Below are 72,089 nucleotides of genomic sequence, written 5' to 3'. Positions count from 1 at the left end.
CCAGAAGTAAGTATCTCTTAAAACAGTCATATAAAGTTTGGGACAGTATTTCCTCCACCCTGGAAGTAGTACCCAATCTTTTTTTTTTTTTTTTTTTTTGGTCTTTGTAAGGCAAATGGGGTTAAGTGGCTTGCCCAAGGCCACACAGCTAGGTAATTTGAACTCAGGTACTCCTGACTCCAGGGCCAGTGCTCTATCCACTGTGTCACCTAGCCACCTCAGTAGTACCCAACTTGAACAAAAAGTTAAAATCAAATAGACTGGGGAAATGAGCAAACAAAAGAAAAAAATTATGATCATAGAAAGTTACTATGGTGACAAGGAAGATCAAAACACAGTGAGAATAAGAAAAACAAAGTCAAAGTTTGGTAAAGGAGGCACAAAAAAACACTGAAGAAAATAACACCTTTAAAAAACAGAATAAGGGGGCGGAGCCAAGATGGCGACAAGAAGGGATCGAGTCTTAGGAGCTCCCTGATAAAATTCATCAGCTAAGGACTCTAACTAAACTTTCGAGAGACAGAACCCACAAAGGGACCCAGTGAGGCAGTTCTCCTACTCAAGGTAATCTGGAAAAGAGCAGAAAGGCTCTGCTCCCCAGGGTCAGAGGGGTGGCCCGCCAGAGCCAAAGAACCTCAGCCTCCCGGAGGCAGCCCCAGGGCGCTGGGAGTCTCAGCTCACAGCAGCGCGGGAGTCTCCTGTGCTGCACCCCGAGGAGCACCGGCACAAAGTGGGGGAACAGCAGGGGACCTCTGCCAGAACAAGCACGTGGAGCACAGCACTCAGGGCACACAGAGAGCAGCATGGTCTTTCCCCAGCCTTGATCCAGGAAACAGAAGCAGGCTGAGCCGGTAAGCAGGAGCCCCCAGGGCATGAGCCCATTGAGTTAAGAGAGGGGAGTGAAGAGAAACTGCAGAGCTCTGTCCTCTGCCTCTGGAACAGAGCTCTGGGGCTCTGACCACACTCAGATCCTGATAGCAGTCTAGGCCCCCCACAGAACAGCAGGGCCCCCTCCACCTCAGCCCCATGGCAGAGGGAGGTGCTTATGGTCATTCACAGACCAGGAAGGAGGACAGAGCCTCACAACACTGAGACCCTTGTGGGAGTGTCCCAAAAGTTCAAGAAACACCCCAAACCAGGCCCAGGCTGGGAAAATGAGCAAGCAGAGAAACAAAAAGAAGACTATTGAGAAATATTCTGCAAATGAGCCCAAGAAGGACCAAAATACTCAGTCTGAAGATGAGGAAGCACAAGCTCCTGCATCTAAAGACTCCAAGAAAAACAGAAATTGGGCTCAGGCTATGACAGAGCTCAAAAAAGACTTTGAAAATCAAATGAGGGAGTTGGAAGAAAAACTGGGAAAAGAAAGGAGAGAGATGCAGGAAAAACATGAAAATGAAGTCAGCAGCTTAGTCAAGGAAATCCAAAAAAATGCTGAAGAAAATAGCATGCTAAAAACCAGCTTAGGTCAAATGGATAAAACAGTTCAAAAAGTTATTGAGGAGAAGAATGCTTTAAAAAGCAAAATTGGCCAGATGGAAAAAGAGATAAGTAAACCCTCCGAGGAGAACAAATCCTTCAGACAAAGAATAGAATTCAGGGAGACTGATGAATTTAACAGAAATCAGGAATCAATACTTCAAAACCAAAAAATGAAAAATTAGAAGAAAATGTGAAATATCTCATTGAAAAAACAGCTGATATGGAAAACAGACTTAGGAAAGATAATTTAAAAATTATTGGAATACCTGAAAGTCATGATCAGGAAAAGAGCCTTGACATCATTTTCAAAGAATTACTACAGGAAAATTGCCCTGATATTCTAGAAGCAGAGGGCAAAATAGAAATGGAGAGAATCCACCCATCCCCCCCGAGAAAGAGATCCCAAAAAACCAACCCCTAGGAATATTATAGCCAAGTTCCAGAACTCCCAAGTCAAAGAGAAAATATTACAAGCAGCCAGAAGGACACAGTTCAAATATCGTGGAGCTCCAGTCAGGATCACACAGGACTTAGCAGCAGCTACATTGGAAGCTCGTAGGGCTTGGAATCCAATATACCGGAAGGCAAGAGAGCTTAGAATGCAGCCAAGAATGAACTACCCAGCAAGGCTGAATGTCCTCTTCCAGGGAAAAAGATAGACTTTCAATGAACCAGGGGAATTTCAAAGGTTCCTTTTGGAATGGCCAGAGCTGAACAGAAGGTTTGATCTTCAGATACAGGACTCAGGTGAAGCATGGAGATTGGAGGAGAGGGGGGAAATATGAGGGACTTAATGAGGATGAACTGCATGTTATTCCTGCATAGAAAAATGACACTGATGATACTCATATGAACCTTCTCAGTTAATAGAGCAGGTAGAGAGAGCTTTTATAGTTGAAGCACAGGAGAAAGCTGAATTCCAAGATAAAATGTGGTGTAAAAATGGAGTCAATAGAAAAAAAGGGAAATGGAATGGGAGAAAGAAAAAGGAGAAGGGGATAGTCCAAGATATTTCACATAAGATTTTTTTTATTACAATGAGCTATTGCAATGATATGGAAGGGGGGAGGCAAGGGGGAATGAGGGGAAACTTTGCTCTCATCAGAGATGACTAGGAGAGGAAACAGCAAATATACTCAATGGGGTATAGACATCTGGAGTAAGAAGGAGGGGGGAGCAGGGGGAAGGGGTGGGGATGTGAATAAAGGAGGAGAGGATGGACCATGGGGGGACAGTGGCCAGATATAACACATTTTCTTTCTTACTTCTTGCAAGGGGCTGGGAATGGAAGGCCTGCCCAGGACCACAGGGCAAGGTGGATTCTGGGCCTAAGGGGTGGTATGGGGGCTCAGGGCTTCTTGGCCCCAGGACCAGGGATCTGTCTGCTGCCCCACTCAGCGACCCTACAGCAGAGTCATAGTGAAAGGAGAGAGAAAATAGAGTACACAGTAGTGGAGAAATAAGAAAGGAGGGAGTTGCGATCAGCAATGGCAATGGTGGAAAAATATGGAAATAACTTTTGTGATGGACTTATCATAAAGAATGAGATCCACCCATGACAGAGTTGTTGGTGTTGGAACAAAGACCCCTGCACATTTTTTGTTATTATTATTTGGGGGAGGGTGCAGGGCAAGTGGGGCTGGGTGGCCTGCCTGGGGCTGCATAGCAGGGTGTCTGGGGCCGGATTTGGACCCAGGTGCTCCTGGCTCAAGGGCCAATGCTCTGTCTGCCACCCAGCCACCCCTACTATTATTACTATTTTATTTTATTTTGGGTCTTTTTTTTTCTTTCTTTCTTTTTGGTTTTTGCAGAGCAGTGGGGATCGGTTGGCTTGCATGTCACATGGCTGGGTGATTCATGGGGTTATGAGGCTGGATATGGACTCAGGTGCTCGTGGCTCCAGGACTGGTGCTTCGTCCATTGCACCACCTGGCCATACCTACAATTGTTACTATTATTATTTTTTTATTTTAATTTTTTTCTCTCCCTTTTACTTTTTTCGCCCAAACAAGTCTATCTATATTCGTGGGGGAGGAGGGGTATTTTGTTTACTTGTAAACAAGAATATTTTATTAATGTAAAAAAACATTTGTACAAAATGAAAATAAAAAATAAATTTAAAAAAACAGAATAGACTAAATTGTATAAGAAATGCAAAAAGTCAATGAGGAGAAAAATATCTTAAAGTAAAATTGGCCAAAGGAGTTACAAAAGTTCACTGAAAAAAATAATTCCTTAAAAATTAGAATTGAGTAGGCAGTTAGGTGGAGCAGTGGATAGAGTGCTGGCTCTGAAGTCAGGAGTACCTGAGTTCGAATCCAGCCTCAGGCACTTAATAATTACCTAGCTGTGTGGCCTTGGGCAAGCTACTTAACCCCATTGCCTTGTAAAAAACAAAAACAAAAAAAAATTTTTTTTAATTAGAATTGAGCTAACAATTGAACTTTATGAGAAATAAACATCAAAAACAAAATCAAAAGAATGAAAAAAAAAAATAGAAGACACTGTGAAATATCTCTTTGGAAAAAAAACAGACCTGGAAAATTGATCCTGGAGAGGTAAGTTAAAACATATTGGACTAGCTGAAAGCTATGATAAAAAAAAAAAAAGCCCAGATGTCATCTCCCAAAAAAACCAAGAGAATGGCTCTGACATTCTAAAACCAGAGAAATGGAACGAATTCCCCAATCATCTCCTAAAAGAGAACCAAAAATGAAAACTTCCAGAAATTTTATAGCCAAATTCCAGAGCTCCCAGATCAAAGAGAAAATATTGCAAGTATTCAGAAAGAAATAATTCAATATCATAGAGTCACAGGCAGGATTTAGCAGCTTCTACATTAAAGAATCAGAGAAATTGGTTATGATATTCCAGAAGGCAAAAGAGCTTGTATTAAAACCAAGAATAAACTACCCAGCAAAATTGAGCATACTTTTTTTAGGGGGAATGATGAATATTCAAAAACTACTGGAAACAATTAGCAATTTTAGCAAAGTCACAGGATATAAAATAAACCCAAATAAATCCTCAGAATTTCTATATATTACTAACAAGAGACAGAAGGAGAAATCCAATTAAAAAATAACTCCAGCGGGATGGCTAGGTGGCGTAGTGGATAAAGCACTGGCCTTGGAGTCAGGAGTACCTGGGTTCAAATCCAGTCTCAGGCACTTAATAATTACCTAGCTGTGTGGCCCTGGGCAAGCCACTTAACCCCATTTGCCTTGCAAAAATCTAAAAAAAAAAAAAAAACCTCCAGATAACATAAAATGACAACTTCCTTAAACAGATCATGAAAAGGGGTAAAAAATACTTGGAAAAATATTTATAAATAAATAAAGTAATAAAGGAAAAGGGTAAAAATCCCACATGTACAAAAATATTCAGAGCAGTTCTTTTTGCAATGACAAAGAATAGGAAATTGAGGTGATACCCATCAATTGGGGAATGGCTGAACAAATTGTGATATACATATGAGATGGAACACTATTGTTCTATAAAAATCATGAGGGATGGGATTTGAGAAAAGCCTAGAAAGACTTGTATGAATTGATACTGAATGAAAGGAGCAGAACCAGAAGAACATTATACACAATAACAGCAACTTGGGGTGATGATCAACCATGATGGACTTGTTCATTTCAGCAATACAACAAAGACAATTTTAAAAGACTTATGATGGAAAATACCATACATATATAGAGAATCAGTCAGTAATGGTCACCAGCTAGGGGCAGCTAGGTGATGCTGTGGATAGAGCACTGGCCCCGGAGTCAGGAGGACCTTAGTTCAAAAATCCGCCCTCTGACACTCTTAATAATTACCTAGCTGTGTCAACCCCATTGCCTTGTAACACCCCCCCCCAAAAAAAATGGTCATCAGCATCTACATTTAGAGATATATTTGATTAAAATGAACCATAACTAATGAGAGATTGCTGAGCAACACTGGTAGAAGAGGAATCTGAAAGAGATAACAGGCAGCAAGAAGTATGTAGACTCCTCTGAGTATATAAATAAAAATGGATTCAGTTTTAGAAAAAGGAACAGGAATGCATTGTCATAGGAAGGGACCAGGTCTTAGTAAGTGCCAGAAGATGGTATGAAGAATGAAGTAAAAAGTTTAAAATGTAAAGAAGTTGGCTAATTATGGAGTAGGCATTCAAATGAACATAGTAGAAGCAAGTAGATATACAGTGGAATATTTCTGGGAAAGGGGGAAGGATAAAGATAGACTGGTTTTGGAATGAGTGGGGAGTGAACAATTTCATATGGGAAACTGACTTTGTACTTTAGCAGTTTAGCATTTAAAAGCACAGGTACTGGAAAAGTAACCATAGAGGAGTGAGTCTAGAATTTTAATATAGATCAATTAAGGTCAAATTAGACTCTTCCTTTAACGACAATGTTATGAAAAATGGCGAAGTTGTGCATTGAAGTTTCATAGGGACAAGAGTAAGCAAATCTATAGTGTAGAGGAATTCTATTAAGAGGTGGATTTGGTAGGAGGATTGAGAAAGTCAAAGCAGGGGAATGCAGTGTGTGAGAAAGGGCAAGAAGACAGCTTGTTTGTGGACCTTAAAGAAATAGTATAAGAAAACAGTAAAGGTAGGGAAGGGCAAGCTTGTCAAGGTTAAATACCAAAAAGAAAACATTTTATCACAGAAGTAACAGGGAACCACTGGAGGTTTCTCAATAAGAGATTAATATGGTGGGTCCAGTGCTGAGGGAAAAAATCAATTGTATGACTGAATGGAGGATGGATTAGAGTGGGGAGAGATTTGAGGAAGAGAAAGTCATTGCAATTGTCCAAAAGATTGTTTCATTGTTCTAAATATAAAAGGATAATGCACAAGAGATGCTGAAAAAGTAGAAGTGACCTAAATAGGATTAAAGAAAGTCAGACTAGGGAAGAGTTTGAGAGGAAAGATAAAAAGTATTGTTTGAGGTATGATGGGTTAGAGATAACTGTTGGACATCCAATTTCAAGTGTCCAAAACTAATTGATAACAACACTGGAACTAAGGAAAAAGGTTAGATATATCAACTGTCTAGAGATAATAATTATACCCACAGAAGCTGAGGAGGTCACTTGAACAAAATGATATAAGTGAAGAAGAGAAGAAAATTCAGAAAAGAACTTTGAGGGAATTCCCAAATTAGTAGGCATTACCTAGATGAAGGGAGGATACTGAGAAGGAGCACTTAGAAGAACAGAGAGAGACAAAGAGCTATGCTAAGAAACTCTATAGAAGAGAAAACAGAGAAAAAAAGTGATCACTAAAGGACAAAGAAACTCAAGAAGGCTAGAGTTAGAGAGAAGAGATCTGGCAATTAACAGATCACTGGTGACTTTGGAGAGATCACTTTAATTCAGATGATTTAAACCACTCCACTTACTACGTCTCTCATATATTCAAATTATATCAAATGTCCCCATATTGTCTAAGGATGCATTGCTCACATACTATACTTGACAATGTCTCTTACCATATCTGGCATTCTGGAAATCTGTCTGGTCCTGCCCTAGTCATTTAACTTCAGTGACCCAAACTACTCTGAAATACTGATAAAGAAGAAAAGGAAGTTGGCACCATAGATTAAGACTACTCAGGAGAATTTTCTCCTATCAAAGAAATTTTGCACTGTACCCAAATATGCACATAATTATACACACAAATATATATGCATACATATAATATATATGTACATGTATGGAGAGAGGAAAAAATAAGGATGAGAGAGAGACATTAAAAGAAGCTCTAGGGGGCTGCTAGGTGGCATAGTGGATAAAGCACCAGCCTTGGAGTCAGGAGTACCTGGGTTCAAATCTGGTCTCAGACACTTAATAAATTACCTAGCTGTGTGGCCTTGGGCAAGCCACTTAACCCCATTTGCCTTGCAAAAAAAAAAAAGAAGCTCTAATAACTATAAAAAGTTTTATATCTGTTATAAATGGCTTGAGAATACTTAGTCCAGAGTGATTAAAATGGTTTTTATTAAGATGGTGGGACAGAGGGGCAGGAAAATCCCAACATATAAGCTCTTTAATGCACTTTGAAAGACTTTGTTCCTGCCCCTTCATGCCAATCAAAGGCTGGGGTCACAAATCTAATTGATACATTGGTTCCTATATATTTCCCCACCCTGCTCATTATACTCATGAGCAAGAACAGATAGATCTCTTTGAGCCTGTGTAAAGGAAAAGGTCAAGACTCTAAATTCCTCTTGACCAGTTAAGGACTAGTTTCTTCTAATCTAGTTTATCATCCTTGGAATGGGATTAGGAGAACTCTCCCAGTTTTGTGACTGGCTGGGGCCATTCCCCCTTTGTAATGGATTTCAAAGGGGTCCCCCTCCATACCCTGTGAAGACCAACAACACCCTTCATTCCACACATATCCCCATCAAGATTACCCTTCTCTGGGCAAACCATTCCTTGGAACAAATCCTGACCACTGCAGGTGATTGTCAACCTATTATCTAAAAATGATTAACCTTTTGGTCTGAAGGGCATAGTTTGCTAACCTCTGGTCTACACTGATGATGTTACATTTCGAACTTAAATATATATACATATATATACATGCAAAAGAGGATGTGTCTATAAATTTATAATATATATAAATAATAAATAAATATTAAATATATGGGAGAGAGTATCTTTTTAAACTCCAAAATGCCTTTCTTAAAATATACCTACAAAATAACTATTATCCCCATTTGCAGATATAAAAAATCAGCCTCAGTCATATTAAGCAAGTTGCTCAAGATTTGAATGTAGATATCAAGACTTCAAGTTTAATAACTTTATATAAAATCATATTGTTCTCTTCAATGTTTATTGCCCAGAGTTACAAAAGAATTTGTGAGACCTCAACTAATGAATTTCCATGTTCTTACCTTCCTTTTGAAAAGAATATTTACTTTATAAAACGTATTACTTTTTAGAGGTTGAGGAGTGAGGAGGTCCCAGGAAAAATCTTGAGAATCTAACATCTGGGCGATCCCAATCTGTATCAACAAGAATTATCAAGTCAATGATGTATGCTGTATTCTAAACTATGTGAGATTATATCAGATTCACAACATAGTTGGAGATTCAGGATACTTACTTAAGTCATTAGCTTTGTATAAACTAGTATCTATATTCCAGGAACTCTTTGTTTAATAATCTCTATATAAAACCAATGTTTCATATGATAACTAAATAAAGAGACCACAGGAATGGGAGTCAGAAAGACCTGAGTTCAAATTTACCTTAAATACATGTGAGCCATGTGTTGACTAGTCACTTAACCTCTCTGCATTTCAGCTTCCTCATCTTTGAAATGGGGATAATAATAGGCCCTTTACTCAGGGTTTTGGTCAGGATCAAATAAGTTAACATATGTGGAAAAACGTTTTTGGGAAAAACCTTAAAGTTCTATAAAAATTGGAAAACTATTATAGTTATTGTTATGTTATTATTATAATAACCATTATTATTTACTCTTCCTTGAACATGTCACTGCAATATGTGAAGTTTCAGAGTCTTCTTATTGCTAAAAGAATACAACACACTCTCATCAATGCTAATCAAAGTACACCTTGATTTTTCATTCGTGTACCTTCTTATCTCTTTGCTTTTTTCTTTATTATTTGTTTTTACTCTTTTTAAAAAAATTTTGAATTCCAAATTTTGTCTTTCCCATAACAAGGTAAGTAAATATATAATTGTATATGTGAAATCATGCAAAACATATTTCTAAAATGACTCTTACAAAAAAGAGAGAGAGAGAAAGGAAGAATGAAAGAGGAAGGGGAAGGAAGGAAGGAAGGAAGGAGGGAAGGAAGGAAGGAAGGAAGGAAGGAAGGAAGGAAGGAAGGAAGGAAGGAAGGAAGGAAGGAAGGAAGGAAGGAAGGGAGGGAGGGAGGGAGGGAGGGAGGGGGGAGGGAAGGAGAGAGGGAAGGAAGAAGAAAAGAAGTGAAATAATTACACTTCAGTTTGTACTCAAAATTCTGCAGTTCTCTCTATAGAGTGGAATAGCTTTTTTCATCCTGAGTCATTTGCAATTATCATGAAATCAATCTTCATCAGAGAAGCTTTCACAGTTACTTATTATTGCAATAATGTTGTTACTGTGTACAGTGACCTCTTGGTTCACTTACTTCACCTTGTACCATCAATTCTTCATATAATATCTCTCACAATCATATATCACAACTTGTTCAGCCTTATCCCAATTGATGGATATCTATTCAATTTCCAATTCTTAATCATCACAAAAGGAGCTTCTATAAATATTTTTGTACATATAAATCTTTTTGCTCTTTTTATTTCTTTGAGATACAGACCAAGTAGCAATAATTTTGGATCAAAGGGCATGCCTAGGGTATGCATACCTCAAAATTGTTCACAACAATATTGTCAAGAATAGTAAAGAGTACCTATTTCCCCACATTCCCCCTTCCAGTGTTTGTCATTTTTGATAAGTATAAGGTAGTACCAAAGAATTATTATAATTTGCTTTTTTCTCATTAGTACCAAGTTAGAGAATTTTTTAATTTGACACATGATAGCTTTGGTTTCTTTTTCATGACACTGCAAGTTCATGGCCTTTGATAATTTATCTATTGGAAAATAATTATTTTTATATTTTTATATTTATATGATTATATTATATTTTCTTATTTTTATAAATTTGATTCAGATCCTTTTATAATTGAGAAACAAGGTTTAAAGAGAAATTGCTGATAAAATTTTTGCTCTTCAATATTGTTACAGTACATTTTAGCAAAACTTAGTTTCTCTGATTATCTTTTTTTTTAGGTTTTTTTGCAAGGCAATGGGGTTAAGTGGCTTGCCCAAGACCACACAGTTAGGTAATTATTAAGTGTCTGAGGTCAGATTTGAACTCAGGTACTCCTGACTCCAGGGCCAGTGCTTTATCCACTGAGCCACCTAGCTTCCCCCCCATTATCTTTTAATTAGATCTATTTTTACTTTTGTTTAATTGTTTCTCTTACCTCTTTCAGTCAATTGAAGTCTATCAACTTCTGCACCGGCTCCTTATTTTAAGCTCTTGAATGTCTTTCTGCTTCAAGTTTGTTTCTTATGAATAATACAGTATTGAATTCTGGTTTCTAATTTATTCTACCATTAACTTCCATTTTATGGGTGAGTTCATCCCATTCACATTCAGATGTATTATGTATTACCTTCACTCTTGTTTTCTTTTCCTTATTCTTCTTACTTTTTACAGTGTTCCTCCTTAAAAGTCTTTTGTTTCTGGCCACTGTCTCCCTTAGTGCACCTTCTCTTCATTTATCTGGGCAAATCTTTTAACCCCAATTGCCTCCCCCTACCATCAAAAAAAAGTTAGACATTTATCAAGGAAAATTGTAGCAGTGAATTACCTCCCATTTTTAGCTTTTATTCTAATTTAAATGTATCGCTTTCTTTGGGCAAAAACTTTTTTTTTAATTTAATGTAATCAACATTATCTATCTCTTCTTTTGTCACAAAATATTCTCTTCCATGGGATTTAGGGGGGTGGGGATCATGAGCAATATTGTTAATAAGCCAAATTCTTCAGTTACCCTTAGGATTTCAAAAGAAGAAACTGGCTAGCAACTTTCTGGGTACCAGAGTAAAAATTTAAGCTGAGAGGGTAATCCAGAGGAGGAGGGGATACACAAGGAACATCCCAATTTAATTGCTAAGTAATGCTATTGAAAAGTATTAAGTGCACAATATGCATTCTAGGGCATGAGGAATATAAAAAAATTAGATATAGACAGAAGTCATGGTTAAGGTAACAGTTAAATTAAAACTAAGTTTAATTAGAATTGGATTAGAAGATCTCAAAGATCCCTTCTTACTTATATTCCATAATTCAGAGACATTCGATAACAAAAGCATCTTCATACTTACTGTGAGGTTGACTCATAATTCTTTTCCCATTTCTTCTTATTCCCCTCACACAACAGGACTACAACAAAGATCCTTGGCCTATGTTGGTCCTTCACTAACAAGATCTGCAGAACTCAATGAAGGAGAATCTGTAGTGCACATTGCAGGATGTCAGTTCTTATCTTTATTAAAAAATACTACCTTGAGCAGTTAAAAATATAAAAATTCTAGTTCTTTAAGAAATTCTCAGTCTCTAACAAATCAGCTCTACATCCTGCTGCTAATATTGACCTGAATTAGAGAAAATGTCAGATAAGAGTTGAATAAGAAAAAGGGCTGTGTAACTTTCCTAAAATAGGAATATCCATCAACATATGTATAGGGATGACGCAGATGTAGTATTTTGAGGCTCTCCTATGGACCAAAGTATGATAGTCATACAATTTTTTGTGTCCCATCTGGAATTTTTCTAATTTTTCTCTTTAAGACATATAAAATGCATTCCAAAAACATCTCTCCTGGGATATTTCTACTAGCAACCATTGGAGGAAGTATAACAAACTCCTTCCTCTTTACCTTGTATGTGTTAAATGTCCTTACTGGTAACAAGATAAATTCTTTAATCCTTATTTTCACCCAGCTGAGCTTGGTGAACATCATTATGCTAGTTAGCAAGGGAATCCCACAAATATTGCTGGGTCTGGGGTGGAACAATTTCCTGGATGCTGTTGAGTGTAAAGTTATATTTTACCTTGGCAAAGAGAGTGAGGGCCTTTCAGTTTCCTTGACTTGCTCCTATATACCTTCCAAGCCATCACCATCAGCCCCAATAATGCCAGGTGGACAAGGATCAAAGCTAGAGCCACCCAACAGACCACCCCCTCCTATTTCCCCACTGAAAGCAGCAAGGAGATTTGGCAACCCCCTGGGTGACTGAGCAGCCCTTTTAAGGATCATACTGCTCACCTCCTGATTTAAGGAAGGGGCTAGAAGAGTTGCCCTAAAAATTGTCTGCTTACCCAACCCTAGTCTGATTACCATAGTAAGTGGGGAATTCCACAGTAGGTCAAGACACAAAAAAAATCTATAAAAACTCCTTCAAAGAAGATTCCATTCACCATCCGTGCATGGAACATGCATACAGTCATAAACAACACAAGATCCAATAAACCTCAAAGACAAACAACTCTTGTTGTGAGAGAACTCAGCAGGTATTGTATCCAAATAGCAGCCCTGAGTGAAACAAGAATAGCAAATGAAGGTCAGTTTATTGAAGTCAGAGCAAGATACATGCTTTTTTTTTAGGTTTTTGCAAGGCAATGAGGTTAAGTGATTTGCCCAAGGTCACACAGCTAGGTAATTGTTAACTGTTTGAGGTAAGATTTGAACTCAGGTCCTCATGACTCCAGGGATGGTGTTCTCTCCACTGCACCACCTAACTGCCCCAGGATACATGTTTTTCTGGAGTGGCCACAGTGAAAGGGAACACTGTGAAGCTGGGATAGGTTTTGCAATCAAAACTAATCTAGTCAATATTCTTAAATGTCTACCAAAAGAAGCAAATGACAGGCTCATGACAATGAGATTGCTGCTTCCAGGAAAACACCATGTCACTGTCTTCAGTGCCTATGCTCCTACCATAACAAACAATGATGAAGTTAAAGAAAAATTTTATGAAGATCTGGAGACCTTTATCATCAATACCAAAAGAGGACAAGCTTATAATTCTGGGTTATTTCAATAGGCTCAGATTATCAGACATGGCAGGGAGTCCTTGGGAGAAATGGAGTGGTAAACAGCAATAGCAATAGTCACCTTCTACTGAAGACTTGTACATCTCATGACTTTCTCATCATAAACACTGTCTTCCATTTGCCTACAAGCAATAAAACTTCTTGGACGCATCCATGTGGCAAACATTAGCATCTATTAGACTATGAGATAGTAAGGAGAAGAGACAGACAGGATGTGAGAGTGACAAAGGCAATGTATAGTGCAGAGTGCTGGACTCCTCTCTAAGCTAAATTCTCACATTTAACTAAAGTGGCAGCCCCAAGGAAAAATGAATACTAGAAGAATTAATATCAAGAGATTAGTGTCTCTGAGCTAGAATAGTTTATTGTTAACTTGGAAGGAAAACTGAGCCAACACAGTTGACAACAGTGGAGCAGAAAAGGAGTGGGCAGCTGTTAGATATCTGGTATACAGCACTGCATTTGCTCATCTGTACAAAAACCAAAATTGGTTTGGTAAAAATGATGAGGAAATACAGAAGTTGGTAAGTGAAAAACAAGAACTCCTCAGGGTTTGCCAGCAGGATAGTTCATCCATTTCTAAGAAGGCAGCATTTAATTTCATCAACAGTAAAGTCCAGGAGAAATTTAGAGAGGTGCAGGACTCTTGGCTTAGTAAGAAGGCAGATGAAATTCAATTTTATGCAGACAGTAACAAACCAAAATGCTTTTATGATGTCCTGAAGGCCATTTATGGGCCAAAGACATATGTTGCAGCTCAACTATTCAGGGCTGATGGATCCACATTGATTAAAGATAGAGACATGATCCTACAGAGATGGGCTGAACACTTCCATAGTGTTCTTTACAGATAATCATCAATCAATACAGAAGCCATTGACCATTTACCTCAAATTGAAATCAATCAGTCCCTAATTGAAGTTTCAGCTGAAGAAGAGGCTTTGAATGCCATTAGGCCCCTTTGAAGTGACAAAGTGCTGATTCTATGCCAGCTAAGACCTACAAGGAAGTCCATTGTTCATCCAAAAACTGATTGAAATTTTCCAGGTTATATGGCATGAAGAGGTTATCCCCCAAGAATTCAAGAATGCTTCCAGTGTCCCTCTCTATAATGGTAAAGGGAATAGATTGTCCTATGACAATCAAACGGATATATTTCTTTTAATCATTGCTGTTAAGATTCTTGGCAGAGTTCTTCTCAATAGGCTGATTTTTCACCTGGAAATTGGTCACCTTCCTGAAAGCCAGTGTAGCTTCAGAAGGGGTAGAGGAACAGTCAATATGGTGTTTGCTGCCTGACAACTCCAGGGAAAATGCCAGGAACAAAACAGAGGTCTGTATACAACATTTATAGTTCTAACCAAAGTCTTTGATATCATCAGTCACAAGGGTTCATGAAAAATTTTGTCAAAACTTGGTAGCCTGGAGAAGTTCATAAATATTATACATCAATTCCAAGATGGCATGCTTACCTGGGTTCTGGATGGTTGGGTGATGTTCTCAAGATTTCTCAGTCACCAATGAAGTAAAACAATGGTGTGTCCTTGCTCCCATACTTTTTAGTATGATGTTTCCAAACACCTTCAATGAGGATGAACATAGTCTCAAGGTCAGATATTGCAATGATGGCAAATTCTTTAACTTGAAAAGGCTACAAGCCAAGACCAAAGTGGAGTGAGTGTTGGTACATCATCTTCTGCTTGCAGATAATTGTGCACCCAATGCAGCCTCTGAAGCTGAGAAGCAACAAAGTATAGATAGATTCTCTGCTGCTTGTGCTAATTTTGGTCTAACAATTAACACCATGAAAACACAGATGCTCCATCAGCCAGCACCATACCATCCACATGTTGAACCATCAATGATAGCAAGTAGAGAAGTTCTGAGCACAGTAGACAAGTTCATTTACCTTGGTAATGCTCTTTCCAAGCAGATAAGCATTGACAATGATGCTGACATTCACATTGCTAGAGTTAGCTCAGTATCTGGAAGGCTCCGAAAGAAAGTATGGGAGAGAAAAGATATTATATTAACTACCAAACTGAAGGTCTACAGGGCCATTGTGCTGACCTCATTGCTTTATGCCTGGGAAACCTGGACAGTCTACCAGTACCATGTCAGGAAACTGAATCACAACATATAATTAGAAAAATAAAATATCAATTGGGAAAAAAAGAATGTAAGTTCATTGAGGGCAAGGATTATCTTTATTTTTGCCTTAGTCCAAAGCTTAGTACAGTGCTAATATATCATAATAAACAGATAATAAAAGCTTGTTGTCTTCCTGAAAGACATTAAAGAAACAATAAATTGTGGCACAACAGAAACTCAATGATATTAAATGTAAAAATAAACTGAGATTAAACATTTTCTGCTTAATAGAATAAAAATTTGCTTTAATATCCTAAAAACTTAATGCAAGCATTTACCAAAGATAATTGCCCCAAATTTTGCAATACATAAAGCTTAACACTAATAGAAAAATCCACTTTCAGGCAAAGAAAAAAAAATCCAAGAACTAAACTCCAATATATAATGATAAAATATAAAAATTCTAATGATAAACAACAAATTCTACAAGTATCCAGATGAAAAACTCTCATAAATAAAGAGAAACACAAAGGACACAGGACTATTCTGTCTGCAAAAGAAACTTCAGAAAGATATTGATATATTTCAAAAAACCAAAGGAATTCAAGAGACACTCAAAAAAAGGACATATACTTCATATGTGAGCCTAGTCATCACTGAAAAACCATGGACATCCAGTTTTGAAAATGAGGGGATGGCGGCTAGGTGGTGCAGTGGATAAAGCACCAGTCCTGGAGTCAGTAGTACCTGGGTTCAAATCCAGTCTCAGACACTTAATAATTACCTAGCTGTGTGGCCTTGGGCAAACCACTTAACACCATTTGCCTTGCAAAAACCTAAAAAAAAAGAAAGAAAAAGAAAATGAGGGGAGCCAGAAGCATATGTAGGCAGATTGTGCTTCTAGCACAGTGCCTAGCAAATAAGTGCTGTGTAAAGTTGTGGTGACTGATGAACTACATTAGAAGTCTAGGAGAAATGATATGAATCCTAAGCTTCACAAGGAACCTAGAAAAGAATTTATATAATGCTTAAAATTTATAGGTGTTCCACTTATAAGATGTGTAGGAATCAATAGCTATGAGTAGCCCATTTACCATATATATATATTCTCTGAGCCTCAGTCCACATTCACTTATTCTCTAAATATACTTGTGGGAAATTTTAACATATTCTTATACAGAGGTTAAGAGATATTTTATATTAAATATTTTCATTGTACCACCTTGGTAAAAACCACTTTCTAAAAATGACTCAGACCTTGTTGTTTAAATTGACTCCTAACTACTTAGCCTTTGGAGAACACATTGGAAAGGTCTTTGTGCTGATTCCCCACAAGTGCTCCTAAATTCAGATAGGACAGAGAAACCTTGCTCTGAGGTCATAATTTATCAGTGTGTCATTTGATATGTGTCCTCAGTGTTTAAAGAGAGTACACATAGAAAATCCTAGGGAATCAACCAAAAAAACTCAGATAATTGCTAGTTTTAGAAAAGTTAGATGACACAATCCCCATACTAAAATGATCAATTTTTCTATTTCATAGGAAAAATTATTCATAAGCTAATTATATAAAAGGAAGCCCCATTCAAAACAGCAAATATTCATATATGTAGATATTGTAGTAATTTATATATATACATAGAAACAAATATATCATATATATATATATATATATATATATATATATACACCTAAATATGCATAGTCTACCATTTCCTTCTCCAGCTCATTCAACAGAACAGATTCTGAATCAAAAAGAGTTAAGTGAGTTGCTAAAATAATCCAGGGATTAAGTGTCTGAGACTAGACTCAAACTCATAAACTCATATTTTCATGAATTCAAACATAACACTGTTCACTATACCACCTAACTACTAAACATTAACATATAAACATATGGAGGTCAATTAATGAAATTATATTGAGGAGGGGCAAAATTCAATAACAAATAAAGACCAACTTGAACAACTAGTGAAATATTCAGTGTCCATGACCTGGCTAATGCAATACAAAAGAGATAACAATATTTGTAAAGTAAATTTAATAAGTTTGTTACTATGTCAATCAAATTATTGAGAGCAGAATTCAGAAAGCAAAATGAAATAAAAAATTTCATTTGAAGGAACAAAATATCTAAAAATATCAAGGTATATCATGAAAAATGTAGGAATCAAAAAGGGTATTTCCAGACTTCAAACTCAGTTAGAAAGCAGCAGTCATCAAAACATAATGTTACTGGTTGATTAAAACATGAAAGTATTCAAATGAAGACCATATAGAGAAGAATAAGAAGCAATTGAATTCGGAGGGCAGCTAGATGGTGCAGTAGATAGAGCATTGGCCCTGGAATCAGGAGAACTTGAGTTCAAATCCAACCTCAGACATTTAACAATTAACTAGCTGTGTGACCCTGGGAAAATCACTTAACCCCATTGCCTTGTTAAAAAAAAAAGAAAGACTTGAATTCAATAAGCATCTTTTGATAAGTCCCAAAACATAAACTATCTGGCATAGAACCCCCAATATTATAACAACTGTTTGCAAAACTATAAAGAAATTTGGAAGAAATTAAGTTTTCAGCAACATTTTATTTATCCTTATCCATAATAAATTCAAAATGGAAATATATATAGATTATTAAAGAGAATATAATTTTAAAAATAGAAAAGGTTATAGAAAATGAATTCCTAACACAAAAGGAAAAGACAGTTACAAGAGTTGAAATACATATTTTAAATTATATGAAATAGAAAAGGTTTTTCACCAATAAAATGAACACATCCAGGATATAAATAACTAGTGACAGATAAGATTCACATATCCCTAATGAAGGATTGCCATCAAAGGGTTTAGACAATTAGAAGAATGGTATAAAACCAAACTTTTTTCCCAACTTTTAAAAGGAGTTAAAGAATAAATAATTAGTTTTAAAATGTATAAACTATTAGTAAATACTTAAATTATTCAAACATATATCAAACCACTAGTAATAAGAGAAATACATACCTTAAACAAAAACTGAAATTCCACCTGACACTCATAAAACTGAGAAATATGACAAAAGACACACAGTCAACATTGAAGGAGTTGTAAAAAGGTAGACAAGCTAACTCATTACGTGTACAGATATGAATTGATATAACCATTCTGAAATGCAATTTGGGAATATGTGAATAAAGAGTCATGATAGGAAAAAGACAAAAAGAAAACCACAATAGACACAAAAATATTTATAAAACTATATTTCATTATAATAAATGAGAAACAAAGTTGTGAGAACAATGAACACAAAACAATTAAAACTGAAAATTAAGAAGCATTATATAAACTTTATTAAAATGTTCTTCACTTATAAAGATTCCTTTTTTTCTCTTCTTAGGGATACTGTCAAATTAGAGAGTGCCTGGGGGCAGCTAGGTGGCATAATAGGGGCCGCTAGGTGGGGTAGTGGATAAAGCACGGGCCTTGGTGTCAGGAGTACCTGGGTTCAAATCCGGTCTCAGACACTTAATAATTACCTAGCTGTGTGGCCTTGGGCAAGACACTTAACCCCGTTTGCCTTGAAAAAAAAATTGGAGAGTGCCTAGAGCAATGTACCAGGGGCATGAAAGTCCTTCAAACAGATTCAATTCCAAATTCAAGAGGTTCAAACAATCCAGCAGAATTATAAGTAGGAACAAGCAAAAGTTGTAAACTGCCAAATTTAGATTACTAGCAAGATAATGTTCTTATCAGTTAAGATTTTCCCAAAGTGAATGGCACTGGGAGTCTTCAAGCAGAGGCTGGAAGATCACTTGCTAAATTTACTAGACCAAGAATTCCTTTACATTTGAAAAAGCAATAAACCAAGAATACCAAAGGAAATAATGAAAAAAAGTGTAAAGTAAGAAGATTGAGCAGTAACAGACCTTAAACAGTAAACAAACCTTAAAGCAGTAATTATTAAATGTATCTGGTACAGGCTAATAAATAGAAAGGAAGATCAATGGAATAATATTTACTTCAACAAATGAAATAAATAACCTTGTATTAGACAAGTATAAATACAAGAATTGGAGGAAAGACTTCATTATTTGATAAAAATTGATGGGAAAATTGAAAAGTAGTACCATAGGGATTAAGCCTGGATAGTATTTACTGAAAGAAGTCAAAGTAGATATGGGACCTAGAAATAAAGTCTTTACAAGTAAATTAGAATAACATGGAACATATTAGTTATCAAGCTTATGGACAAGTGAATAATTTATAAATAAAGAAAAGATAGGGAGCAAAGTTAGGTATAAAATGGATAATATTGATAACATTAAATTTAAAATATTTTGTGCAAATGAAATGAATTTAGCTAAGATTAGAAGGCAAGAATAACATTTGAAGGGGGTAGTTACCCTTAGAAAGTTTATCAAATAAAGGTTTCATATCTAAAATATATAAAGAGTTTGGTCAAATCTATAAAAATGAGTCATTCTCCAAATGATATGAACAGGTAGTTTTCCAATGAAATCAAAATAATTTATGTTCACAATGTTCTAAATCATTATTGATTAGAGAATTGCATATTTAAACCACCTTAAGAAATCATTTGTTTTTAGGTTTTATTTTTTTGCAAGGCAAACGGGGTTAAGTGGCTTGCCCAAGGTCACACAGCTAGGTAATTATTAAGTGTCTGAGACCGGATTTGAACCCAGGCACTCCTGACTCCAGGGCTGGTGCTTTATCCACTACACCACCTAGCTGCCCCAAGAAATCATTTTAAACTTACTATATTGATTAAAATGATAGAAGGGAAAAAAGACAACTGTTGGAGAGGAGCTGGAAAACCTGGGACACTAATATATTATTGATGGAATTGTAAAATGATCCAACTATTTTGGAGAGCAGTTTGTAATTATGCCCAAAGCTTTATTAAACTACCTATACCCTTTGATTCAGCAGTATCACTCCTTGGTCTAGTATCATCCAAAGATGATTAGGAAAAAAGAAAAAGAACCTATATGTTCTAAAATGTTCATAGCAATTTGGAAGACACGGAAATTGCAAGGATGGCCACCAACTTAGGAGTAGATGAACAAGTTGTGATATAATATTGCTGTGCTATAAGAAATGATGATCTCAAAGAATTTGTAAAACAAGAAAAGTTTTGGATGAAAAAACAAAGAGTAAAATGAGCAGATCCAAGACAACATTGTATACAGTAACAGCATTATAATTTTAAAAACAACATGAAATGAATGACTCATTTTGTTTACTATAAATACACAAAGTGGCAGCTAGGTAGTACATCAGATAAAGCACCGGCCCTGGAGTCAGGAGTGCCTGGGTTCAAATCCACCCTCAGACACATAATAATTAACTAGCTGTGTGGCCTTGGGCAAACCACTTAACCCCATTCGCCTTGCAAAAACCTAAAAAACAAAAAACAAAAAAAAATGAATGAATAACTAAATAAATAAATACTCAAAATAACTATAAATGATATGTGGAAGAAGATGCTGTTGACAACCTGATTAAAAACTGATAGAGGTAAGCATAGAATAATTTTACATGTAAATGTTCATATATTTGTGGGTATATAAATACAGATATATACATATATATTTATATACCAATTTGTATTTAATGGTAGTCATTTCTGTAGGTGGGGGAAGAGAAAAGATAAAAAAGAAATTTCCATGATTTTTCTTATTAGATTTTAAAGGAATAGAAAATTGTGCATAGTATATTTGAAGTTTCATGTCCTATCATCATTTTTATTGTACTGTGTTATGGAAAGGCATACTTTATTCCATAAATTTAAAAAAATGTTAGTTTTCATGGCCCCTGAAGTCACCTCAAACTACGAGATTCTGAGATTCTTCCTCAGAGACAGTGATCATCCATAGAGAAGTCTCAAACATCTGTTTTCTCCTCTAAGGATGACCTTGACTGATTCTCCCAGGAACTAGGGAATAGCTTCTCTCCCATCTTCTCTCGTCTGTTTTCAGGGTGAGGAGAGAAAAATTGTCTTTAATCAACATAATGAATGATTATTTGCACCTGAGACAAAAGTCTCCAAATGGTCATCAAAGATACATGAGGAAGACAGTGATTTCTTTTCAACTTGATTATATAATCACAAATCAGGAGGAAGATGAGCTCACAGAATCCCATAGGTATAATATATAATAATTATAATGACTACTCTCCCTCTCTAACTCCATATATAAACCTGAGATCTTGCAGTCCTTCCCTCATCTATCCAGGCAACAGAGAACAATAAGGTAAGTGACTCTTCTTTTCCTAAGCTGTATAGTCAGAGAAGGGAAGGGAGAGTACCTTCCAGAAAAGGGAGGGAGAATCAAAGCACACCATTCATCATATGAGATCTTTTGTCATGTGAAGTCTTTAGCAGTCCTGAGGAGAAATATTTACAAAAGACAAATTGAAATAAAGGGGATGATAGTTTGTTCTCTGCCCTTGCAGGGGGATACTGGGAAGATATTTTCAGGTCAAGGCCACTTATTACAACAATCATTTAGAAGTGGGACAAGTGAAAAGGCAGATGACCCCAATGATGAAAAAATAAAATGACATGATGGCTTGTGATATGGCATGGATTGAAGTACTTGAAAATTGTGATCTGGACAAAAAAGAGAATTTGATTGGGAAAGGGAACAAAGTGAGAATTAATAGCTGTCAGCGAGTATTTGTATTTGTTAAGGATTATTCTTTCTAAGATATATGTTAGTTTCATTCATATTCAAAGAGCCTCACAAAACTGGAGCCTTTCACTTTTGGACAATTGTAACAAAACTGAATTAGATAGATTTGAGGATTCATAGTGAATGACTTTACTTTTTTTAATGAAATATGAATTGGAGTCTTTTCAGCTAAAATAGTAGAGGAAAAGGATATCATGGAAGGTTTCAAAAGGGTCAAAAAGTTGTAGGATAGGTGCTCTGATCACCAGGGTGGCAAATTGATTGAGGAGGTTCCAAAACATCACCTAGGAGCAAGGAAGACCTAGTTGAGATCATGTAATCTAAATCTAAAAGGGATGGACTCACTCAGCATGATTTCATGGTTTTCTCCATTTCCATTCTGCAGCAGATGAATAGGAGCAAAGGCGGTAGATAGGCATTTTACCCAGAGTGAGATGGAGACCGGAATTTGATAAGTTTGGAGATCTTTAATGTTCCTGGGGACTGTCTGAGGATAAAGAATATCCAAATCAGACAGCACCTGAGTGTTCAGGGGGATAGGGTTTTTATAGTGTTGGGGGGGGGGGGGGTACTGAGAGCAAACAGGATACAGAGAAGCTAAGACAGCAGTTAGATATATTATCTTGATATATACATATGTAAACATAGGGTTCCATATAGATAGGGGTGAGAAGGGATCAGGGTCTTTGTGTAATGTTTAAATATATTTTCTGAGATGGAAGGAGTCAGGAATTTACTATCTTATGGTTCCAGCTGCACCTGGGGAAGGGGAAGGCAGTCCTGGAATTTAATAGATACAGCAAGATAATTAGGCTAACAAGGGTGCTTTGTAAATCTTTAGACAATTTTATGGTATATCCATGACCCCTTGGGTCCTATCAGACTATTTTCAGATCCAAAGGCACCTAGCCAAAGTTATATTTCTAAGGAATTTCTCAAGGCCCAGAAGGATGTCAGGGACCCCTTTCTACACAGGAATTTCACAAATATTGATATTGTACTTCATAGGAAAGTAAGTCAAAACTGACTTTTGACAAGATTTGGCAAATAATTGGAAAAGAGAATAAGAGATTCAAGTATTCAGGAGAGTTTAGAGTTGCACTGCTTAGCCAAAGGATTAAGATAATAAAAGGAAGAGAGGAAAATACTTGGAAGAATGCTAACGTACAAAAGAAGTAAGGATTAGAGGAGTTGTGTGTGTGTGTGTGTGTGTGTGTGTGTGTTGGAAAGAACAAGGCTAAGGGTTGTAAAGTGTAAAGAAAACTGGAATAAAAATAGGTTATGAATTCTGGAATCTATGAACATGTAAGGGGAACACCCTCATGATAAGATCAAAGGGGTGACTATCTCTGTGTACAATTAATATAGAGAAGAGAACTAGTATAAGAACACTAAATGGATTGAATAATTAAGAAACTAAGATATCGACAGACATCAAATTATTATGCAAACACATTGTTATATCCTTTAATTTGAGGACAAAACTTGGAATGGAACAAAGTGCATGAGTCAATAACTAAAGTCATTGAGGGAGGAAGAAAAATCTCTGAGGTGGAAGGGAGTGTGTCAGTCAATGATAGTCATATTATAATCAAATGAACCTCAAAGAAGAAATTGGAGAGCCATCAGGATAGAGGGAAAATCTAGAAGAGGCAACTGGCAACAAGAAAAATTTGGATTGCAATGTATTTCAGACTATAAATGTTAAGTGCAATGAGTATTAGAAAAAGTAGCCGGAAATGCAAAGTCTTCAGTAGGAAACAGGTCTCAGAGAGTGTTAGAGGATGGAATGAGTAATGAAATAAAGTTTAAGATCAAAGGAGGTTTCTTAATGGTGAATCAAGCATTCCAGAAAATGGAAGTCAGTTCCAGAAATAGTGGAAGCAGGTGGATATGATATGAAATATTGTTGGGGTAAGAGGGTAGGGACCATAAAAAAATGTAGTGTTGGTGTGGAGTGAACAATTACATGTGGGAATTGGAGTTTGTGCCTCAGCAGTTGTGCACTCAGAAGCACAGAATCTTAGAAGAAAGAGATCAATGAAAGTCATCACAAAGGTAGTTAGATTCATAAAGATACTTCCTTAATTTCCAGCCTAATAGCAGGAGGTAAAGTTGACTACTGGATGCTTCAAATCAGGCAACAGCTTGACAAGATGTAGAATGGGGGAGTCATGTTAGGAAGTAGATATGGTGGGGAGATGGAGAAAGACAGAGAGCACAGAGGGCTGCAAGCTTCTAGGGCTCCCTCATGTCTCAATTAGAAGGCCCTAAATGAGAGAACCCAGAGGTCAGAAATAGAGAACAAAATGAGACAGGTAATATGAATTAGGACTGTCAGGAAACAAGTAAGGAGGAAGGGGAAAGGGAAGAAGAGGTACTGTGCTATGAACTTTACCAATATAATCTCAATTGATACTCAACAAGTCTGGGACAAGGGTGCTGGGCTTAAGTGCTTAGAGATGAATAAAGTCTTGAGGCAAAACAGAGATGATGATGGAATTAATCCTCATGTGCAAAACCACAGAAACCAGAGACAGACTGCTAACTTCATGGAAGGGCAAGGAGACTGGTTTGGGGGAAACATCACAGACTGGAGATGAACTTTAAATTTCAGGATGAGGAATCTACATTTTATGTAAAGGAGTAATGTATACATAACCTTATTCAAATACATTTTCAGAACACTTGGGAAATATTTTGGAGAGATTAGAAGCTTATCCTTCACTTAGAATAAGGGCTTAATAGTCCAGGTTACAGGTGATGAGCACTTGAATAATGCAATAGCTATGTGATTAGAAACAAAAGATTTTATGCACATAAAATCAATTAGCCTTTAAAACTCAATGTGACAGTGATTTTCAGAAGCCTTTCCAACTGGTCTTCCTTCTGCAAAGCACTGAGAATACAAGAATGGGAAAGACATTTTACCTCTATAAATTAGCATTCAGGCTGTTCATTTCACTTAAATATTAGACCAGTTGGTTCTGATGTCCCTTCCAGCTCTCATATTGTGGGATTCTGCTATGTGAAACCTAAGTGACATAAGAAGATGTGCCTGGAAGTAAGAATTGGCTAGTTCCTCTTTCCTTCTCCCTAATCAAACCATAATGGGACATGTGGTATTAAGTTCTTTTTAGTAAAAACATTGAAAACAGCAGCTTATCCAAGAAGGGATAAGCAGAAGCATGAGGGAATGCAACTGGTGAAGTTAGAGACCAAGCCTAGGGGAAAATATCATACAAAATGTGGGATTTAGACCAGGAATAGATGATATGATAAAGATAATAAAACAGGGGCAGCTAGGTGGCATAGTGAATAGAGCACCGGCCTTGGAGTCAGGAGTACCTGGGTTCAAATCCAACCTCAGACACTTAATAATTACCTAGCTGTGTGGCCTTGGGCAAGCCACTTAACCCCATTGACTTAAAAAAAAATCTAAAAAAAATAATAATAAAACAATTAATATTTGTATAAATTCTGGATTTCTAAAGAGATTGACAATTACTCATTTGATCCTCATTACCACCTGGGATGTGAATACTATTTAGCAACTCCATTTGAGAGATGATAAAATTGAGGCATAATAAGTAAAGAGTCTTACCAAGAATCAAACAACTAGTAAGTGACTAAAGGAGGCTTAAATTCAGATCTTCCTTATAGTATTATGCCAATTAACTACTGAATAGGACAATTCATAGCTACTGGATTACTTGAATAATTCTATGTATTAATATCTAAGTAATATGGGGAAAGTATTATACTTTACTAAGGTGAATACATTCAGTGAAACTAGGGGCAATGAGTAGAAGATATAGATGGGCATAGATCCATCTAATATAAAAGAAAAATTCCTAATATGTAATGGGGGGCAGCTAGGTGGCACAGTAGATAGCAGAGGACCTTAGTTCAAATCCAACCTCAGACATTTACAAATTACTTAGCTGTGTGACCATGGGCAAGTCACTTAGCCCCACTGCCTACCAAAAAGAAATGGAATGGGAGGTCAGCACTAGAAATTTTCAAACAAGAGGTAGATGATACTATAGATGGATTTTTGTCCAGAAATGTTGTAGGGCAGCTGGGTCGGGGCTCCCATTCACCTTTGAGCTTTGAGGATTCTGGGTATGTTATGCTCCAAAAGTGAACGTGGAAGACAGTTCAGTGTTATACAAGCTTGGAAAAAGACAGAAGGAAGCCTAAGTGACCCTATTCCCAGGACAGCTGCAGGATATATAATGGCCTCATTTATATGATGGTGAATTCTGGTGAAATCAAAGGAAGACACCAAGCACTTGAATCTCAGAATACCAAAAAGGAGAGTCTCAAACTTTGCTCTTATCCCTGTATAAGTGATTTCCTATGATTAAAATACAAGTTGCTAAAAAAGAAGTATCTGAAGTTCTATCACTCTCACATAGCACAATGCCTAGAACACAGTAAATGAATTTTCATTCATTCATTCCTGACTGCTCTGTGAATTACAGAATCTCAGAATTAGAAGGGACCATCCTTAGCAACCATCCTCAAGAATAACCAACAGCACACCAGACAAATGCACATTTCTTTTGAACTTTTGGTTGGATGACCTCCATTGAGGAAAACTCTCAACTTTAAATAAGAATGCATCTAACTTCAGGCTAATTTTTAGAAAGTGATTTTTCACCTTCTTCAAGACTAAATCAACATCTCTATACCATCCAACTCTCCTTATGCTTACTCCTGGAGCAAAACAGAGGTCTAAAGCTTCTTCCATTTGACAGCCCTTCAAATATTAGAAGATAGAAATCATTCCCTACCCAGCTTCTCCACCTAATACAACTACAATTCTTTCACCATTTATTCCTGTGGCATAACTTAGATTCTGCTTATCATCCTGTATTCACACCTCCTAATCCTCTCTAACATTATCAGAATTATTCTTAAATTGTAAGGATGAAAAGAAGAGGTACACTTGAATAGGGAGAAAATATCTTTGTTCTGAGATGCAGGCAGAGTTAGGTCAGACTTGTGATTTGATTGGTGCAGGGAGCTCTAAAACTCCTAAAGGCCTTCTCTGTACTGAGAATTGAGAATATATGACAAAAAAAAAGAAAGAAAAGGACAATTCCCTTTTTCAACAAATTTGCTTTCTGAGATTTAGATATGTTCCTTTCACAACTAATTTGTGAAAGTAGTAAGCAGAATGTCTTCTAAGCAGAGTCACCTAATAAACATGTTTCTATTATCTATATACAAAGTGTCAGACTAATTGTTGTGTCTGACATTCAGTTGTGTCTGACTCTTTTTCCCCATGGACCAAAGCTCACCTTCCATCCTCCACTATCTCTCCAAGTCTGTTCAAGTTCATTGTTGTAGTTTCCATGTTACTATCTCTCTATCTCATCTTCCATCCCGTTTTCCTTTTGACTTCAAACTTTCTCAACATGAGAATTTATTCCAAAGAATCCCATCATTTTATTACATATCTAAAGGAGGTAAACATCAGCTTCAGGATATGACCGTCCATGAACACTCTGAAATTAATTTCTTTCAAAAGTCTTCTCCAGCAGTACAATTCAAAAGTATTAATTCTGCAATGCTCAACTTTCCTTTCATCTTGCCCAGCAATACTCATTAGACCTGGGAAAAATACCATAGCTTTAACTCTAATACACCTTTGTGAGCGAAGTGATGTCTCTGCTTCTTAGTACTATGTCCAGATTTGCCATATTTTGACTTCCAAGGACCAAGCAACCTTTATTTCATGGATAAAATCATCATTTACAGTGTTCTTTGAGTCTAAGAATATAAAATCTGACACTTCTTCCATTTATTCTTTCTCTGTTTGCCAGTGATGGAACCAGTTGGCAAGATCTTAGTTTTTTTATGTTAAGCTCCAAGCCAGCTTTTGCACTCTTCTCTTTCACCTTCATCAGGTGGCTTCTTAATTACTCATCACCTTTTGCTATCAGAGTGGCATTATCTGTATATCTGAGATCTTTCTCCTGACAACTTTGATTCCAGCTTTTGATTCATCCAGTCTGGCATTTTGCATAATGTACTCTACATATAAGTTCAATAAATAAGGTGACAATATACAGTCCTGTGGTAATCCTTATCAATCTTAAACCAATAAATTTTTCCATGTTCCTTCCAAATAGTTGCTTCTTGACCTACATGCAGGTACCTCGGGGAGAAGTAAGATAATAAGGTATTTCCAATTCTTTGAGGACATACCACATTTTCTTGTGATCCACACAGCATTGGTTTTAGTGTAGTCAATGAAACAGAAGTGGATGATTTCCTGGAACTCTTCTTTCTCCTTAATCCAGCAAATGTTAGCAGAAAAAAAGAAAAGAAAAAAGAGTCTCTACAATCAAGGAATCCTTATTCTTATTCCAATGGATTACACAACCAGCAAACAATTTTATAGAAAAATAATCTCAGAAGGAAGGAATTAAGTAAAGGTGGAGCCAAAAAGTTCTCCCTAACAGAGAGAGGAATTTGAGCTGAATGAAGAGGATTGTAGGTGAAGGAGAATAAGGATAAAATTCCAGGAATGGAGATAGTTAATTAAAAAGCATGGAGAAGGGAGGGGGAATGTGGTGTTTGGAGAAAATCAAGAAAGTAGCTTATTTATAGATGTAAAGAAACAGTAAAGGAAGACTGGAAAGGTAGGAAAGGATGGGCCTGCAAAAGATTTTTTGTCAAAAAAGAACAAAACTGTATACCTGATCATGATAGAAACAGAGAACTTTTGGAGATTATTGAATAGGAAGTGAACATGGGCATCCCAGTGCTTAGGAAAAATCAGTTTTATGGCTGAATGGAGAATGGATTGGAAGGGAGAGAGATTTGAGGAACAATTAAAAGTCTATTGCCATAGTCCAGGTGATGAGAGACTCTTTCAGTGTACCAAATAAAAGAGATAGACAAGAAATGTTAGGAAAGTAGAAATGCTAAGACTTAACAATGCCTGGATTATGTGAAATGAGTTCAAGAGAAATGTCAAAAGTGACACCTAAATTCCAAGACTGGGGGATTGAGAAAAAGGTAGTGCCCTCAATTGTAATAAAGTAGTTGAGGTCAGGGGAGTATTTGAGAGAAAAGATAATGAGTTTAGATATGATGCTTTAGATATGTTTAGATATGATAACTTTAAGATGCCTATGGAACATCCTGTTTCACATGTTCAAAAGTAAATTGATGACATGAGATTGGAACTAAGGGGACAGATTGGGGCTGAATATATTGAAGTGGGAATCATCTACATGGAGAAGGTAATTGTACCCCATAGGAGCTAAGGAGATCACTGAGCAGTCTGATATAGGGAAGGAAGAGAAGAAAGTCAAGAAAAGAACTTTTGGTGGAACCCACAATTAGCAGGCATTATCCAATGAAGAGAGAAAGCTGAGCAGTCATGCAGTTGGTAGAAAGAGGAGAAAGCAGTGTTAAGAAAACTATAGAAGATAAATCAAAAACAAGAAAATAATGATCACTAGGGTCAAAGACTGGTGAGCTCAAGGCTAGTGTTTGAAGGAAGACCATTAGGAAGGCAATTAAGAGATCAGTAGTGACTTTGGAGAGCTCACTTGAATCCAGATGAATCAAACCACTTACTATGCCTCATACATATTGAAATCACATCAAATGTCCCCATATTGTCTATGAGTGCATTGGTCACATACTATACTTAAAAATGTTTCTTACTGTATCTGACATTCTAGAAGTCTGATTCTGGCCTAGTCATTTAACCACAGTGACTCAAACTACTCTGTAATACTATCAAAGAAGAAATGGCAGTCTGCACCAGTAGATAAAGACTTTTCAACAGAATTTTCCTCAATCCAAGAAAATATTGTATTGTATGCAAATATGTACACACAGATACAAATACATACCATTCATATGTTCCTGTATAGAGAGAAGAGGAAAATAAGGGGGAGAGAGAGAGAGAGAGAGAGATGGAGACAGATTAAAAGAAGTTTTAAGAACTATATCATGTTTTAAATCCTCATCAAAATTTCCCTTCAGTAGTCAAACTGATCCATGGAACAAACCCAGGCCACTGCAGATGATTTTACAACCTATTATCTAAGAATAGTTATCCTTTTGATGTTTGGGCTGTAGTTTACTACACCAATGAAACCACATTCAGAGCTAAATCTGAATCATCATACGTACTAAATACATGGAAGAGAGTATTTTATTAACTCAAAAATGCTTTCCTTACTTTATTATAGATATTTTAAAAACCTCAGAAATATTAAACAAGTTTCCCAAGATTGGAATCCAGGTCTCATGATTTCAACTTTTGATAACTTAATATTTGATCATACTGTTCTCTTCAATGGTCATTGGCCCAGAGTTACAAAAGAATTTGTGAGGCCTCCACTAATGAATTTCCGTGTTCTTACCTTCCCTTTGAAGAGGATACATACTTTACTAAGCTTATTACTTTATTAGGGGCTGAGGAGTAAGGAAGTCCCAGGAAAAAATCTTGAGAGTCTAACATCTGGGCGATGTCATTCAACAAATCATCAGTATGAATTACCAGGTGTGTGGGGTGGTTAGTAAGTGTTCTCCCAGACTATGTGAGACGATATAAAGCAAAATCACTTTTCATGGGACTCACAGCATAACTGGAGACTCAAGATACTTAAAATGTATTAAATTAAATTATCTACTTAAATTAATTAAATGAAATTGTTCTTAAATCATGTACTTAAATGAGTAGATAGAGTGGTTATTATATCCAAGTCAATTAGCTGAAGTAGCATATCACGTCTTGTTTTAATAACTTTGTATAAGCTAGAGTCTATATTCCAGGGACTCCTTAGCTACATATATTTTATGCATAAAATATAAATATTATATATATATATATACATTTTGTATATATGACTCTATAGATTCTTATTTACATATACATATATATTTATGTGTACATAAATATATATACACATATATTACATAAAGACACCACAGGAATAGGAGTCAGAAAATTGTAAGTCAAATTCTGCCTTAGACACATATGAGCTGTGTGACACTGACCAAGTCACTTAACCTCCCTGCATTTGTTTCCTCATCTAAAATGTGTATAATAACAGACCCTACTCCCAGAATTTTGGTCAGGATCAAGGAAGTGAACATATGTAGAGCAAAACTTAAAATTCTATAAAAATGTCACATTATTTTCATTGTCATTATGGTTATTATTATAGCCATTATTATTTGCCCTCCCTTGAACATGTCACTGAAAAATGTAAGCTTTTATTGCTAAATGAACATAATTTCTCCTCTTAACAGTACTAATCATGGTACAGTTTAATTTTTCATTCATTTTCTTTATTATTTATTTCTTTTTTAAACTTCTTTTTTTCAAAATCTTGAATTCCAACTTTTGCCTTTTCACCAAAACATGACATGCCAAGTAATATATAGTTATATATGTGAAATCATGCAAGACATATTTCTATAATGCCCATGTTGTAGAAAAACATACAAAAAATAAAGTAAAAGGATTATATTTCAATTTGTGCTAAGAATTCATCAGTTCTCTCTCTGAAGAAGGATAGCATTTTTCAATTTGGGTCCTTTGCAATTGCCCTGAATAATTATCTTCATCAAAGTAGTTAATCTTTCACAATTGCTGAATATTGCAATAATGCTAATACTATGTACAATGATCTTTTGATTATACACACTTCACCTTGTGGCAATTCATAAAGGTCTTCCTAGTCTCATTTAATTTGAATCATTTAGCTTTAGCAATAGTCTATTTGTCATGTAATTGTCTAAGAATTATGAGATGGAAAGGGGAGTTTAAAGAACTTTCAGTGAATAACTTCATTTTAAAATATGAACTGAGGTCTTTTCAGCTGATAGGATCTAGGTAAGCAATGCCATGAGGGGCCTAAAGGTGGCAAAATAGGTATGCAACTTTTTACTTGAAGAGCAAATGGATTAGTAATTGATCTACATAGAGTATAGTAGAAAAGAAGAGAATGATGGAGGAGTTCTAGGTCAAAGTAAGGATAACAAAAAGGTGAAGGCCTTGTAACACATAGAGAAATATGGTATGAAATTATATTATAGTCAGATAAAAATAATTTTGAAATTTATAAAAGATAAAAGAGGTACCTATTTCTGTGTATAATTGACATATAAAGAAGTCAAATTTTGGAATTGAATAAACTGAGTAAGCAAGAAGCTAGGATATTTCAATATGCAAGTTCAAATTCATTATTATGATAGCAAGATTTGGAATGGAGCAAAAGAGTGTGAGTCTATTATTAAAATTACTGAGGAAAAAAGAAAAATCTTCAGTTAGATTCAATTAGATTTCAAGAAGTCCCTGAATCAGAGGCTAGAGACTGGATACAGGTGAAAGCAAGAAAGTCTGCATTAGGGTTGATGCAGGGAACCACTAGAACAGTTATTAATGGTCCAGGCATTTTGCTACGTATTTACAAATTTAATCTCATTTGATCCTCAAAACAAAACTGTGACAGAGTGGCTGGAGGGGAAAACTGAATGAGAGACAATGAGAAATGAAAGTGGAATTCATCCCAGAGTTCATGAGCAGGTTGACCAGAATGTATGAAGTAAAATAAGAAGCCTATAAAGGTAGACTGAAGCCAGATGGTTATGTATTTTCAATTTAAAATGAAAAATATGGGACGGCTAGGTGGCGCAGAGGATAGAGCACCAGACCTGGAGTCAGGAGTACCTGAGTTCAAATCTGGTTTCAGACACTTGGGCAAGTCACTTAACCCCATTGCTTTGCAAAATAAATAAAATCAATCAATCAATAAATAGATGGATGAATGAATGAATAGATAAATAGATAAATAAATAAATAATGTGTATTTATGGGGTCCCTATTAGTGAAAGCTAAAATAATGTGAACACCTTAAACAGTAAAAATTATGATGTGAGCTTCTTAGCAAAAGTCTCTAGTGGGGGTAGCTAGGCGGCATAGTGGATAGAGCACAGGCCCTGGAGTCAGGAGAACCCGAGTTCAAATCCAGCCTACGGCTCTTCATAATTGCCTAGCTGTGTGACAAGTCATTTAACCCCATACCCTAAAATAAATTTTAAAAAATCTCTAGCACTAAAGGTGGTTAATAATGTGGGTTTTCTACCAAAAGCTTCTATTGGTGAAAGCTATAATAATAATAATAATAATAATAATAATAATAATAATAACAACAATAATAAATAATATAATGGACTTTCTGTCAATGAAAGCTAAATATATATATATATATACATATTCCTATAAGTCAATTCACATTTTTAGGAAGGTTTTGTTCTTTCCCTATGCATTTCTGAACTATGGTTCTTTCCATTTTTTCACCCACCCCAGGAATGACTGATTTGAAGAGAAGGTCATTTCTCTAATTATAGAGAGACAGGTTCATTTCAATCACCTTTTATGTGAAATGAATCCTAATTTGATATTTAAGATGTCAAAATTTATTATACTATTTGGCATTAAGATGAATTGGGAAAATGTATGGATCTGAAATTTGTTAATTGAGTGATTTAAAGCAAATTATCTTTATTTATCTTCATTCACTTCATGTGATTGTTAAGTGCCTAACACATTGCCTGACATAGGGTAAACATAAATGTTACAGGTTCTATTATTTCCTTAATTAGTTGTATTTGCTTCATACTTGATAAGTTTATATGGAGTTTTAAATGTGAATAGTATTACAATATCAATGGTGATGAGAAGCCTCCTTTTCTGTGTAAGGAAATTTGGAAATGTGTTTAACTGGAATCACCCTATCAGTAATAGGATTGTTTTACATGTCAAATATATAATTTTTTCAATATTGTGCAAACTGGTAAACTTTTGCATCAGTTATAGTGAACAACTTTTTCTAACAGGACAAATTTAAACTTGAGAAGAAGAAAATAAAAACAAGTGAAGACTGTTAAGTCAAATCTCTTTTATGTGTTTAGATCCTGGTAAACTTTTATTGCTACATGAGAATAAGTCCATGAGAAGAAAAATAACTGTATCTCTGTATCTAGCCCTGAGTGTAATTAGTGAAACTTCCCATTTGAGGTAAAAGTCCTTGGGACTTTAAAATAATGCAAAAAAAAAAAATTTCCTGCATTTTTCCATGTTCCAAAAAAGGAAGAAAGTAAAGAAGGGGGAAAGGAAGGAAAGACTAAATGAAATTAAAGGACAAAACGGAGGAGGAGGAAGAGGAGAGGTGGGGAGGGGAGGGGAGGGATGGAAGAAAATAAATATTCTTCTATTTGAACTCTTGAGGTCCTCTGTTCTATTTCTGGAGATAGATGACATGTTTCATCATAGAAGTCCTTTGGAATTAGGGTTGATCATTGTGTTGATCAGAATTACTAAGTCTTTCAAAATTTATAAGTTGCTTATCTTTACAATATTGCTGTTAGTGTACAAATTCTTCTGTGAGTTTTCATTCATTCATACATGTCTATCTAGGTTTTCATAAAAACATCCCTTTTATCATTTCTTAAAGCACAATGGTATACCATTCCATTTGTATATCACTATATTTTGGTATGTAGAAGTCCTTTACTTCCTTTGCTGCTCTTCTTGTAGTATAGTCCTTTAAACAGCCTAACTGGGTCAAACATAATGAATTCCTTTGCGAAGAGTTCCAATCTGCTTTCGGGAATGATTGGACTAGTTTGCAGTTTTTCTAACAATGCATTAGTGCCTGTTTACTCACAGGCCCTCAATTATTTGTCATGTTCATTTTTTGACATTTTATTCAATCTGATAGTTTGAGGTGGTGATCCCTGAGTTGTCTAAATTTCTGTTTATTAGTGATTTCGAAAACTTTCTCATATGTGTCTAAATTGTTTGAATTTCTTCCTCTAACATGTATTCATTCCTCTCCTTTAACAATTTATCAATTGAAGAATAGTTCTTTTTTCTTTAAATTTGACTGTTTTCTTTTATTTTTAAAATTCAATGATTTTCCCCATTTCTAGCTTTCCTTCTAATTTAAATGTATTGGTTTATTTGTGCAAAAAATGTTTTAAATTTTTTTGTAATGAAAATGATCCATTTCTAGCATTTTCTTATTTCTAGTTTTTTTTTCTTTATTAAATGGATTGGTTTGACTTGAGCAAAAAACTTTAAGGAAAAACCATATAGTGGGCTTTATTGAGTCCATTAATTATAGAACTATTTCAATAATAATAGCACCTTAAAAATTTTTGAAGAATTATGAAGTTAAAGTTGCTCCTTATGTCATTATTAAAATGTATGGTTCATTTTGGTTGCATGTATCAAAAATTCCTATATGATCTTAACATTAAAATGGCAAGTATTTTCTTAGAGTCTTTTAAGAAAAATTTTAAATTTTAATAAGTAAATATGTATAAATGTTCATATGCTCATGCATATACACAAAGGTAAATATGTATTATGGTGATAAAGAAGCAAAAAATAAAAAATAAAATTTAAAACAGTCCTAAAAAATATTATAACATGATAATTTGTGTATCCCTTACTATGAGATTGACTCATAGCTCTTTTCCCTTTTCTTCTTATTCCTCTCACACAACAAGACTACACAAAGATTGTTGGCCTATGTTTTGGACTGATTTGATTCTTCACAAACAAGATCTGCAGAATTCAATAAAGGAAAAATGGTGTAAAGCGCAGGATATCAATTTTTACCTTAGAAAAAGACAAATACTTTGTGCAGGTGAAAGAAAAAATTCCAAATCTATAAAAATCCTCAGTCACATAATTGAACTCATTTCTACCACATGCTTCTCGTATTGGCCAGAGTTAGAAGAATTGATGGATAAGGATTTGAGCAAGAAAAATGTTGTATAACTTTTCTAAAATAGTAATATCCATCAATATATGTATAGAAATGAGGAAGAAGTAATATTTGAACCTCTTCTGCCAATTGGAATTCCAAAGTATGATAGGCTGACAACTTTCCTGTGTTGCGTCTGTTTTTTTCTACTTAAAGTTTTCTTTTTTCTGATGAGGAGAATGCTTCCAAATGTCATCTGTCTTGGGGTTATGTTTCTCACTGTGACCACCATAGGGACGACAGCAAACTTCTTCCTCTTTACTTTTTATATGTCAAATGTCATTGCTGGACACAAGATAAGTTTTTTAACCCTTCATTTCATTCAGCTGACCTTGGTGAACTCCACTATGCTTGTTAGCAAGGGAGTCCCACAAACATTGTATAGTTTGGGATGGAACAATTTTCTGGATGATGTTGGATGTAAAGTTGTATTTTACATTCGAAGAGTGAGTGTGGGTCTTTCAATTTCCTTGACTTGCCTCCTGAGTACCTTCCAGGCCATCACCATAAGCCCCAATAATTCCAGGTGGGTAGAATTCAAAATCAGAACTATGCAATATACCAAACTCTCCTGTCTTTTTTGCTGGATCTTCAATCTACTAATAGAAATTCCTATACCAGTAAGTGCAAGAGGCCCAAGAATCAGCAACTTTACAAGTGCATTTGATAATATGTTTTGTACTTCAGAACATATTATGGCTTTTTATTTGATAATAATCACTTCCAGAAATGTTCTTTGTTTAGGGCTCATGGTCTTGACCAGTTGTTACATGGTGTTTATCCTATACAAACACTATCGGCAAGTCCAGTACATTTGTAACACCAAATTCTCAACAATAAAGAATCTTGAGATTAGAGCTGCACGAACAATTCTTTTACTCATGAGTATATTTGTCAGCTTTTATTCACTTAATTTGATTTTAACTCTTTTTCTCAGTTATTTTGACCAAAAATCTCCTTGGATGTTGTCTACTAATATCTTCCTGTCACAATGTTATCCAACTATCAGTCCCTTTTTGTTGATTCCCAGATTCCACAGGCCTACCCGTAATTTCTGATCTAAGTAACATCCCCATTTTTTACACTGGCCTCAAATGAGACCATGGAGTCATAAGTAGAATGTTTCCTTCTCCTTTCATCACTTTACTTGCCTCCTAAATGTTCATGAAACAGAGACATAAAGAGACTTCCACTCTGGAGAACATCCAATAAGAGTTGAAGCTTAAATAAACAAGCTTAAATAAACCTTATAAAGTGCACAGCACAACTCACTCATATGCAAAGCAGAATGCTTTCAAAGTATAAACAAAACTTTCATCCTTCTTCCACATGATACCCCATCAAATATTTGAGCATGGCTGTCATATTTCCATTTCATTTTCTCTTTTCTAGTCTTAATATCTTCATTCTCTTCGAGTGATCAGAAGGATATTTATTATTCTGGTTGCCTTCTTTCTAATGTTCTCCAGTTTTTCAAGCACCTAGCATAGTACTCCATATGTGGTATGAGCAGTAGAGATATTAATAGCCTTATCACACCCAACTAGTCCTTGGTACTATGCTTCTTGTACTATATTCTAAGAATTAATTTTCTTTGTTGACTTTCACATCAGGCAAGTGACTCATGTTGAGCTTCTAAGCCATGAAAAACTCCAGCTTTTATTTGTATCAGCTGCTGTCTAGCCCTGTGAACTTCATCATCTGATGTCAATTTTTGAACCCATATGAAAAAAATATATACTTATGTCCTTATTGCATTTCTTCTTATTTTATAATGCTGGGAACATTCTCCATACATGATCCATAAGTAAATCTTGAGCAGAGTCAAGGTACTAACTGAATGAATATTCTATCGAATGCCCTGTTCACAGACACTAAGCAAATTATTTACTTTTGTCATTCAACTAAAGGAAATATTTCTTCAAACTAAATGGCATTAAATAAGCAATGTGTCCTAATGTGAAAAGAAAACAGTGTCCCCAAGGACAAATGTGATAATTTCACAAAGGTTGAGATAATCATCTTTTAGAAAAGACAGACATGCAAAAACCATATAAACAGTAACAATGTTTAGATTACTCCTTTATTATTAGAAGAACAAACCCAAAATGTTTATAGTGAAGACACTGTGTGTATGCTCAAAGGGAAGGAGATTAGGCATTTCTAATCTCTTCACCCCACCTTTCTCCAAAATAGAATTTTTGTTCCTACTAGCAGGAGGTTGGAATCAGAAACTATTCTGTTCATCTCAAGGGCAGTAGGGTATCAGAATCTGTTCTGTCCTCAGAGGCAGATAATTTTACCCATCTGTCCTTTAAATATTATTAGTCGGTAGTAACGCACTTCCACCTCCAGACCCCGCACTGGACCACGCGCCCGCAGCCCCCCGCCTCGGGACCACGTGGAGGCAGAACCGCATCTGCGGCGGCGGGAGGAGCCCGAGCGGGCAAGCGCTGCCCCCGCGGCCCGGAGCTGCGCACCCGGCCGGCCAGCTCCGTACCCCATCCCCCTACCCTTTCCCACCTCTCATTAAAGAAGGGAGAAGATGAATGAATCGAGTTCAAAGTCCAGCCAGCCCCTGGCCTCCAAGCAGGAGAAAGACGGGTCTAAGAAGAGAGGGCGGGGGTCGACCCCCCAGAAACAGCCTCCCAAGGAACCCAGTGAGGCCCCAACTCCCGAGACCTCGGGGCAGACCAGAAGGGAGGAAGAACAAGGGGGCTGCCAAAGGCCGGAAAGCCACCACTGCCCCAGCGAGGAAACCAAGAGGTAGACCCAAAAAAGCTGGAGAAAGAAGAAGGGGAGGCGATCTCCCAGGAGTCTTCAGAGGAGGAGCAGTCATCAAGTCTGCTTGTATCTCGCTACCTCATTCCCCTTGATGATGATGACGACGATGATGATGATGATGATGATGATGACAACAGCGGCCCTTTCATTCTGGGACTAGACAGAAAAATGAGGATCTTTAGATCCCCATTTTTCTTCCTTCACCTTGACTTTCCCCCAATCTGTCCTTTCTGGTTCTACTGGTCAGCGATAACAGCTCTACCGGTGAAATGCCCTTTCCATCCACACATTGGACAAATTCATACTAACCCTAGCCACCCTTTAAGGGATAGTGCTGCCCTGGGTGGAGTGCCCCTTCTAGGGGCGCTCCCCTCCTTCCCTCCCCCACCTCCCACTTCATCCATCCATAGATCCACTCCCCTTTTCCCAGGTTTGGGATTTCTTTTGTACTCCTCCCTGACAGAGCTAACCTTTTGACTTAGCTGCCAACACTTGTTTGTCTCTGCACCCTTCCCCCACCCCTACCTTGGGTCAGGGTTCCCGTTTTCCTGTCTCCCCCACCCCAATTCAAAAGGGTTTGAGAGGGAAGGATCTTGAAGCTCAGCTTCAAACAGCTTCTGGGGATCTGTACCCCTATTACTCCTTCCTGTCTTTTACTCGGTAAAGATTGGTCCCAAGGGTGCAGGCCCCTTTCCCACACACACACACTCTGGCATATCCTGAGCATCAAAACTGGAGTGGAGCTGGGCTGGAGCCTAGGGGGTCAGGCACTAATCGTGAAGTAGCTAAAGGGGAGGGCCATGTGGCCTGTGAGTCATCTGGTTCCTTGCTGCTCAGGAGATTAGGGAGAAGGGGGATTTGACAATCCTATGTATCTCCCCCAATCCTGGGCTGGCTTTACTTGGCCTGTGATTTTTGCCTTTGGAATGCATGTTTTGCAAGGATGTTTCTTCCCCAGCCTCCCCCCAGCCCCCCCCATCCCTCCTTTCATTCCCCCCTAACCCCTAGGAGCTGGTCACATTTTCCATCCGTTCACAATCTACTTCTGAACACATTTTGTTATTTTCTTTTTTAAACTGTTTGGTTCTTACAATCTGAGGCTTCTAGACCCTCAGTCATACAGTTTTGTTGGTTCTCATTCATGTTCACCTGCCTTCATTCACCCTGCTCAGCCTCCTCAAATCATCACAAGGAGGCCTGGTTTACTAAAAAGTGACATTATGGGGGAGGTGGTCCCCAGGGGAGCTACTTCTATTAGTTTACTCCTTTGGAAATCTTCAAGTTGGGAGGGTTAAGGGAAGGAGGTCCAGCCGAAGCGGGGGAAGGGGTGGTCCCAGACTGTCAGGAGCCCCCCCCCCCCCGGTTCCTATTTGCAGTTACTTGAATAAAAATAAATTCCTTTTAATAATTAAACAAATAAATAGATAGATAAATAGATAAATATTATTAGTCTAGGGGATCAGGTTCCATCTAACTTTTGATCACTGTCAAATTGGAAGGAAGGACAGTCACAATCTTTATCTATAGGCTTGAACACCTTCCCCCTCCTCTTACCACTTTAAAAATGATCTCACATAGCAGATAGCAAAGAACTCATTCATCCAAATTAGAGCATAGCAGAAAACAGACAAGGTATATATTTAGGAGAATAAGGAGCAAGCAATAGAGCATGAAAGAGCTCTCCCACTGGAAACATCCAACATGTACAAAAATATTCATAGCAATTCTTTTGGTGGCAAAGAATTGGAAATCGAGGGGCTTCCCATAAATTGGGGGCTGACTGAACAAAATGCGGTATATGTTTGTTAACAAACACCATTGTTTTATAAGAAATCATGAGGGACAGGATTTCAGAAAAGCCTAGAAAGACTTGCATGTATTGATGCAGAGTAAAATGAGCAGAACCAGAGCATTACACATATTAACAATAACATGGCATGATGATCAATTGTGATATCATTTCAATACTACAGTAATCATTTCAGCACTACAAGGCAATTTTAAAAATCTTGTGATGGAAAAAATACCATCCTTATCAAAGAAGGACCTGTGGAGTTTAAATGAAGATCAAAACTTATCTTCAGTTTTTAAAAGTTGTCTTATGTATCTGTCACTTTTTTCTCTCTAATGTTTTCTTTCTTATGTTTGGATCATGAACATGAGCAACATGTTCAATATCAATCTATATTTAACATGGTTATAAATGTAGAGCCTATATCAGATTGCAAGGGGAGGGGTAAGGAAAGGGAGGGAGGGAAAAAACTGTAAAACTCAAAACCTTGCAAAAAAAATGATTACTCAGAGCTCCATGAAGAGACCCTAGATTAGAGGAATCAGGCCAGAGTCAGGCAGGCACAGGAGGCAGGTAGCAAGAAATAGAGCTGGCGCAGGGAATAGAAAATAGATAATGGGAATAAGCAGTCATTAAGCAGGTACCATGCTATGCACTTTACCAGTATGATCTCTTTTTTTTAAAAAATCAGTTACTTATTTATTTGTTTGTTTTTCCAGCCATATGCACATGTATATTTTTAAATTACAAAATTTCCTTCCACCCTCCCTTTCCACCACCCTCTCCTCAGTGGTGAATAATCAGGTTGACATTGTAATACATATTTTTGATGAACATGTTTACAGATTAGTCATTTTTGGTATGAAGTATTAGGGTTAAAGAAAAGAGCTAAGAAATAATTTTTATAGTGTTCATCAGTTCTGAAGGGTTGTTCTTTTTTGTTTGTTTTGTTTTGTTTTTCTTCCTCTGGATAGGGATAACATTGTCTATAGCTGGTCTAAACAGTTGTCCTAGCTCTCTGAACTGCTGAGAGGAGCTGCTTCCATCAAGCATTGATCATTTCACAATGTTGTTGCTAATGTGTATATAGTTCTCTTGGTTCTGCTCCCTTTGCTCAGCATCAGATCCTGTAAGTCATTCCATGCTTCTCTAGAGTTTGACCATTTATGGTTTCTTATAAAGCAATAATATTCCATAGTATTCATGTACCATAACTTGTTCAACCATTCCCCAATTGATGGGCATCCTCTCAATTTCCAATTCTTTGCCACCACAAAAAGAGCTGCTATGAATGCTTTTATGATTTCTTTTGGATATAGGCATAGAATTGGAATTGCTGGGTCAAAGAGAATGAATATTTTTATTGCTCTTTGGGCATAGTTCCATATTGCTCTCCAGAAAGGTTAGGTCTACTCACAACTCCAGCAGCAATGCATCAATGTCCCAATCTTCCCACAACCTTTCCAGTATTGATCATTTTCCCTTTTTCTCATCTTGGTCAATCTGATAAGTGTGAGGTCATATCTCATTGTTTTAATTTGCATTTCTCTAATCAATAATGATTTGGAACATTTTTCATATGATTTTATAATAGCTTTAATTTCTTCATTTGAAAATTATCTATTCATATCCTTTGACCATTTATCAATTGGGGAATGATTTATACAGTATGATCTCTTTTAATCCTCACAACAATATAGGTGCTAGGCCTAAGTGACTGAAGGGAAATGTCTTGCTGAGAGACTCAAAAAAGTAGAGGTGAGGGTGAAATTTACCCCAGAACAAGGTGACTTTCGATGGAAAAGCACAGAAACAGCAGAAAGAGTGCTAAATTCAAGGAAGAGGAAAGTGACCAGATTCTCTGCAACATAGAATATATGAAGAAAAATAAGAAGCTAGGAAAGATAGACTGGAGCTAGGTGTTGTGGAATTTCAATGACATTCTAAGAACTGTCGAAAAAATATACATAGTTTACATTCTAGTTAATTCTGGTGAACTCAAAAGGTCATTTGCATCCTTGAATTACTGGGGAGGAAGGACCCTCAAGCTTTAGTCTGATCCCTATGAGTTCTCGCTTGCTAATAAAATACAAGATGACAGACTTCCAGCCAAGACAGCAGAGAAAAGACAGGCACACTGCTAATGGTCTCCTGATCTTCCCTCATATATGATATGAAACAAACCTCTTAACAGAAATCTGATCTACAAAACCCAGAAAGAAAGCCAGGAGAAGAATATCCTCCTCAGAATCTGTCTTCAGAGATGGTGGGTGAGTCTGGGCACAGAGGGCAGACTCTGCCCAGAGCACAGGACTGGGTGAGACTGGGAGCCTGGATTAGCCTCGGAATTCTAGTCAGCCACAGGGGTTTGGGTCAACTAAGGAGCAGAGGCATTGGTTGTGGCGCTATCTGTCTGGACCTTGCAGGCAGGGCTGGAGGGAGAGTTCCAGTGCAGGAGAGCTGCAGACATTGATCACTGGGCTCCTTTGGTCAGGAGGAACTCAGAGTTCATACCTTCATTTCAGCTGAAGCCTCTTCCCAGAACAAACACAATCACAGTCCATCTTCCTCCCCAGGCTAAGGCTGAGCAGCAGAACCAGCTCAGCTGTGAATAGGGAGGGTGATGACCTCACCCCAGGGTAGGGCCCACCATTGATCAAAGAATTCAAACAGCTTCAACCACTCCCTCCATGTGAAGGGAAAGGGCCTCAATCAAGATCACAGGCACTCCAAAAAAGCAACCAGCACCCCCTACTGGCCAACTGGAGGTATTACCCTCAGTGAGTAAAACCTCCAGGGATCCCAACACCAAACCTCCTCCCCAACACAATGTCTTAGGATAATGAAGAAAGGCCAGCACAAAGGAGAGTCCATAGAACAATTCTTGGAAGGAAAAGACACTAATTCAGAGAGACCTAGAACCTCTGAGGAGAATATGACCTGCTCTCCCACACAGAAAGACTTCCTTGAAGAAATAAGGAATGAGTTTAAAAATCAATTGGAAAATTTAGAAGAGAAAATTAACACCTTGCAACAAGAAAACAATTCTCTCAAAACCTCAGTTGATCAAATGGAAAACTCTTACAAAAAATAGAATTGACCAATTGGAAAAGAAGTTGTAAAAGGTAAATGAAGAAAATTCTCTAGAAGAAAATTCTCTATTAGAGAGAATATACTTAGCCAGAAGTGATGGATACCTATGATTTTCTGTGACTCAGATAGAATGATTTAAAAACAATACCTCCTTAAAAGGGGGGACAGGGAGGAGATGGAAGGTTGGAGAGGACTGAATGGGGTAAATCTCATTACATCAAGAGGTACAAAAAACCTGTTGTAATAGAGGGGAAGAAGGGAGGAGATGAGAAACACCTGAATCTTCCTCTCCTCAGATTTGGCTTAAAGTTAACTTACACACACACTCAGTTAACTTAAGAAACATTTTACCTTTCAAGTATTAAAAGGGGGAAATGGAAGGGGGGAATGGAAATAGGGAGGGGGGAAAGGGGGAACTAAAAGAAGGAAGGGAAGGAAAAAGGGAAAGGGGAAAGAAAGGGGAGGGGTTGGATATAGGAGGGCAAACACACTGAAGGTGGCAGTATTCAGAAACAAATACTGGGGAATATGGATAATGTGATAAAGGGAGGAAAATACAACCAGAGAGAAGATAGAATGGAGGGCAATAAAGAGTTAGTAATTATAACTTTGAATGTGAATGGGATGAATTCTCCCTTAAAATGTAAGTGGATAGCAGAGTGGATTAAAAACCAGAATCCTTCAATATACTGTTTATAAGAAACTCATTTGAAGCAGAGAACTACTTATAGACAAAAGGTAAAAGGTTGGAGCAAAATATATTTTGCTTCAGCTAAAGTGAAAAAAGCAGGCATAGCAATCCTTATCTCAGACAAAGCAACTGCAAAAAATAGCATTAGAAGAGATAAGGAAGGAAACTATATCCTCCTGAAAGGTATTATAGACAACAAAGTGATTTTAATACTGAATATGTATGCACCCAATGGGATAGCACCCAAATTCTTAGAGGAGAACCTGAAAGAACTACAGGAAGATATGGACAGCAAAACTCTACTAGTGGGAGACCTCAACCTCCCACTCTCAGATATAGATAAATGTAATCATAAAATAAACAACAAAGAAGTTAAGGAGGTAAATAAATTGTTAGAAAATCCTATATAAGTGTGTGAACTCATCCAGTCTTTCTGGAGAGCAATTTGGGATTATACCCAAAGGGCAACAAAAATGTGTATACCCTTTGACCCAGCAATACCACTACTGGGTCTGTATCCTGAAGAGATGATGAAAAAGGGTAAAAACATCATTTGTACAAAAATATTTATAGCGCCCCTGTTTGTGGTGGCAAAAAATTGGAAAGTAAGTGAATGTTCTTCAATTGGGGAATGGCTTAAAAAAAACTGTGGTATATGTATGTATATCATGGAACACCATTGTTCTATTTGAAACCAGGAGGGCTGGGAATTCAGGGAATCCTGGAAAGATTTGCATGAATTGATGATGAGCAAGATGAGCAGAACCAGAAAAAACATTGTACGCCCTAACAGCAACATGGGGGTGATGATCAACCCTGATGAACTTGCTCATCCCATCAGTGCAACAACCAGGGACAATTTTGAACTATCTGCAATGGAGAATACCATCTTTATCCAGAGGAAGAATTATGGACTTTGAACAAAAACCAAAGACTATTACCGTCAAATTAGCAAAAAAAAAAAAAGCATTATATTATTATGTAATTTTACTATCTCATACTTTATTTTTCTTCCTTAAGGATATGATTTCTCTGTCATCACATTCAACTGAGATCAATGTATAACATGGAACCAATGTAAACACTAGCACAATGCCTTTTGTGGGGGGTGGGGGAGGGAAGAAAGAATGGGGAAAAAATTGTAAAATTCAAAATAAATAAAATCTTTCTTAAAAAATAGCTTAGTGATTATGTCTTAGACTTTTTGTTTCTTCCTTAAGGATATGATTTCTCTCTCATCACACTCAATTTGGATCAACATACAACATGGAAACAAAGTAAAGACTGACAGATTGCTTTCTGTGGTAGGGTCGGGGGGAGGCAAATAAGATTGGGGGGAAATTGTAAAACTCAAATAATATCTTTAATTTAAAAAAAGGAAAAAGGAAATGACATTGAACTGGACAATAATATCCCATTCACCTTTTGGTTTTCCTTATAATGTGAGGAAACTAATACATTATCTTTTTTTTTGCAAGGCAATAGGGTTGAGTGACTTGCTCAAGGTCACATAGCTACATCATTATTAAGGTCTAAGGTCAAATTTGAACTCAGTTCCTCCTGACTCCAGGGCCAGTGCTCTATCTACTTCACCATATAGCTGCCCAATGCATTACTTTTCAAGAAATTTTTCATTGCCTTCAGAAACAACATGGCAGTTACTTTACCTTTGGGTGGACGAAGAATAGGGCACTATGCTAAGAATAGCATCAGCTAAAATCTTTGAGTCCTCTCAAGGTCTTCTCCAGTCTTCCCTTAGAGGAAAAGACATTTCTCTTTAAGCTAATGTAATTATGTTCATCTATCATTATCATTTACTCCTGCACAGGCTGCTGCTCTCCAGAGCATCATAGTCCACCTCTTGGATGACTCACTGCAATGTCAGTGTTATTTTGATCTTACTTTTTTTCTGTCCCTCCATTAAAGGTACAATGGCACTCTAGAAATAGCCAGAGACTTGTAGTTGGAACCCAACTAATCCACTTCCTGCCTATGTGACCTTGGACAAGTCACTCTACTATTTTCATCCATTTTTTACCTATAAAATGAAGAACAATTAAAAAATAAAACTGCAATCCAGAATTTGAAGATGGTCATGCACCCTTTCAGAGACATGGTTTTTTTTATCTGTGAAATGAGATGGTAGGTCTAAATGTGCTCTAAATATCCTCCCTATTCTCAGTCTTATTCTTCATGATGCTAAAAACAAATGAATATTTAACATTTCACTTTCAGATAGATTTTCAATGAGAAGTGAACAATTAGTAATCCAGATGTCCAAGTATTTTCTGTTGATAAAGAAAAATATAAATTAAATTAGTCTTAGAATTCAGAGAGAAAACCAATACCAACAAGCACTCAAATCTGTAAAGTTTCATAAGATTTCTATATTATCTAGTTTCTGCAGTTAGATCTTACTCATGGATAAATCTTATATGTTCAACCACTCATGTATGCTCCAAGAAAGTATCACCCTATCAAACATATGTAGGCAGTTAATAAATACATAATGGTTTAACACAGCAATGTATTTTATTTTTCTTTGCCAGAATTAATAGTCTATATAACATTTGGTCATTTGACATCACCTTACTTTTTTTTTAGGTTTTTGCAAGGCAATGGGGTTGAGTGGCTTGCCCAAGGCCACACAGCTAGGTCATTATTGAGTGTCTGAGACAGGATTTGAACCCAGGTACTCCTGACTCCAGGTACTTCTGCTCTATTTACTGCTCCACCTAGCTTCCCCAACATCACCTTACTTTAAGGTTGATAAAGTTAGTTGGAAAAATGGATGGAGCACTGGTCTTGAAATCAGGAGAAAGGAGTTCAAATCCAGCCTGAGATACTTGCCACATACTAGCTGTGTGACCTTGTGCAAGTCACTCAACCCTGATTGCCTCACATCCAGGTCCATCTCCAGTCTTGATCCATCTCTGGCCACTGGACCCAGATAGCTCTAGAGAAGAAAGTGAGGCTGGGGACTTAGCACAGCACCCCCTCATTCAAATTCAATTCACATGATTATTATGGCATCTTCTCCCTGATGCTGTAGTCTTCTTTGATAATGAAGGATGAACATCATCATCACTTTAAGACTTAAATAAAAGACAATGTAGTATAAAGGAAAGCACTAGATTCAATCAGGAAGGATTTGGATTCAAATACTAGCGGTGTCACTTAATATTTACACAAAAAAATGAAGAAGTTGCTTATCCTTTTGGAGACTCAAGTTCTCTATCTATGAAGTGGGAATACTGGTAGCTGTAGTTCCCATCTCACAATAAAGTATAAATCAAAGAATTCCATGTTAATTATAAGATTATTCATACACCATCAGTTCAACAATCAGGGACAATTTGGGGCTATCTGCAATGGAGAATACCATCTGTATCCAGAGAAAGAACTGTGGAATTTGAACAAAGACCAAAGACTATTACCTTTAATTTAGGGGGAAAAATTGATATCGTATTATCTGATTTTGCTATCTCTTTTGATTTATGTTTCTTCCTTAAGGATATGATTTCAATCAATGTATACCATGGAAACAATGTAAAGACTGGAAATGGCCTTCTGTTGGGGGGGGAAGTAAGATTAGGGGGGAAATTGTAAAACTCAAAATAAATAAAATCTTTAAAAAAAACTTAGTGCACACAGTGCTTTGCACATAGGAGGCACAAAATAAAAATTAATTAAATTGAAAAAATTTAAGTCCTTCAAACAAAAGTAAAAATAATTTGATCAATTAATCAATAAAATATTATGATTTTATTTTTAAAAAAAGAAAAACTAGATATGATAGACTTATGGAGGATACCTGAGAAAGAATTGTGGAGCTTTTACAAAGACCAAAGATTATTACCTTCCACTTAGAGGGAAAAAACCTGTTATCTTATTATGTAATTTTACTTTCTCTATTACTTTATTTTTCTTCCATAAGGATATGATTTCTCTCTCATCACATTCATTTTGAATCAATGTATACCATTTAAATAATGTATAGACTGGCAAATTGCCTTCTGTGGGGGGGGTAGGGGAAGGTAAGCAAGATTAGGGGGGAAACTATAAAACTCAAAATAAATAAAATCTTTGGGGGGGAAAGGACATTGAAAACAGCAACTCATGCAAGAAGGGATGAGTAGAAGAGTAAGGGAAGGTAACTGGTCAAGTTAGAGACCATACCAGGGCAAACTGTCATACAATATGAGGATTTCATACCAGGAATAGATGATATGATATACATAATTAAAAAATCAATTAATGTTTTGTAGATGAAGAATTTCAAAAGAGTTTGACAATTCTTAACTCATTTGATTCTCATTACCACCTGGGATGTGAATACTATTTATCATCTCCATATGAGGCCAAGTAAAGAATCTTACCAAGAATCACCCAACTAGTAAGTGACTAATGGAAGATTTAATTTCAGATCTTCCTTATACTAATTATGCCAATTAACTACTGAAAAAGACAGCTCATAGCTATACAAGTATTAGAATAATTCTATGTAATAATGTCTACCTTTATAATGTGGAAAAAGTATTATGCTTCAATAAGTAAATACATTCATTGAAACTATTGCAGTGAGTACATAGCGAGTGGGCATAGTTCCATCTAATATAAATGAAAATATTCTAATAATTAAAAATTCTCTCAAAATGGAATGGGAGGTCAACATTAGAAAGCTTCAAACATGGGGTACATGATACTATAGATGGGTTTTTGTTCAGGAATTCTTTCAGACAGCTACCATCAGAACTCCCAACCTCCTTTGAGTTTCTAGGATTCCGGGGATTCTATGCCATGAAAGTAAATGTTGTATAAGTTGGGAAAGGAAAAGAAAGATGCCAAGGAGACCTCATTCCCAGGACAACATCAGGATATATAATGGCCTCGTTTCTATGGTGGTGAATTCTGGTGAAATCAAAGGAAAATACCAGGCAATTGAATCTGGGATTATGAAAAAAGGGAAAAAAACCTCAGACTTTGCTCTTATCCCTATATAAGTGGTCTCCTACTATTAAAATACAAAATGCTTAAAAATAAATATTTGTAGTTCTATCAGTCTCACATAACACAAAGACTGGAATATAGTAAGTGAATGTCATTCAATCATTTCTTACTGCTCTGTGAATTATAGAATCTCATAATTAGAAGGGACCATCCTTAGCAACAATGTACAGTATACCAAACAAATGCACAATTTTGTTTGAACCTTTGGTTTGGTGACTTCTACTGAAGAAAGCTCTCAACTTTAAAGAGTACTTCTAACTTCAGGCTAATATTAGGAAAAATATTTGGTTAATATTTTTCACCTTCCTTCAAGACTAAATCATTATCTCTATACCTTCCAATTCTCCTTATGCATGATCCTGGAGCAAAACAGAAGTCCAAGACCTCTTCCACTTAGCAGACCTTCCAATACTAGAAGATAGCAATCATCCCCTACCCAGAAAGATATCTCTTCTCCAGGAAATACAATCACAACTCCTTCACTAGATATTCCTATGGCACAACCTAGAACCTACTTAACAGCCAGTATTCACATCTCTGAATTTTCTAAGCATTATCAAAATTATTCCTAAATTGTAGGGATAAAACAAGAAGTACACATAATAGAGATAAAATATCTTTGTTCTGAGGTGAAGGCAGAGTTGGGCTAGATTTGTGATCTGATTGGTGCAGGGAGCTCATTGAGAAAACTTCCTTTGTCAGAGCAAATCATCAACTGCTATAAAAGTTCTTAAAGGCCTTCTGTGTGCTAAGAAGTTAGAATATAAGACCAAACCAGTTCACTTTCTCAAGAAACTTGCATTCTAAGTTTTAGGAATGTTTCTTTCATAACTACTTTGTGAAAATAATAATCAGAATGTAACACAAGCAGAGTTATGTAGTAAACATGTATCGATTAACCTCATGCAATGGGGTAGTTCAGTCATTCAGTTGTGTCTGATTTTCCCCCATGGAAACCACAGCTTCCATCCTCCACTATCTCTCCAAATCTGATCAAGTTCATGTTTATAGTTCCCATGATACTATCCAGCTATCTCATCTTCCATTCTCTTTTCCTTTTGACTTTAACCTTTAGCAATATGAAAATCAGTTCCAAAGAATCTCATTATCTTATTTTGTAGCCAAAGTAGCTACAGAATATGCCCTTCCAAACAATAACTTGAATTAATTTCTCTGGTCTACACTGATGAAGTCACATTCAAATCTTAATATATATACATGCAAAAAAGTGTGTATATAAAATTATAATATATCATATATATATATCATTATATATATATAATTTTATATATAATCATATATAAAAATATAATATATTGAAGAGATAACTTTATTAACTCCAAAGTGCTTTCCTTCAAATAGATCCATGAAATAACTGTTATTATTCCCATTTGCAAATATAAAAAATCTCAGGCATATTAAACAAGTAGGCCAAGATTTGACTGAAGATCTGTAAACTTCAAGTTTAGATGAATTTTCATAAAATCATGTTCACTTCAATGTTCATTGCCCCAGAGTTACAAAAGAACTTGTGAGACCTTGATTAAAGAATTCCTACATTTTTACCTTCCCTTTGAGTAGAATACTTATTTTACCTAGCTTATTAATTTATTAGGAGCTGAGAAGTGAGAAGGTCAAAGGAAAAATCTTAAGAGTCCAACATCTGCGTGATACCATTCTATATCAACGTGATTTATCAGGCCTATAGTGTATAAAGTATTTTCCTAGACTATGAGAAACTGGAAGAGGCAAAATCTCCTTTCATGAGATTTACAACATAGTTAGAGATTCAAGATACTACAGTCAATAGGTACTTAGATGGCAGAGTGGATAGAGTGGTAATAACCAGAATATTGATTGAAGTGGCATTTTGCATCCTGTTTTACTAGCTTTATATAAGCTAGTGTCTATATTCCAGGAACTCTTTATTTAATACTCTTTATATATTCTAAAATCCATCTTTCATATAACAGCCAAGTAGAGAGACCATAGGAATGGGAGTCAGAAAGACCTGAGTTCAAATTTTGCTTTAAACACATGTGAACTCTTTGACACTGATCTAATCGCTTAACCTCTCTGCATCTCTGCTTCCTCTTCTATAAAATGGGGATAATAATAGCTTTTGGTCAGGATTAAATGAATTAACATATGTAGAGGACTTGGAACACCTTAAAGTTCTATAAAAATTACACAGCAGTCATAGTTGTTATGATTATATATATAATCACATATAAAAATATATGGCAGAGATTTCTTTATTATATATATATGACCATTAATATTTCATCTCCTTTGAACATATTACTATATTATGTAAAGTTTTAGAATCTCACTCCTAAATGAATACAACTCACATTCTCATCACTGCTAATCAAAGTACACTGCAATTTTACATTTATCTACTCCCTCTTTTCTTTCTTTTTTCTTTATTATTTGTTTTTAATCTTTTTTTAAAGATTTTGAATTCCAAATTTTGTCTTTCTCCCAACCCATAACGAGACAAAGTAATATATAATTATACATGTAAAATCACACAAAACATATTTCCAAAATGTTCCTTTTGCAAAAAAAGAAAGAAAGAGAAAGGAAGGAAGGAAGGAAGGAAGGAAGGAAGGAAGGAAGGAAGGAAGGAAGGAAGGAAGGAAGGAAGGAAGGAAGGAAGGAAGGAAGGAAAAGAAAGTGAAATAATTACACTTCAGTTTGTACTCAAAATTCAGCAGTTCTCTCTCTGGAGAGGAATAGCATTTTTCATTCCAAGTCATTTGCAATTAACATGAATCATTGTCTTCATCAGAGAAGCTAAGTCTTTCACAATTTACTATTGCAGTAATGCTGTTACTCTGTACAATGATCTCTTGGTTCACTCACTTCACCCTGCATCATTTCATAGAGTTCTGAGGTTTTTCAAAAAAAACATCCTTTTTATCATTTCTTAACACAGTATCTCTCACAATCAAATATTACAACTTGTTCAACCATATCCCAATTGATGGGTATCCCTCCAATTTCTTATTCTTTGTCATCACAAAAAGAACCTCTATAAATATTTTGCACATATAAATCTTTTTTTACTCTTTTTTTTACTTTTTTTTATTTCTTTTGAATACAGACAAAGTCACAATATTGTTGGATCAAAGGGCATGCACACGTCAAAATTATTCTCTACAATATTGTCAAGAATAGTTAGGCCAGTTCAAAATTCCACAAAAAGTGTGCCTATTTCTCCATATTTCCCCCCTTCCCATATTTGTCATTTTTGATAGATGTGAGGTAAGTACCTCAGAATTTTTACAATTTGTTTTTCTCTCATAGGTACCAATTTAGAGAATTTGTTTGACTAATGATAGCTTTAGATTATTTTTCTTGATCCTGCAAGTTTATGGCTTTTGATAACTAATCAGTTGGGGAATGACTGTCATTTTCATAAATTGGATTTAGTTCCCTATATAGTTGAGAAATAAGATCTCAATATGAGAAATTGCTGATAAAATTTTTGTTATTAAATCAGTTATAGTACTTTTTTGAATTTTATTTATTTTTATTTTTGTATAAATGTTTTTTAAACATTATTAAAATATTCTTGTTTAAGAATAAACATAATACCCCTCCCCCAAAAAATATAGAGCCTCATCAGCAATAAAGTAAAGAGAAAACATTAAAATAATAATAATAATAATAATAATAACAATAAGTGTAGGTATGGCCAGGTGGCACAGTGGATGGAGCACCGGCCCTGGAGCCAGGAGCACCAAAGCCCAAATCCCACCTCAGACACCCAACAATCACCCAGCTGTGTGACCCTGGGCAAGCCACCCCAAACTCATTGCCCTGCAAAAAACAAATAAATAGATAGATAGATGATAGATAGATAGATGATAGATAGATAGATAGATAGATAGATAACATAACATAACATAATAGTAGGGGTGGCCAGGTGGCACAGTGGACAGAGTACCAGCCCTGGAGCCAGGAACACTTGGATCCAAATCCAGCCTCAGACACCCAATAATCACCCAGCTGTATGACCCCAGGCAAGCCACCCAACCCCATTTGCCCTGCAAACCCCCCCCAAATTAAAAATAATAATAATAATAATAATAATAATAATAATAATAAATGTGTTTTAGTCTGTTCCAACACCTCCAGCTCTGTCGCAGGTGGATCACATTCTTTATGGTAAGTCCATCACAAAATCTACTTCCATATTTTTCCACTGTTGCCATTGCTGATCACAACGCCCTCCATTCATACTTCCCCACTACCTAATACTATATTATCTCTCTCCTTTCACTCTGTCAGTCTTCTTAAATATGCTGTAGGGTAGCTGAGTGGCACAGCAGACAGATCACCAGCCCTGAGGCCAAGAGGCCCTGATCCTACAAACCACCCCAAAGGCCCAGCAACCACCCAGCCCTGTGGTCCCAGCCCCTTGGAAGAAGTAAAAAAGAAAATGTGCTATATCTGACCACTCTCTACCATGGTCCACCCTCTCCTCCAACACTCACATCCCCCCTTCCCCCATCCCCCTTCTCTCCTTCTTACTCTAGATGTCTATACCCCATTGAGTATATATGCTGTTTCCTCCCCTAGTCATCTCTGATGAGAGCAAAGTTTCCCTCATTCCCCCTCACCTTCCTCCCTTCCATATCATTGCAATAGCTCATTGTAATAAAAAGATCTTATTATATGAAATATCTTAGCCTATTCCACCTCTCCTTTCTCATACTCCCAATACATTTTCCTTTTAGCCATTGACTCCATTTTTACAATATATTATATCTTCATATTCAGCTCTCTCCTGTGCTTCATCTATAAAAGCTCCTTCTACCTGCTCTATTAAATAAGAAGTTTCATATGAGTATTATCAGTATCATTTTTCTATACAGGAATACATGTAGTTCATCATCATTAAGTCCCTCATATTTTTCCCATCTCCTCCACTCTCTATGCTTCACCTGAGTCCTGTATTTAAAGATCAAACTTTCTGTTCAGCTCTGGCGATTTCAACAGGAGCATTTGAAATTCCCTGGTTCATTGAAAGTCCATCTTTTTTCCCTGGAAGAGGACATTCTGTTTTGCTGGGTAGTTGATTCTCAGCTGTAAACCAAGATCTTTTGCCTTCCAGAATATTATATTCCAAGCCCCACGAGCCTTTAATGTAGTTTCTGCTAAGTTCTGTGTGATCCTGACTGCAGCTCCACAATATTTGAATTGTGTCCTTCTGGCTGCTTGTAATATTTTCTCTTTGACTTGGGAGTTCTGGAACTTAGCTATAATATTCCTGGGGGTTGGTTTTTTTTTTATCTCTCTCCAGGGGAGATAGGTGGATTCTCTCCATTTCTATTTTGCCCTCTGATTCTAGGATATCTGGGCAATTTTCCTGTAGGGATTCTTTAAAAATGATGTCAAAGCTCTTTTCATGATCATGGTTTTCAGGTATCCAAATAATTTTTAAATTATCTTTTCTGAATCTGTTTTCCAGATCAGTTGTTTTTTCAATGAGGTGTTTCACATTTTCTTCTAATTTTTCATTCTTTTGGTTTTGAAGCATTGTGCCTTGACTTCTCATAAAGTTGCCAGCTTCCCTCAGTTCCATTCTACATCTGAAGGATTTGTTTTCCTCAGAGAGCTTTCTTAACTCCTTTTCCATCTGGCCAATTCTGCTTTTTAAAGCATTCTTCTCCTCAATAACTTTTTGAATAGTTACAGTATTTTTTTGGCAAAATGTAGTTTCCCTGATTATCTCTTTTAATTAGGACCATTTTTGCTTTTGCTTTGTCTGAGTTTATAATTGCTTCCCTTGCTTCCTTTAGTCGACTAACTGAAGCTTACCAACATTTGCTCCAGCTCCTTATTTTAAGCTGTTGAATATCCCTGTTTCAAGTATGTTTCTTATGAACAATATAGCATTGAATTCTGGTTTCTAATTTATTCTAGCATTAACTTCCATTTTATGGATTCACATTTAGAATTGAATACTATGTATTACTATCATTCTTGATTTGTTTTATTTATTTGTTCTTCTCTCTTACTTTTTACAATTTTCCTGCTCAAGAATCTGTTTAGTTTTGGGACCACTAGGTGGTGCAATGGATAGAGCACTGGCCCTGGAGTCAGGAGTTCCTGAGTTCAAATCTGGCCTCAGACACTTAATAAATACCTAGCTGTGTGGCCTTGGGCAAGCCACTTAACCCCACTGCCTTGCAAAAAAAAAAAAAAAAAAAGAATCTGTTTAGTTTCTGACCACCATCTCCCTTAATCCACCTTCTCTTTATTTAACTGGGCAAGTCATTTAATCCCAATTGTCTCCCTGCACCAAAAAAAAGAAAAAAAAATAGATTTTTAACAAAGAAAATTGCAGCAGGGAACCCCCCTCCCATTTTTAGCTTTTATTTTAATTTAAATGCTGTGCTTTCTTTGGGTAAAAACATTTTTTAATTTAATGTAATCGACATTATCCATTTCATTCATGAAAATCTCTCTATCTCTTCTTTTGTCATAAATTTGTCTCTTTCATGGGAGTTGGGGGACAAGTCGGAGAGAAGATCATGAACTATAGTTCTAATAAGTCACAACCTTTTTTTAGGTTTTTGCAAGGCAAATGGGGTTAAGTGGCTTGCCCAAGGCCACACAACTAGTTATTTATTAAGTGTCTGAGGCCAGATTTGATCTCGGGTACTCCTGACTCCAGGGCCAGTGTTCTATCCAGTACACCACCTAGCCACCCCAAGTCACAACTTTTTAGTTAACTTTAAAATCTCAAAGGAAGAACAAGCTAGCAACCTTCTGGTTACCTCTAACCAAAAGTAAAAATTTTAATTGACAGAGTAATCTAGAGGAGAAGGGGATACACAAGGAATATCTAAATTTAATTTCTAAGTAATTCACTTAAAAAGTATAAAGTGCACAATTTACCTTCTAGGGTATGAGAAAAAATGTATAAACAGAAGTTATGGTTAAGGTAACAGTTAAAATAGAACTCGGTTTAATATCACTGGATTTGAAGATCTCAAAGATATTTTCTTATTCATATTCTATAATTCAAAGATAAAGAACATATAATAACATGAGCACCTTTATACTCCTTACTATGAAGTTGACTCATAGTTCTTTTCCCGTGTCTTCTTATTCCCCTAATGCTACTGAACTACACAAAGATCATTGGCTTTGGTCCTTCACTAATAAGATCTGCAGAACTCTATGAAGGAGGATCTATCATGCAAATTGCAGGATGTCAATTCTTATCTTTATTAGAAAATATTACCTTGAGCAGTTATAAATATAAAAATTCCAGTGCTATAAGAAATTCTAATTGAAATCCAAGAAGGGGACAGAGAGGGTAACAACTTAGAGCATGAGGGAATAGGATAAGAGGGTAAATAGAAGAGTGCATATAGATCAATGGGGAGGAAAGTTTAGTAGGCTGTGTAAGGGAAGGATTCTTGGAAAGGCAGTAGAATCAAGAAACAGAAGGGCAAAGTAGTGAGGAGAAATAAAGTAGAGGGGTGAGGAGGGTTGTTGCTTTCAGAAAATGTTATAAAAATGAGAAATATACACAAACCAAATATAAGGACATCTGTGAGGATGTATGTGAATATGTATCTATATATCTATGTGTATGTATGTGAGTCTGTGTGTGTGTGTATATATACATATATGGGTATACAATTATATATGAGTAAGTGTATGTAAGTGGATATATATATAATGAATAGATATGTATATGTCCATTGTAGCCATCCTGGGTGGGGGATGGGAGGAAATAAATAGTGTACAGCAGAGAGAGAATAAAAGAAAACTACAGGGAAGCAAAAAAAAGGGACAATTTTGAACACAATGTGGCTGTAGGCTTTCTTGAAATGGAAATTCATTTTTTTATATTATGAATCCTCTCATGTTTTGCTGCACATTTGACATTTTTCCTTATTTTGTATTTAAATTTAAAATCAAAAATCAAAAACAAAGATGCAAAATAACAGAAAAAGGAACTAAAAATACAATATGAAATGGTATATACTTCAAATCTGAGCCTCATTCTCAATAAAAAAAATAAAAATGGAAGCAATTACTATTACAAAGACATTTGAAGTCTTAGCTGTGGCAGAGGGAAGGGGAGTGAGTCAATAATACATGTAGGCAGATCGTACAAGTCACACTTTGTATAACAAACAAGTTTTGTTAGATTTGTTGATTAATTGACTACATTAGGAGTCAAAGTAAGATGATGTAAATCCTAAACCTCCCAATGAACCAAGCAAAGAAATTACATTATGTCTAAGATTCATTTTTGAGGGCACCTTAAAAATAATAGCACAGGGTTTCCAGTAATTAGGACGTGTCAGTTGTGCTTTGGGCTTACAGGGTTTACTAAGATTGAGCCCATTTTCCCCAGTTCTCTGATAAATTTGAGAATTTGTCTCAGATTCTTATGCAGAGTTTGGAATATATAAAATACTAATTATTTCTCCTATTCCACCTTAGTAAGTAACATTCTCTACCAAAAAAAAAAAAAAAAATAGGACTGGCTATCTAAATTGATTCTTAAGTTCTGAGCCTAAGGAGAAAACTCTGGTGGAAATTCACATTGTATTACCCTAGATAATCAGTGCTGATGCCTAAGGAGTGAATGTTAATCCTGATAGCAAAATGAAGACTTATTCTGAAATTCTAATTCATAAATTTGGAAGAGGTTGGAATAAATATTCTTAGTTCTTAAAAGAACTACATTTGGAAAATCCTAAGGCATTAACAAAAAGCAAAAACTATTTCTAGCTTCAGAAAACTTACATGACACAAATAACAATATTCCCATTTAATATATTAAAAATTCAGAAGATAAGGTTAGAAAAAGAAGTTCCATTCAAAAGAGCTGTATGTATGTATACATATACATATATACATATACACACATATGTATGTCTACATGCAAACTTAGATATATGTGTCTGTATGGAAGTCAATCTACTTGTACAAGTTCAATGACAAAAATATTCCTTTACAAAATGAAAGCAAACCTGGAAAGTTAGAATAATAATCAATGCCCTTGGCTCAGTCATTCCAGTTCAATGGAAATGAAAATATTTCCAAAGCTAAAATAATAAGTTTGATGATATACTAATCAAACTACCATTGGCAGACTTCACAGTTAGGTGAAATAATAACAAATTTCATTTAGAGGAACAAAAGATCTAAAATATCAAGAGAGGGGGCAGAGCCAAGATGGCAACAAGACAGGATCCTCTCTTAGGCGCTCTCTCATAAAATTTATAAACTAAGAACTCTAACTAAATTTTCAAGAGACAGAACCCACAGAGGGACCCAGTGAGGCAGTTCTCCTACTCAAGGTAACCTGGAAAAGAGCAGAAAGGCTCTGTTCCCTGGGGTTGGAGGAGCGGCCCACCAGAGGGGTGGCCCACCAGTGTGAAAGAACTTCAGCCTCATGGAGGCAGCCCCAGGGCACAGGGAGCCCATGGCTCACCGCAGCGGGGGAGTTTCCTGATCTATGCCCCGGGGAGCATGGGGCACAACTTGGGGGAACAGCAGGGGGACCTCTGGCAGAATAAGCACATGAAGCCCAGCCCTCAGGGCACACAGAGAGCAGCATGGCCAAGGCAATCCAGATCCAGGAAACAGAAGCAGGCTGAGCCGGTAAGCAGGAGCCCCCAGGGCACGAGCCCATTGAACCTAGGGAGTGGAGTGAAGAGAGACTGCCGAGCTCTGCCCCTGGAACTGGATGCTGGGGTTCTGACCACATTCAGATCCTGATGGCAGTCTAGCCCCACAATAGAACAGCAGGGCCCCCCGCACCTCAACCCCATGACAGAGGAAGGTGCATATGGTCATTCACAGACCACGAGGGAGGACAGAGCCTCACACATTGAGGTCCTTGTGGGAGCATCCCAAAAGCTCAGGAAGTACCCCCAAAAAAGAGGCTTAGGCTGGGAAAATGAGCAAGCACAGAAATAAGAGGCGCACCATTGAGAAATATTTTGTCTGTGAGCCCAAGAAGGCTCAAAATACTCAGTCTGAAGATGAGGAAGCACATGCTCCTGCATCTAAAAATGCCAAGAAAAACAGAAATTGGGCTCAGGCTATGACAGAGCTCAAAAAAGACTTTGAAAATCAAATGAGGGAGTTAGAAGAAAAACTGGGACAAGAAATGAGAGAGATGCAGGAAAAAAATGAAAATGAAATCAGCAGCTTAGTCAAGGAAATCCAAAAAAATGCTGAAGAAAATAGCATGCTTAAAAACCAGCTTAGGTCAAAGGGATAAAACAGTTCAAAAAGTTATTGAGGAGAATGCTTTAAAAAGCAAAATTGGCCATATGGAAAAGAGATAAGAAAGCTCTCTGAGGAAAACAAATCCTTCAGACAAAGAATAGAACTCAGGGAGATTGATGAATTTACAAGAAATCAGGACTCAAAACCAAAAGAATGAAAAATTAGAAGTAAATGTGAAATATCTCATTGAAAAAACAACTGATATGGAAAACAGATTTAGGAAAGATAATTTAAAACTTATTGGAATACCTGAAAGTCATGATCAGGAAAAGAGCCTTGACATCATTTTCAAAGAATTACTACAGGAAAATTTCCCTGATATCCTAGAAGCAGAGGGCAAAATAGAAATGGAGAGAATCTACCTATCCCCCCAAGAAAGAGATCCCAAAAAACCAACCCCCAGGAATATTATAGCCAAGTTCCAGAACTCCCAAGTCAAAGAGAAAATATTACAAGTAGCCAGAAGGACACAGTTCAAATACTGTGGAGCTGCAGTCAGGATCACACAGGACTTAGTAGCAACTACATTGGAAGCTCGTAGGGCTTGGAATATAATATACCGGAAGGCAAAAGAGCTTAGAATGCAACCAAGAATCAACTACCCAGAAAAACTGAATGTCCTCTTCCAGGGAAAAAGATGGACTTTCAATGAACCAGGGGAATTTCAAATGTTCCTGTTGGAATGGCCAGAGCTGAACAGAAGGTTTGATCTTCAAATACAGGACTCAGGTGAAGCATAGAGATTGGAGGAGAAGGGGAAAATATGAGGGACTTAACGATGATGAACTGCATGTATTCCTGTATAGAAAAATGACACTGATAATACTCATATGAACTTTCTCAATTAACAGAGCAGGTAGAAGGAGATTTTATAGATGAAGCACAGGAGAAAGCTGAATTTGAAGAAAAAATATGGTGTAAAAATGGAGTCAATAGAAAAAAAGGGAAATGTAATGGGAGAAAGAAAAAGGAGAGGGGGGACTAGGCCAAGATATTTCATATAATAAGATTTTTCTTTGTTACAATGAGCTATTGCAATGATATGGAAGAGGGGAAGGCGAGGGGGAATGAAGGAATCTTTGCTCTCATCAGAGGTGGTTAGGAGAGGAAACAGCCTATATACTCAATGGGGTATAGGCATCTGGAGTAAGAAGGGGGGGGCAGGGAGAAGGGGGGGAATGTGAATGAAGGAGGAGAGGATGGTCCATGGGGGGAGAGTGGTCAGATATAACGTATTTTCTTTTTTTACTTCTTGCAAGGGGCTAGGATTGGATCGCCTGTCCAGGACCATAGGGCCAGGTGGATGCTGGGCCTAAGGGTGGTATGGGGGCTTGGGGCCTCTTGGCCCCAGGGTCAGGGATCTGTCAGCTGAGCCACTCAGCTACCCTATGGCAGAGTCAGAGTGAAAGGAGAGAGAAAATATAGTACATGGTAGTGGAGAAATACGAAAGGAGGGAGTTGTGATCAGCAATATCAATGGTGGAAAAATATGGAAGTAACTTTTGTGATGGACTTATCATAAAGAATGTGATCGGGGCGGCTAGGTGGCACAGTGGATAAAGCACCGGCCCTGGAGTCTGGAGTTCCTGGTCTCAAACACTTAATAATTACCTAGCTGTGTGGCCTTGGGCAAGCCACTTAACCCCATTTGCGTTGCAAAAAAAAAAAAAAAACTAAAAAAAAAAAGAATGTGATCCACCCGCAACAGAGTTGGTAGTGTTGGAACACAAACTGAAGCACATTTTTAATTATTATTATTATTATTTTGGGGGGATTGCAGGGCAAATGGGGCTGGGTGGCCTGCCTGGAGCCGCATAGCGGGGTGATCGTTGGGTGTCTGAGGTCAGATTTGGACCCGGGTGCTCCTGGCTCAAGGGCCAGTGCTCTGTCTGCCACCCAGCCGCCCCTACTATTATCACTATTTTATTTTATTTTAGGTCTTTTTTTTCCTTTTTTTGGTTTATGCAGGGCAGTGGGGTTGGGGTGGCTTGCATGTCACACAGCTGGGTGATTGTTGGGTGTACGGGGCTGGATATGGGCTGGGGTGTTCCTGGCTCCAGGGCTAGTGCTCCATCCACTGCACCACCTGACCATACCTACAATTATTACTATTATTTTTTAATTTTAATTTTAATTTTTTTCTCTCCCCTTTATTGCTCAAGTGAGTCTATATTTGGGGGGGAGGGTATTTTGTTTACTCTTAAACAAGAATATTTTATTAATGTATAAAAAACATTATTTGTACAAAATGAGAATAAATAAATATTAAATTAAAGAAAAAAATAAAAAATAAAATAAAATATCGAGAAATCATTTAAAAAGTAGGAATGAAGGAGAACAGCAATTCCAGACCAGAAACTAAGTAAAAAAGGAATAGTCATCTAAATGACATTGTACCAGTTAAATAAAATTTAAAAAATAGCTCATGAAGATTAGACAAGGAAGAAACAGCAATATTGAATAAGACAAACAACTTTTGATGAACTCCAAAATATCACCTATCAAGGAGAGAAAACTATCTTCATAGAAAAGTTGGAATAGTAAAAAAGTAAACTTAAATACAAAATAACATTTTATACCAAATTTCATAGTAAATTCTAAATGGATATGTGAATTGATTAATGAGGAAAACACCATAAAAATAGGTTAGAAATTGCAATTAAGAATAAGTTCCTTATCAGTAAAAGGGAAAGACATAGTTACCAGAGACAAAAATAGATGATTTAAATTACATAGCACAGTAAACTTTTTAAAAACAAAATAAATATATCAAGGCTATAAGGAAAAGTCATCACCCAGGGAAAAGAAAACTTTTATTTCAAATCTCTAATGAGGATTGACTATTCAAGACTTTTCTCTATTGTCAATTAAGAGAATTATATAAGATGAAAAACTATTGCCCAGTTTTTAAAAGGAGTAAAAGGATATAAACAAATACTTTTCAAAGGTAATAGCCATTAATAACTAAATGAATTATTCAAATTATTATAACCACAAATTTCAAACCACTACTAAGAGAATACAGATTAAAACAACCCTAAAGTTTCACATCAAAACAATAAAATTGGGACAGATGATAAAAAAGCATACTCAAAATTGGATTGTTTATGGAAAAACAGGCACACTTAATCATTGATGGTGGAGATACTATTATTATTCAGCATTGCTTATGGGTAATTATTAGCACCAGGGACAAAATTTTGTTATTTCTCAGTAAAACCAATGACTCCTTGTATAAACAGCATCACTTCTTTTCAATTTGACAATATAACTTGGGCATCCTATAGCTATAATTATGACAAGACTATCTTGGTCCCATAACTCTATACACATATATTGAATGCCACAGCCTTTATCTCATCTACCCAGGCAGAAAAAGCTAAAAGAGGTAAGGGACTTTTCTACTTCTTGGCTAAAGAGACAGGTATAGAAAAAGTTTGCGTTCCAGAAAAAAAAAGATTAAGATTCAGAGCAGATCACTCAACACATCAGGTCTTTCAGTCATTTGATAAGGAAAATAGCATAAACCTTATGGAAGGGCAATGTTCAGAGAATATAGTATAAAGGGAATGATAGTTTTTCTATTCTCTTCACTGGCCAGACCATCTTGGGATAATTTTATTCAGTTGAGGGCCTTTTATTAGGAAGGACATTGAAAATTAGAGAAAGTTCCAAAGGCAAGAGACTAGAATGCTGAAGAATTGACATAGCATGATAATTGTGCCAAAAAAACATGAGCTAAAGTACCTAGGAATGAGTAGTCTGGAAAAGAAAAGATTTTAAGCAGGGAAGGAACAGAGTGGGGGAAATCAATATCTGTCTATTTTATTTTTAAGCACCATTCTCTCATTTCTTCATTCACTTTCTGAGAATATGATTAAATTGAAAAGTTTCCACTTTGTCAATTGTGTATCTGCCACATAACTTCCTAATGAAAATGAGATGAAGAAAGGAGGAGGAATTCTCATTAAATATCTTCATTTTTTTAATTGAATTGCAAGTCAAGGTATTCTCAAGGAGTAAGCTATGCCATGTGAAACTTTAGAAGGGATGAAAAGATGTGTGATAGTTACTCTGGTGATCAGAATGTCAAGTTCATTAGGGAGATCTTTTTTAAAATTGTGCAAGGGGAGATCAAATGAGATGTCACTACTATTTATAGTAGATGGACTAGATCAACAGGATTTCATTATTTTCTACAATTCCATTCTGCAGCATATTAATTAGAGCAAGGAAATACATAGCAGAAGTAATACTAGACTGGCACTTGACAAGGCGAGCAATTCAGCAAAGGATCAAGAAATCCAAGTGTAGGAAATAATTTACAGGCATACTACACCACCAAAGGATTGAAATCACAAAGAAAGGAGACTAGAAAATATTGAGGAATGGTAGCCTAGCAAAGATGTGATTGCTGGAGGGATTATAGGTCATAGTGAGGATAAGGGAAAGGGTTATGTCTTCTCAAAGAGGAAGTAGGAATGAAACTAGGAACACTGAAGTGAGACACCTTCTGATAGATGATGGAAGAAGCAAATAGGTGGTCATTTCTGCGTTTAAGTGATGTACAGAGAAGTAGGATATGGTTACTGCATAGATTAATTTGTTTTAAACATGATGAGTTGGAGATACCTGTGAAATATCCAGTTTCAAATGTCTAAAACTAAGTTGATGAATTGAGACTGAAACTAAAAAAAAGCAGTTAGACCTGAATATATAAATCTAGGAATACTATGCTTAGAGGTGATAATTGTACCCATAGGAGCTATGGATATTACTGAGCAAATTGATACTGTCGAAGGTAAGAAAATGCAGGAGAGGTGTCTCTCTGAGAAAGCCTCACAATTACAGGGAATTACTTGCATGAAGAGAAGATTAAAGAGTAGTCATGCATTTAGAAGAATGAACAGAGAGAAGTATTCAGAAAAACTAGAGAAGAGAAAACATAAAGGAGAAAAGTATAATCTATAAATTCCAAGACTGGAGAGTTCAAGACAGCTAGAATTTAAGAGAAAACCATTAAATGTGGAAATTAACAGATCACTTTGGATATATCACTTGAATCCAGATGAATCCAAACTATTTCACTTAATGCTTCTCATATATTCAAATCATATCAAATGTTCCTGTGCTGTCCAAAAATGCATACTATAATTGACAATGTCTCTTACCAAATATAGCATTCTGGAACTCTGATCCTGCCCAAGCCATTTAACCTTCGTAATCCAAACCATTCTGCAATACAGTCATAGAATAAATGGCAGTCTACACCAGTAAATGAAGGATCCTGAAGAGAATTTTCCTCTACTGAAGAAATTATTGCACTATATCCAATTATGTGTACATGCATATATATATATACACATATATATACATGCAAATATATAATACAAATTGCATATATTTAGAGAGGAAGAAAATAGGAAGGGAGGAAGAGAATGAGAAATAGATTTTTTTCTTTTTTTTTTTAGGTTTTTTCAAGGTAGATGGGGTTAAGTGGCTTGCCCAAGGCCACACAGCTAGGTCATTATTAAGTGTCTGAGACCAGATTTGAACCTAGGTACTCCTGACTCCAGAGCCAGTGCTTTATCCACTGCACCACCTAGCCACCCCGAGAAATAGATTTTAAAATACTTTAAGAACTTTAACTTTATTTTATAACTTCATCAAGGTTTTCCTTCACAGCCATCAGTGCAACAATCACGGACAATGTGGGGCTGTCTGCAATGGAGAATACCATCTGTATCCAGATAAAGAACCACGTAGTTTGAAGAAAGTTCAAGGACTATTCCCTTTAATTTAGGGGGAAAAAAACCCTGATATCTTATTGTCTGATCGTGCTATCTCTTAGACTTTATGTTTCTTCCTTAAGGATATGATTTCTCTCTCATCACATTCAATTTGGATCAATGTATATCATAGTAACAATGTGAAGACTGATAAATTGCCTTCTGTGGGGGGTGGGGCAGGGAAGTAAGATTAGGGGGGAAATTGTAAAACTCAAAATAAATAAAATCTCTTAAAAAAATTTTTTTCCTTCACATAGCAACTAGATGGTACAGTAGATACCCTGGAGTCAGGAGCACCTGAATTCAAATCCGACCTCAGACACTTAATAATGACCTAGCTGTGTGACTTTGGGCAAGTCATTTAACCCCATTTCCTGGCAAAAAAAAAAATTTTCCTTCTCTAAGCAAACTAGTCCATGGAACAAATCCAGATCACTGCAGGTGATTGTGCAGCCCATCAACTAAGAACAGTTAACTGTTTTGTCTGTGAGTTATAGTTTTCTAATCTCTGGCCTACGCCAATGAAGTCACATTCAAACCAAATATATATGTACACACATAAAAGTGTGTATATTAATTTGTACTTTACATGTTTATATAATCATATATTCACATAAATTACAGGGGAGAGAGAGCACTTTATTAATTTCAAAGTGCTTTCCTTAAAATATGCCAATGAAATAACCATTATACCTTATTGCAGATATAAAAAATTAACCTCAGACTAGTAAATAATACAAGATTTGAATCTTGTTCTCATGACTTCAAGTGTAGATAACTTCACATTAAATCATATTATTCTCTTAAATGTTCATTACCCCAGAGTTACAAAAAAAAAAATGTGAGACTTCAACAAATGAATTTCCATGTTTTTACCTTCTCTTGGAGAGTAAAATTTAATTTACAAAATTTATTTCTTTATTAGGGGGTTAAAGAACAAAGAGGTCCAAGGAAAAACACTGTAAGTCTAACATCTGGGCAATGTCATTCTGTATCATCAACAAAAATTACCAGGTCTATGGTGTATAGTGTGTGAAACTATATCAATAAAATATATTTTCATGATGCTCACAGCATAGCTGAGGACTCAGAATACTATAGATATTATCAGGTAATTTGATAAAAGAGTGGATTGAATGGTAATATCTAAATGAGTTGGATGAAGTAATATTTCAAATCCTGTACAAATTCGTCTTTTTGTACAAGGTAGTGTCTATATTCCAAAAACTCTTTAGTTTATATTCTAAAAATAATCTTTCATATGATAGATAGTCCAAGTAAAGAGACCACAGGAATGAATGAGAAAGACCTGAGTTCAAATTCTATTTTTAGACATATGTAAACTCTTGACATTGGGTAAGTCATTTCACTTCTTTGCATTTTGTTTCCTCATCTGTGAAATGGGGATAATAATATGCCCCTTCCCAGGGCTTTGGTCAGTATCAAATGAGTATTTACATATGTAAAGGACTTGGAAAATTTTAAAGCTCTATAGCAATAATACAGCTTATTGTCATTGTTATTATTATTATCATTATAATTGACATTACCCTTCTTTGAACATATTACTGCTCTATGCAAATTTTTAGAGGATCTTTGTTACCAAATGAACACAATCTACACTCTCAGCAATGCTAATCAAGGTTCAATGTAATTTTATACTCATCTACCTTCTTATCTCTTTCCTTTTTCCTTAAGTATTTATTTGTTTTTAAGCTTCTTTTGCAAATTTTGAATTCTAAATTTTATCTTTCTCCCAGGCAAGTAATATAGAATTATATATATATATATATTTGAAATCATGCAAAATGTATTTCCAAAATGACTATTTTGAAAAAAGAAAAATGAAAAAAAGAAAGAAAAATGAAAAAGAAAGAAAAGAGGGAGAAAGAAAGAAGAAAGAAAGGAAGGACGGAGGGAGGGAGGGAGGGAGGGAAGGAAGGAAGGAAGGAAGGAAGGAAGGAAGGAAGGAAGGAAGGAAGGAAGGAAGGAAGGAAGGAAATAATTATACTTCAATTTATACTGAGAATTCAGAGGTTCTCTGGAAAGGAATAGCATTTTTCATCATGAGTCCTGTGCAATTGTCATGAATCATTGTTTTCATCAGAGTAAGTCTTTCGCAGTTGCTCATTGTTACAATAATGATGTTACTGTATACACTCCACCTTTCATTAAGTTCATAGAGGTCTTCCTAGATTTTTCAAAAAACATCCCTTTAATTATTTCTTAATGATACATGAAGGGGGGAAGCTAGATTGCACAGTGAATCGAGTCTCAACTCTGGAGTCAGGGAAACCTGAACTCAAATCCAGCCTCAGACAATGAGCAACACTTAATTCCATTGCCTTACAAAAACAACAACAAAAAAAGATACATGAATAATATTCTCTCACAATCATATGTCACGGCTTGTTTAGTCATTTACCTAAGGATGGACATCCCCTCAATTTCCAACTTTTTACCATCACAAAAAGTTTCTATAAATAGTTTTGAACATACAAATCTTTTTTTAAATTTCTTTGAGATACAGACCTGATAGCATTACTGTTGGATCAAAGGACGTGCATACCTAAAAATTATTCTCCACAGTATTCTCAAGAATAGTTAGACTAATTCATAATTCTACAAAGTGTACCAATTTTCATATTTCCCACTTCAATATTTGTCATTTTTTATAGTTATGGGGTAGTACATCAAAATTTTTAGAATTTACTGTCTCTCATCAATACTAATTTAGGGAATTTTTTTCATTTGATCATAAATAACATTGGCTTTTTTTTTCTTGATACTGCAAGTTCATGGTCTTTGACCATTTTTTGATTGGGGAAAACTCATATTTTTTAAAATTTTAATTCAGTTCCACATATATATATATATATATATTTATATATATATATATACGTATATATATATGAAACTTGAAAATTTTTGCCATTGTGTCATCATTAAAATAACTTTTAATATATCCAGTGACTAGAACACCAGCCCTGGAGTCAGGAGTACCTGAATTCAAATTCAGTCTCAGACACTTAATAATTGCTTAGCTGTGTGACCTTGGGCAAGTCACTTAATCCCATTGATTTAAAAATAAATAAGAGGACAATATCTTTTTTTATTAAAGATATTATTTGAGTTTTACAAATTTCCCCCCAATCTTACTTCCCTCCCCCACCCTCCCCACATGGAAAGCAATCTGTCAGTCTTTAATTTGTTTCTATGTTGTACATTGATCCAAATGGAGTGTGATGAGAGAGAAATCATATCCTTAAGGAAGAGACAAAAAGTCTAAGAGATAACAAGATCAGACAATAAGATATCTGTTTTTATTTTCTAAATTAAAGGGAATAGTCCCTGAACTTTGTTCAAACTCCACAGCTCCTTATCTGGATACAGATGGCACTCTCCTCTGCAGACAGCCCAAAATTGTTCCCTACTGTTGCACTGATGGAATGAGAGAGTCCTTCAAGGTTGAACATCACCCCCATGTCGCTGTTAGGGTATACAGCGTTTTTCTGGTTCTGCTCATCTCACTCAGCATCAGTTCATGCAAATCCCTCCAGGCTTCCCTAAATTCCCATCCCTCCTGGTTTCTAATAGAATAGTGTTCCATGACATACATATACCACAGTTTGCTAAGCCATTCCCCAATTGAAAGATATTTACTTGATTTCCAATTTTTTGCCACCACAAACAGGGCTGCTATGAATATTTTTGTACAAGTGATGTTTTTACCCTTTTTCACCATCTCTTCAGGGTATAGACCCAATAGTGGTAGTGCCGGGTCAAAGGATATGCTCATTTTTGTTGCCCTTGGGGCATAGTTCCAAATTTCTCTCCAGAAAGGTTGGATGAGTTCACAGCTAAGAGGACAATATCTTTTAGCAAGATGTAGTTTTGTGATTATCTCTTTTTAATTAAGTCTGTTTTTGCTTTTGCTTTATTTGAGATCATAATTCTACCCCAGCATCTTTTAATCATCTGAAGCCCACTAGCTTCTGCTCCTTCTCCTTATTTTAAGCTCTTGTATATCTTTCTGTTTCAAGTGTGTCCCTTAAGAAAAATAAAGTGGAGACTTCTGGCCAAGATGGCAGAGAGAAGACAGGCACAGTTCTAAAGTCTTCTGATCTTTCCCCATCTATCATATAAAACAAACCTCTTAACAGAAATCCAACCCACAAAACCCAGAAAGAAAAGCCAGGAGAAAGAACATCTACCTCAGGCTTTGTCTCCTGCAGCAGTATTGGACAAATTCAGGAGGGTGAGTCTGGGCTCAGAGGGTGGATTAGCCCAGGATCAGCTGGATTAGCAGCTGAATTGGAGCCAGGGAGTCTGAGGGCCCAAGAGCTGGACCTGCTGGATCAGTGGTGGGACTAGATGGTGGGGGCTTGAGTCAACTAGGGAACAGAGGCACTGGTGTTGGCGCTGTCCCTCTGGAGCTTGCCTACGAGGCTGGGGGGAGAGTTCTAGTACAGGAGAGCTGTGGACACCATCCCTGGGCTCCTCTGGTCTGAGGAACTCAAGAGTCCCATTATAGCTCAGACCTCTTCCCAGATTAAACAAATGCAAACTACTTCTGCCTCAGGCCCAGGTGTGTGAGCAGAAGGAACAGCCCAGCTGAGGAATGACCTCAGGCCAGGGTAAAGTCCACCATTGATTGAAGGCAAAAGGATTCAGTAGCTTCAACTCCTCCCTTCAAGCTAAGGGAGAAGGCCTCAATCAAGGTCACAGACACTCCAGAGAAAGCAACCAGCACCTCCCACTTGCCAGACAGAGAAATTGCATTCAGTGAGTAAAGCCTCTAGCAATCTCAAGCCCCTGTGAACCAGCCCCTCCCCAACTCAAGGTCTTAGCAAAATGAAGAAGAATCAGCAGAAAGGTGGATCCATAGAAAAATTCTTGGAAGGAAAAGACCCTAATTCAGAGAGACCTAGAAACTTTGAGGAGAATATGATCTGGTCTCCAGTACAGAAAGACTCCCTTAAAGAAATAAGGAAGGAATTTAAAAATCAATTAGAAAATTTGGCAAAAGAAACCCAAGACAAGAATCATACCTTGCAACAAGAAAACAAATCCTTAGAAAATACAATTAGACAATTACAAAATGAGAATAAATCTCTCAGATCCTCAATTGGGCAAATGCAAAAAGAATTCTCTCAAAATCTCAATTGGTCAAATGGAAAGCTCCTTCAAAAGCAGAATTGACCAATTGGAAAAGGAATTGTAAAAGGTTAATGAAGAAAACTCCTCCCTAAAAAAAAAAAGAATGGAGTCTGAAGAAACTAATGACTTCATGAGACAGCAAGAGCCTGTCAAACAAAATCAAAAAAATAGCAAAAATAGAAGAAAATATAAAATACCTCATCAGCAAAACCACTGACCTCGAGAACAGGTCAAGAAGGGGCAACCTGAAAATTATTGGACTTCCTGAAAACATTGAAGAGATAAGAAGCCTGGACTTAATATTGCAGGATCTAGAAATGGAAAATTGCCCTAATATCATGGAACCAGAGGGCAAAGTAGTTTTTGAAAGAATACAAGGATCCCTTCCAGAAAAAGATCCTAAAATGAAAACACCAAGGAATGTTGTGGCCAATTCCAGAACTATCAGATAAAAGAGAAAATCCTGCAAGCAACCAGAAAGAAACAATTTAAATATCAAGGATCCATAGTAAGGATTACATAGGACCTGGCTGCATCAACATTAAGGGATCAAAGGGCCTGGAACAAGATATTTTGAAGAGCAAGGGAGCTTAGAATGCAGCCAAGAATCCACTATCCTGCAAAGCTGAGCCTTCTCTTCCAGGGAAAATGATGGATATTTAATGAAATAGAAGAATTCCAAAAATTCCTGATGAAAAGACCAGAGCTAAATAGAAAATTTGGACATCCAATGGGAGGTTCAAGAGACACATGGAAAAGTAAAAGGGGGGGAGCAGTATAAAAAAAACTGCTGTCCAAAAAAGTTGAAATTGGCTATATCTCAGCATGGGGGGGAAAAGATTCTCATAAATGTTGAGAATTGTAACTCTAACAGAGAGAATATACCTTGCCAGAAGTGATGGACATTCATGACCTATCCATGAGACTGCTATCCAATAGGATGTAACTGGCTTTAACCCCACTTGGGAGAAAGACTCTAATAACTCTCAAGAACTTTAACTCTATTAGATAGAGTTAGCTAGAAGTGACAGATACTCAGAATTTTCTATGACTCAGATAGAATGATTTTTAAAAACACTACCTCCTTAAAATGGGGGACAGGAAGGAGACAGGAGGAGGGAGGGGATTGAATGGAGTAAATCTCATTGCATTAAAAGGTACAAAATACCCATGGTAATAGAGGGGAAGAAAGGAGAAGATGAGAAACACCTGAATCTTCTTCTCATCAGACTTGGCTTAAAGTCAACTTTACACATACTTATTTAACTTAAAAAAACCATCTAACCTTTCAAGTATTAAAAGGGAAAAAGGGGAAAAGGGGAAAAGGGGAGTGGGGAATGGAGAAAGGAAGGGGGAGGAGGAAAAGGGGGAACTAACAAAAGGAAGGGAAGGAAAAAGGGAAAAAGGGAAAGGGGAAAGAAAGGGGAGGGGTGATATAAGAGGGCAAACACATTGAAAGGGGTGATATTCAGAAACAAAATACTGGACGGATAAAGAGAAGAGGGGGAAAAATACAAACAGAGGGAAGATAGCATGGAGGGCAATAAAGAATTAGTAATCATAACTTTGAATGTGAATGGGATGAACTCTCCCTTAAAATGTAAGCAAATAGCAGAGTGGATTAAAAACCAGAATTCTACAATATGATTTCTCTCTCAACACACTCAATTTGGATCAATGTACCATATGGAAACAAAATAAAGACTGACAGATTGCTTTCTGTGGGGGTGGGGGAGGGAGGTAAGATTAG

At 36.4% G+C, this 72,089-nt stretch overlaps 1 protein-coding gene and 1 pseudogene across 1 annotated transcript; both read left to right on the top strand.

Moving 5' to 3' along the window:
• Window positions 1–35,918: 35,918 nt before the first annotated feature.
• LOC141497319 (vomeronasal type-1 receptor 1-like) lies at window positions 35,919–36,797 on the top strand. Its single transcript, XM_074199968.1, has one exon. The coding sequence runs from the start codon at window positions 35,919–35,921 to the stop codon at window positions 36,795–36,797; it is 879 nt and encodes a 292-aa protein (XP_074056069.1).
• A 1,487-nt stretch (window positions 36,798–38,284) lies between these two features.
• On the top strand, window positions 38,285–39,000 carry LOC141499494 (uncharacterized; annotated as a pseudogene).
• Window positions 39,001–72,089: the final 33,089 nt, after the last annotated feature.

The sequence above is a fragment of the Macrotis lagotis genome, chromosome X (genome assembly GCF_037893015.1).
Source record: "Macrotis lagotis isolate mMagLag1 chromosome X, bilby.v1.9.chrom.fasta, whole genome shotgun sequence".
In the NCBI taxonomy this organism is placed as follows: Eukaryota; Metazoa; Chordata; class Mammalia; order Peramelemorphia; family Peramelidae; genus Macrotis; species Macrotis lagotis.
This window is presented reverse-complemented; position numbering and strand designations above follow the sequence as displayed.

Bases quoted from the DNA above. Each gene is read 5' to 3' on its own strand.
- LOC141497319 (XM_074199968.1), top strand. From the start codon at position 35,919: ATGCTTCCAAATGTCATCTGTCTTGGGGTTATGTTTCTCACTGTGACC.